At 41.4% G+C, this 72,089-nt stretch overlaps 1 protein-coding gene across 1 annotated transcript; it reads left to right on the forward strand.

Annotated features, from left to right (window-relative positions):
• Positions 1–35,782: 35,782 nt before the first annotated feature.
• Positions 35,783–36,505, forward strand: SOX14 (SRY-box transcription factor 14; the record flags this gene model as incomplete). The annotated part of the gene is made up of 1 exon (XM_081302073.1): positions 35,783–36,505. The coding sequence occupies one exon, from the start codon at positions 35,783–35,785 to the stop codon at positions 36,503–36,505; it is 723 nt and encodes a 240-aa protein (XP_081158199.1).
• Between the last annotated feature and the right edge of the window lie 35,584 nt (positions 36,506–72,089).

The following is a 72,089-nucleotide window of genomic DNA, read 5'->3' on the forward strand; positions in this document are numbered from 1 at the left end:
GCATCAACCTCCACTGCTAAAAGCAGCAGGAGTCCCAACGTGCCAGAGCAGCTGCCAGTCTAACTCTGCAAAATGGGGTTACTCCTCAGTAGGTTCAGACATAGAATGGAGACAGCACTTCATGGTTATCAGGAAGTTAATTAAATGGAAGCTGGTAAAATCTCCACAATAAGAATGTAGCACCTGTAGCAAAACCCTGAGGATTCTCTAGTATGGTGCCAAGCAGCTCTGTAAAGTTCAGCATTTCATTCAGCGACATGAAGATCTAGAGACATATGAATTCAATTTTCAGGTGGCACTGAGCTGTGGGGAATATGAACTAGCAAGGATCACCTCAAAATCAAAACACCCAACTTCTGTGGGTTTCTCAGATGTCCTCCACAGGGGACTTCATATGTAAAACAACAGTGCAGTCTTCTTAGGTGCTAGGTCACTACATACAGCAAGATCTCTGGTGTAGCTCAGCTCTCCAACTGCCTAAATCAGTACCTGGTATATAAACAATGCTCAAGAAATATGTTTGAATGAATATGGAGAAAAATAAGCAAGGTGCTGGACAATGTGCTTGACATGTTTATGTTTGTGCTAAAATAAAGAGGATATTGATAGTCTGCTAGTTTATGCACAGAGAATTTGTGCATAGATAATAACTGGAATGAAGCTCAAGAAATGGATGAGTGATTGTCTCTGGGCAGAGAAATAAGGTTATCTGGGGTCTGAGTTAGAAAGGAAAGTTACTTTACATCCTGTGTATTTTCACAGTATCCAGATTTTCACTGTGTGTTTATTTTAAATAAATCAACAAATAACATTATCTTTACTACTATCTGGAATGTTGGACCGAAACTATGAAACTTGATAGAGACAAAATGTGTGATCTTGCATTTTGCTCCAAAAAATAATTTTCTAACTTCAGATGAATTGGGCAAAGTCCTACACATTCAGCCTCTGCAGAAGGTCTCAAGTTTAGTCTCCTCATCCTTCTTAATGACTCGACTAATTTAGGACCCCAGTGTCTGCTGTCTGGGCCACCTCAACATAGCCCAGTATCTGTCCCTCATTGACCCTGCCCCAGTCAGGACACATACAACCATGCTCCCAAGTAGAATTCTGATATTGTTACTCCCCTAGTCAAAAACTGGCACTCATTTTCAATCACTATTTTTTTTTCTCTTTTACTTTCTAAAAATTCAAATAATGATGTACTCAGTTTAAAATTTTGCTAGGCCTATTATGGAAAAACTGGAGTCCTCTGACTTCATCCTCCACACTCCAAAAATCTACCACATGGGTGTAACCACTTTCATCTCTTTGGGCTTCCTATTCTGGTATTTTCCATGAAGGTGGTTCTAAGAGGAAAGTTCATAGCATTGAGCTCATATATTAAAATAGAAAGATACCAAATGAATAATCTAATATCATATCCCAAGGCCCTAGAAAAAGAAGAACAAGCCACCACCAAAACCAGTAGAAGACAAGAAAGAATTAAAATCAGAGCCAAAATCAATGAAATTGAGATTTTTTTTTAAAATCAAAAGATCAATAAAACAAAAAGTTGGGTTTTTTTTTGAAACTATGAACAAAATTGATAAACCCTTAACCAAACTAACAAAAAAAAAGCAAAAAGTTCAAGTTATTAAAATCTGTGATGAAAAAGGCAATATCACCACAGATACTACTGTTTTTCCTATGATATGTTATGATATGGTATTTACATATCTATGTTGTCATTGCTTAAATTTCAGAGTAAGATGCTATCTGCTGACTTCCAACTATGGAAGATTGATATTTAACCCATTCATAAAATGCTTCTATACCCAACAAAATACATTCACTCCTTCCTACCATTCCTATGTGGTCACAGTAAATTTTTGACTGAATTTACTTATTTTTCTCATATTAATATTATGCACAGGTTAAAAAGGTATTATTTCTTTTCTTTCTTATACAACTGTCCTGCTTTTATTTCTTTTGCATAATTTTCTATATGCCTCTCACCCATTCGTCTTAGCAGACTTAGACACACCTGTAACTCCAGCAGTTCCTCTCCCTTCCATCTCTCCTAAGGCTCTCCAGGTTTTTTTTTTTCTTCTCTCTCTGTCTATTATACAACCATTGTCCTGGGTCTAGCCTCCCTTTTACTTCTCTCCTAGGTTACATCCTCCCTTTCCTGAATCTCATGCCTTCAGCTCTCTCAGCCCTGTCTCCCATTTTGGAAGAGCCCATTCTCCTTTGAAATGCTAAAGGAATGGAATATTAAGACCTGAATACTAAAATACATTTTCATTTAACCCTCACACGCTTTTGAAAATGTGGCTAGAATGGGAGTTTAGATTGGAAAACATTTTGCTCTCTTAGCTTATATTGTTGATGTTGAGAAATTCGAATCCATTCAGTTTATGATCTTTCTATAGGATCTGACATTTTTCTTGTCAGAAGTTTTTAGGAAACTTTATTGTTCCCAGGGTTTTGAAATTATATAATAGTACAACTTTATATAAGTCTTTTGTTTTCGTACACTGACATGGGCTCTCATAGAAAGGTATGCCCTGTGAGCATAAGAAATTTTTTGAACTATTTCTCTGGCTATTTTGTCATCTCAATTTTTTCTGTCTTCTTTTCAAAGAGACTTTTCTTAAGATATTGGATTTCTTAGCCTGATCCTCTAATTTTATTATCTTTTTTTCCCATTTTTTCTATATTTTCTTCTAGATTTTTCTCTTCTTTTGCCAACATGTGCTATTTCATCTTCCAAACCCTCTACTGAATCTTTAACTTCTGCTTTCATATTTTTAAATTTACAAGAACACTCCTCTGTCCTTCCCTCTCTCCCCACATCCCTCCCTTATAAGTTTTCTGTTCTTGTTTCATGAATACAGCATCTTCTCTCTCTCATAGCCATATGGATATGTGTGTGTGTGTGTGTGTGTGTGTGTGTTGTGTGTGTGTGCGCGCGCGCGCATGCACATGCCTGTCTGGTTTTTTATTTGTTTTGTTTTTCTGAGACTGGATCTTGCCATGTTTTCCAGCCTGATCTTGAGCTCCCAGGTGCAAGTGATTCTCCTGCGTCAGCATCTCAAGTACCTGGAACTACAAGCACACGTCACCATGCCTAGCTAACCATATGATTTTATCATTGTTGTTCAGTTTCCTTTGGGTCACTTTGCAGTGTCTCTGTGTCCTACTCTAACTTCTTTCTATTTGCTTATGGTCTTCCTATTCCATGTGACATTTTCATCATATATCTGATGATCGTTGTCTGCCTTCTCATAGTCAGGAGTGAGGCCCTAGAAAGCTGATAGGAAGCCCAGTGTGTATGAGCCATGTGTCCAGCAGAAAGTGGATTCCCGATTGTCAGTATTTGTGGATCTTTTCTCTTAGGCAGATTGTTCCCCTCAAATCTCTGGCTGGATACAGAAAATCCTGGCTGTCCATGTTGGAATTGGTATCATCGGCTTAGGGCCATGGTGACTACAACGTATATTCTGCCTGTCTCTATCATATACCTGAAGTCCCAACAACCACCATTTTCTGTCATCTGGATTCAAAAATGATGTGGGCTTCTAATTTTTTCTTAAAGAGTCAAACTCATTTCTAACCCCAGCTGCACCTACACTCAATACTCCTAATTCCTGAGGATTTTCAGAAGGATTAGGACCATTTCTTCTTTTACCTGTTCCCTACATTTACCCCTGCAGACATTCCTTCTCACAGCACCAAGTCAGTAACCAGTTGTGTGTCTGTTTTTTAGCTCCCAGACTTTGGCTAAGAGTCTGCATTGCCTTTATTTTTATGCTCCATCTTAACCCTTAACTATCACACAGAGTATCTGAAACCTCTCTGCCTTTTGAATTACGTGCAGGCTTTCCACTCTGGCCTCCCCAGTACCTCTTCTCCAAAATGCCTCCCACCAGCTTCTCCAGGCCCATCACACAGCTCCATCCCTAGCTTCTGCCTTAGCTCTTGAGCCCTAAACCCATCTGCCCCATCTTTCAAGGTATTTCTTCACCACTGCCTCAGGAAACCTTTCCTGGTTCCCAAAACAGAAATGAGTTTTCCATGAAGTAGAACACCTTCAATAAATTTCAAGGCTCCTACCACAGGACAGGAAGCAAGGAGTCAAAGATGTTTTCTTGAGGGCATTTTCTAATCAGAAAAGGGTTACAATTCTAGTATTTCAGCTACAGACTCAAGCACACATTCACACACACAGCAGGGAAATGGGAAAGGAAATTGTTGGAAATTATGTTTTTGTAGGATCAAAGTTTTAAATAAACTTCTCACTTATGCTATGGGATTCAAGGGTTTATCAAAGGCCTTTTGAGCAATAATTAACCATTTAACCATTGTTTGCCATTTTTAGTGCATGTTAATTATAGGGAATAATGGGTTTCATTGTGGCATATTTGTACATGTGTAAAACATACTTTGATCATTTCTATCCCTCATCACCTTCCTCCCCTCCACTCCTTGCTCTCCCCTTTGCTAATTTGTTTGAGGTTTTCAACTGCTCTTTAGCCCCTAGGCTCCAAAGCTGAGTTTGGGTTGCAGCTGGGGACCCCTAAGTCCCATGTGCCCAGACCTGCTCATCATCCTGGGTGCATCACACACAGGAGCACAGAGATGCAGAGAGATGATGGAAAGCAACTTAGGAGGTTTTGCCTTTGAACAGGGGTGTTCTGCTATGCTAGGTCCCTGCACAGAAACAGGTGCACTCTCAGCTCTACCCTTGTGGAGCATTGACAAGGCCAAAACTGTGGACAGGCTGGTGACTCAACTATAATCCTACAGTCAGCTCCTCCTGGCCTGTCCAAGGAACTGGCTGTGCAGCCTAAACTGACAGGATGCTCAGTTCCCAGGGCTATTTATCTAAGTCATTTAGAACACACTAATTAACCTTAATTAATTCTTCAATACTGAAGCAAAATAAGAGGCTAGGTTTTTGATGGAAGCTAATTCTGTTTGTTTAGACGTGATTAAACAAATGTTATGAACTGTAAAAATTCAGAAAAGGAAATATCAAAAGTTATCTGTTAAAGCTAGACTTAGTATTTCACCACAAGTCATCTTCGCCTAGTACTGAAAAACATGGCGGCCCATCTACTTCCCAAGTTTTTTGAATCTGGAGTTGAATTTCACTCTTCTAGTCAATCAGGTCATGTGTGATGCTCTTGATAATGTACAGTTGGTGACTTTTCTGAACTACCCATTTTCCTCTGGATAAACTTGCCCTCATTGTGTCTGCTACTTGACATAGCAAAGGGCAATTATAAATTCATTGGATATCACTGAGAAAAATATCTCCTTCCAAGATTGTCTGTTTATTTTGACCTTATCATTTTTCCTTAGCAAAACACATTGGTAGAATTATCAAAGAAGGGAAGAGTTTCAGAAAACAATAAAGAAGGAATCCTGCTATTGGGGCAAAGTAATAAGCAACATTCTCAAGGTGACATTGGTTATAGAACAGATTTTAGAGAAAAATTAGCTTTGCATAGAAAAAATTCTTTGAGGTTTTCATATTAGCCTGCAAAATCCAAAGTGAGCACTGCTAATCTTGCTATCAATTCTTAAATGTTATTATTGACAGATTCCTTGATTTATTGCATTATCCTGTATGCAGATCACTGAATCAGTTAACTTTGGTATAATTCTCACTTTACAAACATAGGGATTGAACGGTGGATATGAGAGAAACTACCAAGATGGCCCAAATCCCCTTTTTATTATTGAAGTCACTTAGGAAGAAAAGTAGACAAATATATAATAGTTACTTCTCTAGTTTCAAGATGGAATGGAGGGTGTGAAGCAGGTCATCTCCTTCCACATTGGCAAACATCCCCAGGTATCAACCCAGGGATTTAAACTGGCATTTGCTATACAAAGCCAAATTTTTTTATAGATGGATAGGAATGTGTTTTAGGTACAGTACACACTATTTTTTTCAGTCCTATACCTGACCAATTCTGGCATTTACAATACCTACCTGTCCCATGAAGGCAACTGAGTTTTTCACCACCAATGTAAACTCTAAACCAATTATTTCTTTCTTTTCTTTTCTTTTCTTTTTTGCAGAAATAAATTATTTTTTTAAATTTAAACCAACTGTTTCTAATAGTACTTTTGCCATGACGAAAATTCCTGTGTCTGTGCTGTCCAATTAGGTAGTTACTAGCCACATGTGGCTATTTAAATTTAAATTAAATACATTTTAAAATTAAGTTCCCATACTAGCCACATTTCCAGTGGTCAATAGCTATGACTAGTGGCTACCATACTGAACAATGAAGATATAGAACATCTTCATTGTCATAGAAAGTTCTATTGGACAAGCTGGAGGTGCGGCTCAGAGGCAAAGTGCTTACTCTGCATGTGAGAAGCCCTGGGTTTGATTCACAAAAAATAAAATAAAATAGAAATTTGTATTCAACACTTTTCTAAACTATCAAAAGCACTTTAAAAAAACATCAGAAGCAGAGATGATACCATTGTTTATTATAAATTATGTTGAATTTTAAATGTTTATTATGAGTGGCTTTACATATAGTACATGATTGTTACATAATTTTTTCTTTCCCAAATGGCACACATGTGAGCACACATGCACACACACACACACACACACACACACCCTTGTGCACATTCACATTCTAAGCTCTAACAATATAATAACAACATATTTGAAAAATCACTATTTCATAAAGAGTTTTCCCAGCCATATTATTTCATACCCACAAGAACTTATGGTCAGACAAGGTTAGGTATGGTGAGATTGCTGCGACCTGCAGAATAGATAGTATTATTGCTTTCTACACTTAAGAAAACTAAAAATCCAAGACAAGCTAAGCAACTTGCCCATAATCACAGAGCCAGAAGATTTAAGCAAAAGTTTTCTAATTCCAAATCCAAATTTCAGTTTAAGCAGTCATAGATTCATACCATTTATTCACCAACATTTATTAAGTACCTACCATGAACCAGCCTCTGTGTAGGTTCCAGTATACCAAGATTAATAATAAGACATGCTCTTATTCTCCAAGAGTTTAGTCTAGTGGAAATACAGACAAGTGACACTGGCAAATACAATCTCCTGTGACATAAATAGTTAGTAGAGGAAACAGGAGGTGCTATAGGAACACACAGGAGGAGCACCTGGCCAGTTCTTAGTCAGGGGAGGGAGGGAGAGACAGCAGAAGCTTCCTGGAGGAGAATACAGCTGAGCTGACATGGGGCAATAAAGAACTTTCTTGGAGTATTATCTAGTGAGGAAGCACACAAGGCAGAGAATAGGGTGTCCCAGCAAAGAAGCAGCATGTGCCAGGGACCAGAAGCTGGGTGGGCACAGCACTCAAAGAATGGATTACGAAGTCAAGTTCTCCCACAGACTCAGATTTAAATTATTTCCTTCTTTCATTCTTCTCTTTCATTCCCTACTTTGTTTAATCCACAGGGCAAGATTATTTTTCCTGATTCCTTCCATATGCAACAGTTTCCCCCTGGACTCACGAGAACCAAGTTGCCCAAGTCATGATCACTATTGGCTCTGCAGTCTTCATTCTTTTTAACTGAGTTCTCAAGGTTGATGTACACATCCGGCACTTTGTTCCCCACAGTTTTTGCCACCTAATCAAAAAACTTTATATATATATATATATATATATATATATATATATATATATATATATACACACACACACACAGACACACACATACACACACATATATACATATATATATATAAATTCATATACATATATATAAATTCATATATATATAATTCATATATATAAATATATTAAAAAATTCATACACACACACACAATACTTGGGCATGTGTGTAATCACACCCCCTGAGAAAAAAAAACCAACAAAATATACTATTCTTCTGAATATTGCTCTTCTAGATATATTCTCCTAGGTATTGTAATTACTATCAACAAATATTAATCAATAATTGGCTATTGAGTGCCCACCTTGTCTTGGACACTGTTCTAGGCACTAAATACGGTCCCAGCTTTCTCGGAGTATAGTCTAGTGAGGAAGCACACAATTAAGAGCACTAAATGTACCTGCCAAGAGCTAAAGTATATTTATATGTATCTTTACTTTTTTCACTTTACTTAGATTAAGGGTGTCTATCCTTATCAATACATATTGACCTATGTGATTGTCTAACCTCTAAGGGGACTTTGAATGGCAAACAGCAACGGCCTTATCCTCTCTCTCTCTCATACCGCTTCTGGTAGAAGTCTCAGGCTCCTTCTTCCACTCTGCCCACCATTGCTCTGAACCCAGTAACACCTTGAACCATAGAGCACATACATGTCTCTGTTCTGTCCAAGCCTTTGTCCTTAGGGATGCGGTTGGCAGCAGTCAATGTGCCTTCTGTCATCAATTCTTAGCCTATAGAAATCAGTCACTATCTGAAGGAACATCATAACTAAGATTTTATTCTAAGCTTACAAGCAAGCCCACACTCATATCTCCATCCAGCAAACATGAGATGTCCAGTCTGGGCTCCAGTCCTTCTGATTCCCTCTCTATATATACTTTATGAGAAAAATCCAATTCCCTATCAAGTTAAATTAGGCTCCTTGTGGTTTATAAATTAATTCAAACACCATGAATAGCTTTTTTGTTTTCCCCAAGTGATCAACAAGTAGAGGTTATAATCTAGGACCCTCCCCAGACGGAGCTTCAAATGACACATATTCCAGGAGGCAAACAGTTAGTAGACTAAGCCAAGTGCTTGTTAAAGGCTGTCCAACCTCCTAGTTGGATGACCTAGAGCAGTTTTCTCTATGATCACTCTACCACAGATGATCTGTGTTCCAGCTACTTTAACCACTGGCCTTTTGAACATGCATACTTTCTCTCTCCTCCCTTTGTATAGTGCTGGTTTATCTACCTGAAATGATAGCAATAATGTCTATCTTCTTTTGAGTACCTATGATCCCTGTGTGACCCATGACCTGGATCCCTATGTCAGCCACTTTATAAACATTATGTCACTTCATCTTCATAAAAACCCTTCAGATTAAATAAGGTATTTTTGTCACCCCAAAATGACTACATATTCTTTTTTTTATATTTTATAGTGGTGTAACTTACATACCACAACATTATTTCATTTTAAATATGCAAACAATAACTGGAAGTAAATTTATAGAGTTGAACAACCACCAACTAAAACCCAATTTTAGAACATTTCCAACACACCAATTTTTACTTTCTGTCCATTTGTAATCACTCCCTGGATCCAACCCTGGCCCCAGTCAAGCATTAATCTATTTCTGTCTCTGTGGATATTTTTGAACATGTCATATAAATGGAATCATACAATTTGTGCCTACCTTCTTTTACTTAGCACAGTATCTTTGAGGTCACTTATATTGGAGAATGTATCAGAACTACATTCCTTATTATTCTGAACAAGATTTCATTCTATGGGTATATCACATTTTGTTAACTCTCTCACGGGAGGCATTTGGGTTGCTCTCAGCTTGGGGTTATTGTGAATAATGGTGCGTACATGTCTTTATGTGGGTGTATATTAGTTTGAATGATTGCTCCCAACTCTGCCTTATCCCACTATAGATAAATGCTATGAACCCTGTGTGACCCATGACCTATGATCTTATTCTTCCACACCTTTTGTATGTAATCTCACACTGTGATGGAATATACTACCTGTCCCATGAGAGTATGGCTTGGCTATGTGAGTGGTTTTGACCAATGGGTTATCAGCAGAGGTGATGAGACGACAGTTCTAAGATGAGGTCTTCAGTAACTTGACAAGTTTCCCCAAGTCAGCCTCCTTGACTTTATTTATTCTATTTCCTACGGCTTCTACAAAACCTTTGATAGTCTCATTTATTCACCCATCACTTTCTAATGTAATGGATATGGATCTCCTTTGGCATTTATTTGTGTACAAAGTTTTTGGGAGCTCTCTCAGGTCTTTAGCCTTCATTCTTTTTCTTTTTCCCAACACTTCCTTTTCAAAGAGTAATAACATTTTGTGTCCCTATGCATGAAGTATTTCAATAGCAACAAAAACCACCTCTCTTCACTCTGTATATATTGTTTTTGGTTACTTGTTTGATAATTCAAGAGGTTCATAACTGTTGAAGCAAGTTTAAATTGACAAAAACTTGCTCAGTAGACAAGATAATAAAATCACTTTTCCCTTCCAACTACAATTCCCTTCAGAATGAATTAAAAATTATATGTTTAATGTTAAGAGTCAAAGAAGTTAGATAGATTTCAAAATATGGCCATTCGTTGTTGTGCACACCTGTTATCCCAGCAGCTGAGGAGACTGAGGCAGGAGTATTGGAAGTTCAAAGCCAGCCTCAGCAATTTATTAAGGCCCTAAGCAACTTATTTGAGACCCTGTCTCAAAATAAAAAATCAAAAAAGGCTGGGGATGAGGGTCAGTGGTTGAGAGCCCCTGGGTTCAATTCCTAGTGCAAAAAATTTAAAAAGAGATTTCAAAATATCTTTTTTAAAAAAATATTTTTTAGTTTTAGTTGGACACAATACTTTTATTTTATTTATTTATTTTTATGTGGTGCTGAGGCTTGAACCCAGCATTTCGCAAATACTAGGCGAATGCTCTACCATTGAGCCACAATCCCAGCCCCTTTTAAAATATCTTAAGAACAGTTTGGAACTTTGCAAAAGATGCATTAACAAAGAAAAAAAGACAGAAATGGTAGATGGTTGTTATGATATTTTAATGTACTCATTAATATTCATTTCTACTGACCTACCTTCAACTTTTATTCATCTATCCATTCATCATATATTTACTGATATTATATTATGAGTCAGCAATTAGAAAAGAACCTAGTCCATGAATTGGCATTCAAAAAATATCCAATGAACTGGACTGAATTGCTTAAGCAATGGGGATGCAAATATAATGAAGATAGCTTGGTCTCTTGAGCTTACAATCTGGAATGGAAGATAAGAAGAGGCTTAACATTTATTGGAGAATGCATTAGGTACTGGATAATTTTAACCTAATTTCTCATTTAATCCTAATAGGTCCTACTTTAAAGATAAGAAAAGTGGAAAAGTAAATCACTTAGGAATGTATTGGGTGATGTAGCAATAAACCCAATTAACAATGGCCTAATAAACAGGAATTTATTTTTCTCACATAAAAAAGCAGGTGAATTGCTGGAAATGAAATAATAGGCTAACATTATCAGTCTGTATTTCCGTGGTCCTTTTGATCTTTCTTTTTTCTTATAGCAGAATAGTCTATAAGGTATCTGCTATTATAACCAGACACATTTAATCCACATTCAAGACAGGAATAGGAAAAAGGAGAATATGCCCAGCATTTCTGTCCTTTTTATTAGTAGTGAAAAATAAGATTTAACATCATACTAAATATTTTATATTAATTATCTCATCTAATTGTCTTCTTTTAACAGTATGTCTTTTAGAAATTCTTTTGGTGAGAATCTGTAGTAGCAAAATTTCTGAGTCTGAAATGTTACAAAATTTACTTAATTAACATGCATAACTGATTTGTAGTTGGGCTGGGTATAAAAATAAGTACAACAATATTTTTCATCAGGGTTTTGAAGATATGTCTCCATTGTCTTCCTGGATTCAGTATTTTTAAATTTATTAATTATTATTATGAAATCTGATGTCATTCAGATTATTACTCCACTGTAGTTAGCATGACTTTTATTACTTGTTAGCCTTTAGAATTCTTGTTTTACTTAATGTTCTAAAATTTCCTTATATCACTTCTAAGTATGGGTTTATTTTTATTTACTCTGCTCTACATTTGTTGGAGTGTGTAAATCTGGAAACTCCTAACCTTCTCAAGTTTTGGGAAATTTTCATTTATCATTTTTTCAAATATTTTCCTTTTTTTCATTCTCTTCATCTTCTCTTTCTGGAGCTCTTATAAGAATAGTTTAAGTTTTTATCTATTTCTATGTTTTTTTGTTAAATATTTTCATATTTTATCAAAGAGAAGCAAAGACACACTGTTTTATTAAAGGCACAGCTGGAATTTACTTGAATAGGAAGATCAAACATAGATATTGACTGCTAGAGAACAAAAAGTGAGACAGGATTTATAAAGGCAAAAAAAACATTTGGTGGAAATGTGACTTACTTTTTATGTCTTTCATTAATAATTGGCTAAAACTTTGTGCCCTGGAGCAAAATGGACATAGCAGTCAGGAAGCCAACACAGGTTGCTTATGAGTTTTCAACAAATTCTTTTCCTGTTACCCATAGAACGTTAGTGGGAGCCTCGTCTCTATGGAATGGCTACTGCTGTCCTGTTGGCTTCTCCATTTCAGTTAAACTAGGAGTATGCCACAACTAGTCCCCTTTTTTCATCTCTCAATTCTCCTTGTAGAACATTCCAGAAGAATTTCTCAACCCAACTGCTTAGTTCAATGATTCACTCCTCAGGTAGCTCAATGTGTTACCCAGTCCTTAAATTGAGGATTTTTTAAAATAGCTATACATAGACCAACTTGATAGACCCATGTGGCTGGCAAATTGGTGTTTGTGGTCAGCTGAGAGTTCAGCCTAGGCTGAGATTTGAGGATCTTGGTTTCATCCCATGTGGACCTCAGCCATGGGGAACCTGCGCTCCAACAGCGGGGAGTTTGGTTCCAAAAGCCAGTATCCCAACAGACCTGGTGGAAGTTGTGTCAGCTTTTAGACTTGGCATTAGAATTTCCATAGCAGAACTTCTGCCATAGCCATAACCTAAATAAATTTAAGCTATGGGGCTATAGTAGATTACACCTCTCATTGGCAGGAGTATCAAAGTTATACTGTAGAAGAAAATGTGAAATAGGAGATATTGCTGTGGCCACTTAGGAAAATATGATCTGACACATTGCCTCTTTTTCTTGGGGGTGGGGGGAGAGGGGTACTGAGGTTTGAACTCAGGGGTACTCAACCACTGAGCCACATTCCCAGCCCTATTTTGTATTTTATTTAGAGACAGAGTTGCTAAGTGCCTTGCATTGCTAAAGCTGGCTTTGAACTTGCAATCCTCCTGTCTCAGCCTCCTGTGTAGCTGGGATTGCAGGTGTGCTCCATGCCTCTCTTTTTTGATGGTGACCTTCCTGAGATTTCTGGTCACTCATATATGCTGGCCCTCTTGAGGGAGCAGTCTCAGTGACAGCTTCGGACTCACAAAGATGCTACAAAAGCTCAGTGTCCCTTTGCAGCAGTATGGTGGCCACTGCTTACTGAAAGGGTTCCTGTTTTATTTGGTTGTTGTTTCCTATTAAGAAGGACTTTCCATTTCTAACAGTCCTCTTTGTTGTTTTAACGCTTGACTCTGTATTTCTTTTTATCATTGTGTTGGGGATTTGCTTTATGACTAGGAGATTTTAGCACTTTTTCAACCCATCATTTTGAACACAATTTTCTCAGACTGGAACTTTTATTGTCCACATTTTACAGTTAAAGAATCCAAGTCCTAGAAAGGTGAAGACACTTACCAAAGCTTGAAAAATTGAAATCAGTTTGACTCCAAAGTTACAGTTCTCTACTCCTTCTCTCTTAAAAGTTCTTGTTCATGTCCAATGTATTACTAGAGATAAATGAGACAGATATCATCGGCCATATATATAAATCAATTCCATCCCCTTGTAATCAAAACTCATATGTGAAGTATTTTAGTATCATCAATAGATATGGCTTATGAAACTTTGATAGCTTGAATCTAGCAGCGTCTTATCCTATGATTCCAAAAGATATATGTCACCATTTTAGATAACAAATTCTTTACCAGGAAAAAATATGATTTTATAACTCATAACTTGTACTTATTAGGCAGCAGAATCATAGATAACATTCAAAATAATATTTTATAATAAAAAATACAATTGTATGCTTAAAACAGGAGCAATTAGCTTTGTAACTCTCTCTTTCAGTAAGATTTCTGAATATTTTTCAAAATATGTCATTCACAGGAGCTGGATTTTTGCCACAAGTCCGTGAGCACAGGTAGACAAGAAACATCCTTAGGGAGGTAGACCATTCTAGCCTCCCTAAAACAGGCATTGCAGTTTGTCATTATTTTTACTGGCAACAAACTTACCTAGAGTATACTGTTTTAATGGAAATTCTGTTCATGCTTACATTGAGTATCTTCATTTGACCTTTCTTCACTGTCACTTTCTCCAAGTCATTTTGTCCCTCTTTCTAATCTCAGTGTCTTACAACTAGACACAAAATTCTTTATATCTGTGAATGTGTGTGTGTGTGTGTGTGTGTGTGTGTGTGTGTGTGTAGTGTATGTGTGTGTGTTGCTGGTGTCTCATTCATGCTAGGCAAGCACTCTATCCCTGAACTATATCCAGGATCTTTTTTATTTTATTTTGAGATATGTCTAAGTTTCCCAGGCTGGCTTCAATCTTGCAATCCTGCCTGAATCTTGGAATTACAGGCATATGCTAACACAAAACTCTCCATCAAGCTCTCTGTGTGCTCTGGAGTAGTGGTTTCTGGATGTGTGGTGGTATGATTTCAGATAAAGCACAAGGGGAAAAAAACACCTGGCATAACAAATTCTTTACCAGGAAAAAATATGATTTTATAACTCATAACTTGTACTTATTAGGCAGCAATATCACAGATAACTTAATAAGTTAATAGCATTAATAACTTAATAGCTTTTTTATTTGCCAAATATATTAAAACAAAACAATGAACAAAACATAAAAATTCCCACTCTATCTACTGTCATTTCTGACCAAGGACATGAACACCTTAGGAAAATTAGGAAACAATGTACTCTTATACTTTAAATTTTATTTTTTCAATTGACAAATAAAATTGCATATGCCTATTGGAGGCCAACCTAGGTAACATGGTGAAACCCTGATTCAAAAATATTCTATTTATCATGTACAACATATTGCTTTGAAATATGATTACATTGTATAATGGCTATTGAGTTCATTAACATATGCATCACATCACATATTATTTTGATGGTAAGATAATGTAAAATCTATATTCTTAGCTATTTCCAAGAATAGGATAAGTTGCTATTAACTACATATAGTCACTATATTATACAACAGATTTCTTGAACTTATTCCTCCATCTAATGGAAATTTTGTATCATTTGAACAACATCTAGGCTGGGGATGTAGCTCAGTGTAGAAATCTATTCTACTCTGGATTTCTGTGAGTTCAACTTTTTAGATGTTACATATAAGTGAAGTCATATGGTATTTGTCTTTCTGTTCCTGGTTTATTTCACTTAATATAATATCACTTAGTATAATATAATGTTTCATTAGTGTATCAGTGTTATTGCAAATGATAGATTTCCTTCCTTTCTTCTTTTTAAAGGCTGAAAATCATTCCACTGTACATATATACCACATTTTGGAAGGTGCCAGGGATTGAGCCCAGGGCCCTATGCATGCTAAGCACACACTCCATCACTGAGCTGCACCCAACCCAACACCATTCATCCATTTATGGACACTTAGGTTGACTTCACATCTTGCCTATTGTGAATAATGCTACAGTGAACATGGAACACAGCTCTCTCTTCAACATACACCAATTTCATTCCTTTGTCTACTCAGAAGTGGGATTTCTGAATGAAATATTAGCTCTATTTTTAATTGTTAGAGCAACCCCCACACTGTTTTCTCTAATGATGGGACTAATTTACATTCCTGCCAAAAGTGTGTAAGGGTTCTCTTGCTCTCACCCTTGCCAACACTCTGACCTTTCATCCTTTAGTAACAGCCACCTAATGAGTGTGAGGTAGTATCTCATGATTTTTTTAAATGTTTTTTCAGTTGTAGTTGGACATAATATTTTTATTCTATTTTATTTATTTATTTATTTATTTATTTATTTTTATGTGGTGCTGAGGATTGAATCCAGTGTCTCCCATGTGCCAGGCAAGCACTCTACCACTGAGCCACAGCCCCCAGCCCCATGTCTCATGTCTCATGATTTAATGTGCATTTCTCTGGTAATTTACACCTTACATTTTAAATATATATAAAAAAAACTCACCACATAATTCTTTTTTTTTTCTTTTTCTAATACACAACACACACATACACACACACACACACACACACACACACACAAAGCTTGTTTATATTTGGAAACTATTGTTCTGGATAACATGAATACTGGTTTCCCCTCTTCTCTTGTTTCAGTGTTACATCAGTTTAAACATGGCCCATGGCTAGCATATCACTTTCCTTTTTTGCCTTGCTAGAGGTTATTCTCCTGGGGAGTGACTCCGCTGGGTCTACCTACAGTGGCTGCCTGCAACGCACTGCTTCTGGCACTTACCCTTGAAACGTGAGGAAGCCACACTTGTTAGCCATCAGTAACTGCACAGATTTCAATCTGCCTAAATTTTGAGACTTCTATTGCTTTGGAATTTTCATTTTGTTTGGTTTGTTGTTCTTGTTCTTGTTGTTGTTTTTAGACCTTGGCTTATTTATTTGCTGTCCCACATCACCAGTTATGGATTGTGTCATGACAATGAGTGGTTAACTCATCCGTCTCCTCAATTAACTATTATAACACTATTGAGTGACTTAGGCCCCCTGTGGAAAACTTCAATATTTTGTTATATCATTAAGAGTTCTTGGTTTTACAGCTGTATACTTTTGTGATCTTAGCAGATTTATGATGTAATCAATAATCCATGTAACCCAAAGCCCCACTGGTGAGGTTTGGGGACATTCTTCACTTGTGCTTCTCATCCACATAAGTAAAGATTTCACCACTACCACAGACCAGTCAAAGTCTTCCTAGACTTTGGGACATAAGAATCTTTGGAAATCTAGAGGGCAGAAGATCATAGTCAAAGGAAAAGAATCTGGGCCTTCTCTATAGAAGCATTTATCCCTGCTGGTGTCAAGTACTGTTCTGGAAAAACGCAAGTAGCTTTCTAGTTCTAAGGTGGTTAGGGAAAGCACACTGGTTATGCTTGAAGGGAGCACAGACTTCAGTAAAATTTAGAGAAACTGGTCCTGTAGCTAGCATCATTCCCCCCAAACAGGTGCCATTTCTAAACAGGGTACATTGTCAGAAATAAGAGAGAACAGAGTCAGCTGATCCTAATAATAAATATGTGATATTTCATGTTCCTGTGAGAGAACCCACCATTTCCAGTTGAAGGTATTTCAACTTTACTGGATCCTATCATTATCTCAGCTGCAGCCATGTTCCTCAAAACATATACCACTAGACCAGACCACGGAAGAAGGAACTCTGTGGCCAAATAAATTGAGAAGATTTATACAGTATTGTTTTCTCAAAGATTCATGGTGTCCATTGGCATATCAAAAGCCATGGAAAATCTGAAGCAAATAAATCTTATACTTACTTTTAACCTAGAATTTCTTAAAAGAATCAATCAGACTTCAGGACCCTTGTGACAATAAATTTGGTGGAGCTGGTGTCTGTATACCTTGGGAAACCTGTGCTAAGGACCACATCTGCCATGTGTTCCATTCTTAACCAATATAGAGATTTGATTTCTTTTTTTGTTTTGTTTTGTTTTTTAATATTTTTTATTAGTTACACATGACAGTACATTGATCTTGACATATCATACATTTGAATCAAATGGGGTATAATTTCTCATTTTTCTGAGTGTACAGGTTGCAGAATCACATTGGTCATACAGTCATGTATATACATATAGCAATACTAGTGTCTATTTTATTCTGCTGCCCTTCCTATCCCCCCTACCCTTCCCCTCCCCTCCCATCACTTCTCTCTACCCAATCTAATGTGATACACTTCTTTTTATTTTTTTTCCCCTCACATCATCATACATCCGTGGCAACAACAGAAAAATCTCTTCCAGGTAGAATCATGGGATCTCAACATCACCTGAAGGGCCATTAGCTCTTTGCTGCAGTTTCACTTATTGGTTAGACTATCAGCATGTATCCTGGAGCATCATGTAACTCTTTTTACTGATACTTTTACATGTCATAACTACTTTTAGATTTTGACTGCTGAGATATGAGCTTTATACCATAGCAACCCACACAGCACCAACCATGATGTTTTGCACACATCAAGTGCTTAGAACAAATTGGATTTTCTCAATTTGTTATTACATATTCATACATGCACACAGTATAACAATATGACTTGGCCAATATCAATCCCCAGCACTTCCCCTCCCTCTTATCCACTCACCCCCCAGTTTACTGATTTCCCTTTGAAATCATGCCCCAACACACACAGTTTTCTTTTCCTTTTTCCTCTCTATCTTCCATCTAGGAGAGAAAACATACAACCCTTAACCTTCTATATTTGGATTATTTTGTTTAACATAATGTTTTCCAGTTTCATCCATTTTCTTGCAAGTGATATAATTTCATTTTTCTTTATGTCTTAATAAAGACCCATGGTGTGTGTGTGTGTGTGTGTGTGTGTGTGTGTGTGTGTGTTCATCCACTGATGAACACCTAAGTTGGTGCCATAGTTTGGCTATTGTCAATTGTGCTGCTATATGAATGTATCACTATAATATGATGACTTTAATCTTTAAGAAGAATACCAAGGAGAGGTATAGCTGGGTCATATGGTGAGAACAAAGTATTTTAATGGATATTAAATTTTATTTACTTGGGTTTTTAATTTGATCTAACTTACTTTAATTTTCTACCACAACCAGGCAATTCCAGTAAGCAATTACAAAGACTCCCTCTCATCTTTCCTGTAAAGTTCATCAAATGCAACAATCATTTACTGGGTGGTCACCAAGAGCCAAGTTCTGCTCCGAGAAATCTCCCTCCTGTGGATAAGCCATGTCTCTCCCACTGGCAAAAGTAGTGTGTCAATGCCCACATTAGTTCCTTGTTTCTTAATCTTAAAGGCTTTCTGGTCCTTGGGGGAACAGAAATGGAGAAGAGGCAAATAATAAGAAGGGTGCACTAAGGTTGAAAGATGTTCTAAATCAGCCATCTTTAACCCCTTGGAAGATGCAGACTCTTTCTAATACCCAGCCACTTCAGAGATCTCAGCATGTTTGGGGATGTACTTTGAGTACCTATAAACTGAGAAAATGTGGAACAGAAAATGTCACTAAATTCTGTAATGGTTTGAAACAGAGTGCTTTCAACAGTAAGCCACAGACACCTAAACACACCTGGATGTAACAATAAGGATATTTATATGTTTTATCTTATAAAACACAGAATCCAGAGGAAGGACTTCATAGAGGATTCACCAGATCAGCATGGTCATCATCAATTCAAGGGATTGCCCCCATACCATTCTGCATCCTCACGTGGGGTTCACCCTGGGTCTGGATGAAAAACAGTTGTGGCACCCCAGGTATCATGTTCAGCCGCAGATCAGAAATAGCATGGTTGTCTCTTCCCATAATTCTCCTTTAAACAAAGGAAATTGTCCCCAGAAGCCTCCTGGAAAACTTTTCTCAAGATTCATTGTGTTAAATATGTTCACAGCCCATTTCTGGACTAATTATGAGCAGAGATTAGGATTAGACTGGGACAGATCAAGCTCATCCCTGGAGTTGGGAGTGGAGTTAACTTTCCCTGGGCTTTGGTTGCAAGAGAAAGGAATAATAATGGTACCCAGTAGATCCTTTTAAATAAACATGCTTTTGGAAAACAATAGTGATTAAATATATATGATAGTATTATATAGTCATCAGATGGATTTATGGACATTTGTTGTTAGAATACTTTCAGCTGAAAATTCCATCATATTTAACTAAAAATGGTTTAAACAATGTAGTTCATTTTTCTCACATATCATGATCATTTCCAAGTGGATCTGGTGGTTCACAGATGTGAGAACTCGAGATTAGCTTCTCAATGATTCTCTTTACTTTCTCGTCATGGTCACAAATTGATTGCTGACAACAAGAAGAAAAGAGAAAGGAAGAGGGGAGAGAAGAAGCAGAGAGAGAAAGGTATTTCTCCTCAAAGATTCTCTTAGTCTGTTTTGTTCTGAATGCAGAGCCTGAAGCAGAGACTCAGGTAATTGATTGGGCAATATGATTTTCTAATAAATAATAAGAGTTTTAGGATATGAGCAATGCAATGGAAATGAAGAGAAAGCCAATAAGAGAAGGCATTATTGAAGTGGCCAACACTGTGAGATACTAGTGCCCAAACTCATTAGGAGTTTCTGAAGATCCTTACGAAATGAATGTCATAATTGTCCACTGAGAAGAACAGAGGAGGAAAGATTTATCTCCTCAGGCATCCAAGTGGTCAAGGTTTGCTTCAGAGGCATTTAGTTCCTCCACACTACCAGGTGCATAAGGACAGAGAGCAGGGTTCCCATGGGTTCTTGGGGTACAGATTCAGGACAGGAGTGAGAAATGCAGGAGAGAGTTCAAAGGTGAGGTCCCATCAGGCTGCACCTGCACACAGGAACTGGCTTGCATAGAGCTGGTTGCCTGAACAGAGGGACTGGGGGGATTTGGAAGTGGTGCACCAGAGATGTCCACTAGAATTTCTCTTTTCATGAGAGAGGAAGATTATTTCTCAGCAGACCTCTCTTAGGTGATCTCTCATGGTCTCACTGTCCAAAACTGTGTCATGCTCCTCCATGTGCAAAGGAAGCTATAAATTTTCCCTACCTACCTGTGGATTAAAAGGTGGGCTTTGCTAGAAGACCCAAGGAGGGAGATATATGTGTGCCTTTATCACTATAAGTAATTCTTATAAACTTCTTGTTAAAATTCTGTGCCTGTGGAAAAAAAGAGGAGAAAGTCACTAAGATGGTTAAACAAAGACTTTTAATTGTCTCCTAGCATCTATCTTCAATTTTTCCATAGTTAGAGAATATTAGGAACATTGCAATCTTCCCAAAGATCACAATTCCCAGCATGCTTTACACACAGGTGGGTCATGTGACTCAGATCGGGACTAGGCAATGGAGCACTTTGGGGTGAGTGTCAGGAGGAAATCTATAGCCAGGGTGAGGAAGAGGAATAATGAGGAAATTACTATATTTTATTCTACTCCTTCCTTGCTCCAAGCCAAGGCTATTGCTTAGATAGTAATTCCTTCTTTATCCTTGTATCAACCTGGAGAAAGGCATTATTATGTTTTATAACTTAGGAAACTGAAATTGAAAAGACAGAGAGAGGGGCTGGGGTGGTGGCTCAGCGGTAGAGCTCTTGTCTAGCACATGTGAGGCCCTTGGTTTGATCCTCAGAACCAAACAAAAATAAATAAAATAAAGGTATTGTTTCCAACTACTTCCAAAAAATAAAAAATGTTAAAGAAAAGAAAGAAAAGACAGAGGGAGTCATGTAAGAGGGGCATGATTCTTTCCCTTAGTAACTGTTCTGTATTTCACACATTTCCCTTTCCCCTCCTCTCTTGAAGGTGTCTTGAGGCTACTTGAGAGTCACTTACTTGGGAGAAACTTCAAAAACTAAATGTCTCAAAGCAGATGACAGAGGATCTGAGTGCTTATTTGTCCAGAGAGGTTTTTTCTATTACCTGAAACAAGGTTGGACCCAGTGGGAGAAAAGAGGGTAGGAGAAATAAGGGGTAACTGAAACACTTGGAAAGGTGAAATTCATTCAGTCCTAGTTAAGGGGAGATTGAGAAACAACCAATCTCAATAACCGAGGAGCTGGGAGCAAGTAGAATTGTGCTCAGTGCCATTAACCTGAGGATGCTGCCAGGACCTCCACTTCCCAGCTAGCCCATCATCTCCTAAAATCCCCAAAGTTAACAGTCCCAGAACCTTGGAATGACAGATGAACTGATCGGAAAGTCCCTTCCCTAACCAGAGGGGGACAGGGGAAGACCAAGTGGATCTATGAACCAGGAAAGCAGCTCTCATATTGTGTAGAATAGTAAGAATCAAAGAGAAAATCAATTCAGTTCAGGCAGGAATGCTGAAGATGGTAAAAGAACAGGAGGGATGAATGGTTGGGCATAAAGAAGAAAGAACAGACAAGTCTCAGTGGTTGGCAGCCAATAAGAGAGGGAAAGAGAAGAATGATGATGATACCACAGGTTTAAATGAAGAAGGAAAAAACATGGGGGCTCAGCATGGCAGGAGAGAACTTTGGCCAGAAGGAATTAATTAGAACAATGTTCAGACACCCACATGGAGATGCCTGCCTAGCACAAAGACAGGACTGGAACTTGGGGAAGAGGTCAGATCAGAAGACAACTTGGAGTTCATTCATCAAACATCCATTGAGCTATTCAGTAAAGGACCCTGAAGAATTTTATATGCAACAAGGTTAACAAGACTATTCTTGGCTAGAAACTCCTCTGAACTCAGCCAATAGGTTCTCAGTACACTGTTGGGCTCTCCTGGGAAGGAAGTGCAAAGGAAGGCATAGGAGGGCTGGACAGGGCCTTCTGGAGAAAGAGCAGAGGATGGAAAACAGCTTCTAAGGGGTTCACAGTGGTCAGGAGAAAGCAGAGCTGAGAAAGGACATGGACTTGTGATTCAGAGTACCTGACGGCCTTTGCCAGTTCATCTTTGTAATCAGTGTACATAGGGAACAGAATACAGGACTCCAGGTAGTTTAGATATCCGGTGTCCCCAAAAATTCATGTATGAGACAATGCAAGAATGTTCAGATGTGAAATTATTTGATTATGACAGATGTAACCTAATCAGTGGATTGAGGCACTGATATTGATTAATTGGGTGGTAACTATAGGCAGGTAAGGTGTGACTGGGGGAGTAGGTCACCCGGGGCACGCCTTTGGGGTTTATATTTTGTCTGTCTCTCTCTGCTTCCTGGTTGCCATGCCTTGAGCAGCTTTCCTGCACCATGCCCTTCTGCTCAGGCCCAGAGCTATGGAGTCAACTGACCATGGACAGAACCTCTAAAATCCTGAGCCAAAATAAAATTTTCCTCCTTAAGTTAATTCTTTTCAGGTCTTTTGGACCCAGAAACAAGAAAGCTGACTAAAATACTTGGGCTGGAGTTTCAAGGAAGACATGTAGTCCAAAGTCTGGACCTGCCATTCTAGACACCAAGAGCTGTACCTCCTACTCAAGATCATTACAGAGAGAAAATCAGCAAAGCACACTCCTATTCCTCCCAGAATGCAAAATCATGAAATATTTTGTAAAGGAAAGAGGGGCCACAGGATGACACACTGAGGAGCCAGTTCAGTTGACTTCTATTTGCCACAGGACAACGGAACAGTGCCTATCTATAGGCAGAAAGGATGACATCTTTGCAAAAGACAAGTTAATATGAAGAGCCCTAGAGCAATGAGATGCAGGAATGATTCAGTCTCTGCAGCTATGAGAGAAAGAAAAGATGGGGTAAATCATCCAAGTTTGGGTATAGAGAAGTACTAAGGGAGACCTAACAGGTGAAATGGCTGGAGTTTGAAGCATCTTTAGTCACTGGAGGAAGTGTAGTGAGAATGATAAATGATGAAAGAGAAGAAAAGAAGGAAGAAGGGGGGAGGGAGGGAGGGAGAGAAAGAGAGAGAGAGAGAGAGAGAGAGAGAGAGAGAGAGAGAGAGAGATGAGTAAGCAGCAGCAGGCAGTTGGACCATAGTATAGGACCAAATCTGCCACCCTAAGGTAGGAGATAAGGAGGAAAACACTCAATCCCACTGGGACTACATGCTCCCCCAGAAGTTGTAAAGGGATAACTGTATCAGCTGTCCCAAAATCATCATGGGAAGAATCAAGTAGTTCACTTCTATTTCTCCTAGATTCCAAAACGGAGGGATTATTTATACTGCAAGCAGATGCCAACCCAAATAAACCAGCCAGTAAAAATAATCACAATTTTACTATATTAAAGTATGTGAAAATAGAGTATAGCTGAACAGAAAAATCCATACAGAGAAGATTCAGATGTGCATACCAAAAGAGCTTCAGCTTCTACGTGTGAAAGTTCAGCCATGGTCGTATAAATTCAGCTAAATCTAAATCCAGACCCAACCTGAGGTGGTGAAGATGGGGGTCTTTGCTATCGTACAGTGAGGTTTTGGCTGTACCAACAGAAAGCCTAACCAGAAAAGACTTAAACAATAAAGAAAATTAATTATCTCATACAATAGGAAGTTTCATAGTTGGGCTCCAAGGCTGGTTGATTTTACAACTCTACAAAGCTACCAAGATGCAAGGTTCTCCCCATCCTCCGTCCTCTTTTTATCAACATTTTCTCTTAGGCCAGTTGCCCTTGTGGTCTCTGGGGGTTGCCTTCATTGCAGTGGTGAAGTAGTGACATGCAGACAACAACGTGCAGAAGTAGGAAATTTGGGGGTCATTTCTTCTTCTGCAACTCATTTGAAGACCAAAGAAAACTCTTCCAGAGCAATACCCCTGGGCAGAATTCTGCTCATTGGCCAGGCTGGATCACATGCCCCCTTTTAAAACCGTCACTGGTGAGGAAATGGAAAGTCTACTATCAGTTTAATTAAGCAATCTCAGGAATTGAAAAGGTAAAGGTCCTATTAAAAAGAAAGACTAGGGTAATGACTGTTGGCTGAGTCACCAGCATTGTCTATCACAGACTTTATGTTAGTAAGTTAGAGAATTGCAAGAGTGTGGTTTGGACATGATTCTATGTCATCAACCAAGACCATATAAAGAATTGCTGGGAGTCTAACCTACTTACCCAGCTCAAATCCATCTTCACCTATATAATAAATGTGCCTTTCAATTAGACATCTGTAAACAAGTATTTTAGGGTTGTAGCCTGATACCATAGGATCAGACTGGCTTGGGTATCATTCCTGGCCCCATGACATGCATGCATGTACATAAGAGATGGTTGCCAAGCCATTCCAAGGTGGTCCTTCTCTCATAATTTTGTGTCTACTATGGAAGTTTAAAAAAAAAACAAGGGAGAGTCTCAGTGCTTAATAAGTACTATAAAATACAAGGGTTGAAATCATCTTTTAAATTATAATCCAAGAATTACAAATGGACTGCTCTGACTTATAGTCTAGGCTAATCAGAGTTAAATTTATCCAACTGTATTTAGCCTTTGAATATAGGTGGATAAGGGAATCAATCCACTCTAGCATCATAAGTACAAACCTAAAAATATTTTTAGCAAAGAGCTGTTGAAAGATATATTCAGTTCAAACCATAATAACCTACCAAACTAAGTCCTCATCAGCAGAACAGGCATTCTGCTTTCTGATAAAAGTAAGAATTTAGGGGACTTCATTGAAATAAATGTTGCATAAACAGTCACATTGTAATTGCTTACCCCGAATAAATAAAGTAAATAAATACCAAATAACTTCCAATTTCTTCCTATTTCCACCCATCTATAAGATACTCTCATTCCAGACTTCATAAAATCCTATTTTTAATTTCATTCCTCACTCCAAAGCACACAGTTCTGGCTGCTCATCTGAGAGTATCAGTCCCCTCATTCTGGGATCCAGTGTCATTGGTATCTGGTCCACCTTGCCTTTTACCTTTTTCCAATTCATGTAAGTCCTTCATCCCATCTCTATACCTGCCCCAATGATATACCTTCCTACCTGAAGTGCCTCCTTCCCTCCCTCAGTCTATGCTACCTTTCCCTGTTTTATGAAAGAACAGGACCCCTGTTCAAGACATCCTTCTGTGAAGACCCACCCCTCAAGGATCCACAGAGTTCTCCTCTGCTCCCAACCATGCTTAGGTGCCATCCAAGTTCTCCCAGGGTGACACTGAAGGCGGTTGGGATAGCACGGGTGAGACAACAATCAAATCCTCGATGCTCTACTTACTATCTCTGTGACTTTTTTAGGCAAGTCCTGTCTAATCTTTTTGGGCTTCAATTTCAGTATCTTCAAAATAAGGGAAATGACGGATCTTTCCACCTAGACTTGTTGCATATTAAATAAAACAATGCATGTAAAGAGTTTATGTAAATTATCAGGAACCACCAATTGACCCAGCCATCCCTCTCCTCAACCTATACCCAAAGGACTTAAAAGCAGCATACTACAGGAACACAGCCACATCAATGTTTATGGCAGCATAATTCATAATAGCTAAACCATGGAACCAATCTAGATGCCCTTAAGTGGATGAATGGATAAAAAAAAATTGGCATCTATACACAATGGAATATTACTCAGCAATAAAAGAGAATAAAATCATGGCATTTGCAGGTAAATGGATGGAGTTGAAGAATATAATGCTAAGTGAAGTTAGCCAATACCCAAAAAACAAATACCGAATGTTTTCTCTGGTATAAAGAGATTGATTCATAGTGGGGTAGGGAGGGGGAGCATGGGAGGAATAGATGAACTCTAGACAGGGCAGAGGGGTAGAGGCTAAAGTTAGCGGGCAGGGGGTTAGCAGGGATGGTGGAATGTGATGGACACCATTATCCAAAGTACATGTGTGAAGACATAAATTGGTGTGAAGATACTTTATATACATTTGAAAGAAGTGAAGGGAATGCTCTGCATGAAGATGAAGGAGACACCCATGCACCAGGCAGAGAAGCCACCTCTCCACATTGGAGCAGTTGAACTCTCAAGTCCCACTCATGGTGAAGACTGCCAGTGTCATGCCGTCTCTTCACCTTGACGAAAATACTATAGTGTACACTCTAACCAGACATAAGAGGAAAACAAGAGTAAGCTGTGAGAAACAGAAAATAAGAAGTCAACCCAGAAGGAAAAGACCACCAGAAAGGATATCTCCAAGAAGAGTCAGGAATAGTTCATTGCCTGACAGGACTGACTACAGAGGTTGAATGTATTCCTCAAAGTTCCTATGTTAGACACTTAATCCCCAATGTGATAATGTTGGGAGGTAGAAGCTTTAAAAGGTGATTGAATCATGAGGTCTCTGACTTCATGAATGGATTAATGTTGTTACTGAGAAAGGGACTTATTACAGAGTTGTCCCTTCTTATCTGTGGCTTTACTCTCCATAGTTTCAGTTACCGATAGTCAGCTATGGTCCATAGATACTAAATGAAAAACTTCAGGAATGTAAATATGTAAGTTTTAAATTGCATGCCGTTCTGAGTATCATGATGAAGTCTTGCTCATCCTACTACATCCTCCCCAGGATGACAATCTTCCCTTTCTCCAGTATATCCATATTATATGTGACCTGCCCCTTAGTATCTTAGGAGACTTCTTGGTTATCATGATGTCTGTGTTCAAGCATTCTTCATTTTATTTATTAATGTCCCATTTTATTGTCCTATCAATAATTGTTCTATTATTGGTTATTGTCATCAATCTATGTGCCTAATTTATAAATTAATTTTTTTATTTTTATTTTTTTAGTTTTCGGCAGACACAACATCTTTGTTTTGTATGTGGTGCTGAGGATCGAACCTGGGCCGCACGCATGCCAGGCGAGCGCACTACCGCTTGAGCCATATCCCCAGCCCTATAAACTAAACTTTATCATAGGTGTGACAGATAGAATAAAATATAGTACATACAGAATTCAGTACCATCTGTAGTTTCAGGCATCCATTGGGGGTTATAGCATATTCCTCTGGGACAAGGAGCAGTTACTACTGCTAAAGCAAAGTTTCACATTCTCTTGCACTTGTTTTTCTCCATCAATCTATCATGACTTCCACCATGTTAACGTATAACAAGAAAATCCTCTCCAGATGCCAGCACCTTGATTTTTGACTTCCCAGACTCCAAAACCATGACAAATAAACTTATTTTTTAATTTACCCACAAACAAGAATTCTGTTACAGCAGCACAAAATGGACTAAGACAGTGGCCTTGTGGGAAATTGTGTGAGAGGCTATAGGAAAGAGTAGGGAGAATCAGTAACAGCTACAAAGAAAACCAAGTAAGTGAAAATTATTAGAAAATAGGAAAGGGAAGATAGTCATAATATACTAAAATGCTCGACTGGGAACACTAGCATAAGTGTAATGATGTAAACATTATTGATTCAACCAAAAAACTACTTACAAATAGAACTGCATTGGAGGAGTGGAAGTGGGAGAAAGGAGATGAGGGAGACAGAGCACTAAATGGTGTTCTCTGCATGATTCTGTCAAGAGCTGTCTCTGATCCATGTTGGGAAGAACAAAACCAGTGATTGTAACTTAGAATTATGGAGTTTTGCTTCCTACAGCACTCTATTCAGCCTGTTACCCAGCTGAAGCCTGTGGTAGGCATCCCCAAGATAGGCCAATCATCCCCTCTTGGTGCTAAGAGTCTTGTGTAGTCCCCTCCCACACTGGGTCAGACTTCTTGGTCACTTTCAGACTATATGCACAAGGGGAATTGAGCTGCCATGTATAAGCAGGCTTTAGGGAGAGGCCCATCTAGTAAGAAACAGGTCTCTTGCCAATAGCCACATGAGTGAGTTTGGAAGCAGACCCTCCAGTTCAGTCAAGTCCTACAACCACTGCAATCTGGAAGCATTTTAATTGTTCCTTCATAAGAACCCTGAGTCAGAAATTCCCAGCTAAGCAGCTCCTGGATTCATAACCCATAGAAACTATGCAAGAAAATTAACATTTTTAAACCACTAAGTTTTGGGGTGATTTGTTACACAGCAATAAATAACTAATTTAGGGCCCAACAGGCAACCAGTATGGTATTATTATCCCCATTTTGCAGGTGAGGAAAAAGTGGTTAGTAATTTTTCCAGAATTTCACAGTAATTAGCAATCTTGGTAGGTCTTTTTATGCTTTTTTTCTGCTTAGCCACCAGCTCATTCAGCAAATATTTCAATGACTCTCTTATTAAATAAATATGAAGTATTGTTGATCTTTTAGGACATGTAAAAATGTTTTAAAGAAATAATAGGAACATGAAATCAGCGTGTTTAATGTAGCATCTCTTGGAACTGCTAACTGCTTTACTACCTCCTGCTGTTTAGGTTTGGGACAGAGGCAGGTGCCACAAAAGGAGGAACTGGTGTTCTGATCCTTGACTGGGGCTTGTTGCCAGAAGTTTGTTTTTATCCTCTGCAGTGAGTAATCTGTGATAAAACTGGCAAGAGAATGTATGCTCCAATAACTTGGCCAATTGCACTAAGCAAACACAGAGCCTTAAAGAATATTGTTTAGGATAAAAGCTGACCAAGGATTCTTACATTAGAAGAATGTGGGTAGAGGAGCCTCAATGCATGTGAAATTCCTAGATACAATAAAACCCATGGCAGAGGCATACAATGTTGACACTCTTTAGCTTTTATTCTTAGAAATAAAATGAGTCTTTCCTGTTTTTAATAATAACTGGGATTCTTTTTTTCAATCCTAAGAAACCTCATTTGCTCATATGTGAAACCTGCATTTCTCAGACTGAGATGTTCAAAATGTCTAAATGTCGACTCAGTTTCTCCAGAAAGGATCAACTTTGAGGAGGATCAACTTTAAAGGATCAACCTCTCTGACTTCTCACCGGGAAGTAAGAGAGCTACACTTGGAGGGAAGTGGGAAGGTGTCAGTGTCGCAGCTGGTCACTGATACTTAAGGATGTAATGGGCATGTTTTTGGAATTGCAAGCAGCTGTGATCATCCTTTGTTTTGTTCCTATACTTCTTGAAGTAAAGGTGGGGTTAAAAGAGTCCAAAACATTCAACAAAGTGCCTTTAATGTTTAAGGGATGGTCAAAAATCTGGCCCCAAGGGGCCATCAGTCATTTTATAGAGCTTCTGTCCTCTGGTCAGAGGTGAGATTCCTCCACAAGTAGAGTGACCAATATTTTACTATATGATTGTTAAAATTATTATTATTAAATACTTCTGATGACTTCCCAGCGTATTATGATAGAACCAAACTCTTTATGGGGTCTGTAAGGCTTTGAATAATCTGGATGCTGCCAAACTCACTCAGAATTTTGCTTGAAGTGACACAGCTATTTATTGGTAGAGCCAAAAATCACCCCAATAATTTGTTCCTTGTTCATTGTCTCTTTTCCTGTTGGGCTGTAATGATTACCTTTTCCTTATACTCTCCTCAGGGTCAAAGCCAGGTTGCAGCCTCATGGGCTCCTTAAATCCTTCAGGTGCCCTTGACTGGTCTTCTCCAGCAGTGGCATTTCCAGTTTTGCCTCTTTGGAATGACCATGCCTATTTCCCCCTTCCTTCATTAGGTTGGCTCCTTCTTGTATCCAGGTCCCTGACCACCCAAGGTATACAGGACCATTCTTTTTTAACTGGTATCACCTCATCCTGATTAACAGTTCAGCACTTATCACTATTTGAAGTTAATTCCTTGAACTTTTTTTTAAAAACTTTCTTTTTTTTAAGAGAAAGAGAGAGAGAATTTTAATATTTATTTTTTGTTAGTTTTCGGCGGACACTATATCTTAGTTTGTATGTGGTGCTGAGGATCGAACCCGTGCCGCACACATGCCAGGTGAGCACACTACCGCTTGAGCCACATCCCCAGCCCCTAATTCCTTGAACTTAATGATAAAATAATACAATCTGGTCGTTTATTGAGCAGTTTTTATATGACCAGTATTGTTCTAAGGGCATTTCAAATATACAGTCACTTAGCCCTGATAAGAATCCATTATATCTGCATTGCAGGCTAGAAAATTAGAACACAGGCAGATTAAGAATTTTGCTTGATGTGACACAGCTATTTGTTGGTAGAGCCAAAAATCACCCCAAGAATTTGTTCCTTGTTTATTGTCTCTTTTCCTGTTGAGCTGTAATAATTACCATGGGAGAAGAGCCTTTGTAGGTCTTGTTCCCTGATATATCCCAGCGCCTATCACAGTGCTGAGCATACAGTGGTGCTCATAACAGTTGTCAAATTAATAAATGGATAAGAGATTTCAAAGACCTACTCCTGCTCCCACCCTTCCATTTTCTGGGAGATGTGTGAAGAAGTTATGCAACTGTGAGTCACATGATCTCACCTACAAACAGACCTGCCTGAGGTAAACTACTCATGTTAAGGCAGTTTGAAGCATCAAAAAGTCTTCTTAGCTGGGCATGCTCAGATGTTGAAGTACAAATGTCCTTCAGCCCAGCTCTGCCAGCTCTGCCAGCTGGGGGATAGCAACTGTGTTCCATTGCAGGCACTCTAGGTGTCTGTCCTGGAACCACAGTTTGTTCAGTTTCTCTTTGTTTCTTGGTGGAAACCAGGCCCTCCAGTGCCGTCTTTGCTTAGAGGGACATATGGAATTTTACAAAATTTTAAGATGCTGGAGTGGACAGGGCTGGGTTTTGGAAAGAAGACCCCAGGCAATTACTAGGAAATGTCTTACTTAATAAGGCTGGAGCATTCAGTCCTTCTGAGTACTCTGTAGAGATGGGGTACTGTGAGGTTTCTGAATTTTAAAACATAAAATGGGGTGAGGGAGGATAGGAGAGAGCAGGGTGCCACGTATTTAAAATATTTTGGTAATAATAATTAAAAGTGTATGATTTGACCAAACGGCATTATTTCCTGAAATCAATTTTTCAACTCTAATGGTGGCTCCTGAGTTGTCTACACTACGGGGTGAGCAGGATTCATGCTTTCACAAGTAGACGCCTGAATCTGCCTGTTGCTCACACTCCCAGCAGCCACCCGGTGCCAAGGCCTCGTGGAAGGTCCTTGTAACCAGCACCTATGGCCTCACTCAGTTTCTCCCTGAGGGGCAACAATGAGTGGGCCTGGACCTTCAGCACCGGCACACAGGCTCCTCTCCTGACTTCTTCAGAAACCCAGCGGAGAGCCCGGGCGAGGTATTGAGCTATCTGGGTTCTTTATCTCCACCAGCAACCGCAACCACATTCTCCAAGACACAGCCTGCGCAACTTTCCCTCAGTACTCAGCCTTGCTCAGTCCCACAGGCCTCCGAGGGTTGATTTCTACCCACCAGAGTGGAGCTGGGTGGAGGTAATGTCCAGTGTAGAGGCAAGGCAGGTGGGGAAAGGCCTCGAAGCTCCCAACTTCCTCGTGCAGTTTTATAGGCTGCGTCTGGAAATTTGTCCCCGGAGCCTTAAGGCAGGGAAAGATCTATTGGAAAACTTTACCTGTGTCTGGGCAGATGGAAACGTTTTATAAGTTACCTTCTGAGATCGGAGTTGTGCGAGGATGGGATGAACAGCACAAAGATGAACAGCACACAGCCTCTGCCCGCCAGGTATCCAAGTTTGAGGGTCTGTATGGAATGCGACAGGTGTGCACACCAGTCTGGGGAAAGAATGAGGGGTATGAATAGGGGTTCTAGCCTAGTGTAGAATCAAAGAAGTCTCCTGAGAGGCAATGATAGCCTTATAATGATGCTGATGTACAGGAAAGTATTGGGCGAAAGGGGAGAAGTTGGGCTATAGAAGGCTCATCCTGGAAGCGGATAAGTTCCTGACCTCCCTCCGTGGTCTCTTTCTTAACTTTTATTGGAACAGCGAAGGATCACTGAATCTCTTTTGCTCACGTGTTCAAACACCTGGCCAAGGCAGGTGTCTTAAGTAATTGAGCTGAGTAAAGAAGCGTGTGTAGAGCGTGTGCGCTGATTCTCCACGCAAACCTAGGGAAAAAAACAAACCAACAAACAAACTCATCCCAAGGACATCTCCTACCTGGAGAATGGAGTGGCAGCCTGAGGTCCAAACTTCAGATTGTGGACAAAGCAAGAAGTGCCTTTAGGCGACCTCTGTCCTAACGCCCATTCTAGCAGTGATAGAAACTGCAGGTTCTCCCCAGGGTTCCCCCCTCGAGATCTGCTGCCTGGTGGTCTTGGCCTGGAGGAGAATAGATTAGAAAACAGCGCAGCAGCGCAATAGAGGTTTGGGTAACTCTCGAGCCCCGCCCGCTAAGGGGTCTTGAATAAACCCGTGACCACGCAGCATTGCGGAAGGTGGTGTGTGAATCTGCTACTTCCTCCTAGGACGCAAGTGAGTTCAAGACCAGGAACGCGCCCTACAGGGGAGTTTACGACTCCAGGACAAGAAGCTCAGTGTTAATGCAGATACCTAATTGGGTCAGTCTGACCAAGTAGTCTGAGGCCCCCCGAATTCCTGAAAGTAAGGTGGCTCCGGAGCAAAAATCGCCACCTTCGCGCACTCACCATATTAATTCACGTTGGATTGTGGATAGCTCTTAGGCTGTGAATAGTTCTTGGATTGCGACCTAGGGCTAAGTGCAAGTGGCTTGCAGAGGAGCGCGGCCCCTCTTAGGAGAAGGAAATAGGAGAGTGTGCACATGCCCCGGAAGTGCCTGGGGGCGGGGGACTGGAGTTGGTCTGGAGGCTCAGGGGAGAGAAAAGTGCCTAGAACCCTGTTCCAGACCCCTCCTTAAGCAGTTTCCAAAAGGTTGATTGTATTAACACAAACCTCTGGATATAGGTTTCATATCCCCTGAGGGTTTCAGGGTGAGAGAGATTGGCGGGTCCCCACTGGATGCTGGACCTCTCTGCATATATGAGTATTTCTCATTCCTTCCCAGAGCCCCTGGGATTCTGCGGTAGACTTAGAATCAGTGGCTGGTGGACTTCGATCTCCGGCAAGTCCTTGAACTCGCGCACAGCACTGCTGGTCTGAACTACATATTGGTTGCCTGCGACTCCTCCCAACTGGACTGAAAAGTGCGTTTCAAAGTAAAGGCTGCTGACCTGCTCGCCAACGCGCCTGGAGGTAACTCCTTCGCGGATCGTATATGATCAGAGAAACCGCACCTGTCGGTTTCTAAACGAATCAAGAGCAGGATCTGTTCTCAGGTGCAATTAATCTGCAAGGCAGATCTTTCAATCGCTCTGGTATAAGTTGAAGGTTCCAAGTTTGGCTGCAACACTATTGAATTCCCAGATGTGATGCCGGCGGGATAGGGGGGAAAACAGTGGTTTCAAATCCTTTACAACAAGCATCACCATTTACCTCGCAGTTAATTCTGGCAAGTCACCTAGCTTTTCTCAATCTCAGTTTCCTAATCTGTAAAATGGGAACAGCGCCCCCCACTCTGAATTGAGAGCTAGTGGTGAAAAATCCCATCCTATTTCTAATCATAGGAAGAAGCAAGGTGTTCTCCAACTTGACACATTGCATGCTAAAGATTCTCCCTTCCTGACTTTTTCTCCCTGCCTCCTTTCTCCCCACCCCCACTCCGCCGCCTTCCCCCATCCCCAGCTCCTCAAGCCGACAGAGCAGCGTGCGTTTCTGGCCTGTCCTCCTGAGAGAAGCTGGTGCAAAAGCCAATAAGCCCGGAACATACGCAGGTCCTGCCGGGAGTGGGACAATGGTTTCCATTTAATAAATATTTTCCCCAAGGGCATTTCACATCGGGCAGGCAATTATTCAAAGGAAACAGGCTCGCAGTTTGGCTCTGCGGGTTATTTCGTCCTCTTTACCCGAAGAATGCTCATCTGACTCCAGAAACGAGTCTGGAGTCTCGAAGCCTCTCTGGGTGGAAGAGGCGCCCAGGGATAAAACGACCCTAGTTTTGAGTACAGCCCGAGAAGAGACTCCCTGTAGGGGTGCAGAAGGGGCATCAGGAAGGCCCCCATGCCGGACCTCCACGCTGCTCTTCCAGGTGGACAGTTGTGGAAGAGAGTTGAATAATAAGACTACTGAATGATGATGATGATGATAACATAAATAAGAACCATGAAAGAATCCCTCCACCCCCGCCCCCCTTCCACACACACACACACACACACACACACACACTTTCTCAGCGAAAGTGAAGACCAGATCGGTGCTGTTAAGGGCTCACCAACCCGGATTTCGACCCTCTGCGCTGCCCGAAGAGAGGCCTTATGGCCTGGACTCAGCTCTCTGCTCTGATGCCCAGGGGCACAGAGATACGCCTCACCCTGGGGCAGAGGTGGAGCCCAAGCTGCAGGGCCCTTCTGTGTGAACGCAGCCAAAGAACAACGGAAGATCTAGCGCAAAAAAAGTTTATTTCGCTTTTACCCTGAGTTTGATATATTCTTTTCCTCTTCCAAGGATCTTTGACAAGGGGGGAAATGCTGTCCTTGCATTTCGTGGCAAGGCTGTCCTATTTATCAAAGGAGCTCTCCCCTAGCTCCCTTTGCTGCCACCCCCGCCCCCCGTCTTTGTATTCCAAGTCCTAATTCTCTCTGGCACAACCAGGAAAGAAACAGGAGGCACGAAGAATTTTATTTTTTGACAGTGCCAGAGACAATGTGGAGCCCAAATCGCCAGTCCTGAGCTTAGTCGCTGTGTTCTCTCGGTTTCAGTCTCTCTCTCTCTCTCTCTCTCACACCTCTCCCCGCCCCCACCAGTGTCGCTCCCTCTAGCCTCTACTCGCGCGTTGGCAGGTGCTCCCCCTCGCCTTCTCTGCAGCTGATTGGCGCCCAGGTTGGGGAGTCACCGCCCCGCGCTTATGTCAGAGTGCTTGCTGTCCGGGCCCACCTCGCCTTTGAACTTCGCCGCTTTTGGCTCCTGTTCATCTGCCTCCCCGCATTCTCAGCCAGGTGCAGTGCTAAGGCAAGGCAGCTCCGGGGAAGTCAGGGGAGGGGGGAGCCACGGCCGGAGACGCAAGAGAAGAGAAGGGAACTAGAGAAGGCAAAGGTGGAGAGGGAGAGGAGGAGCTTCCTGCCCTCTCCAGAAAATTACCTGGCCACTTAATCCCAGAGACTCTGGTACTTGGGCCCCAGTCTCAGGTGCCCACAGCCCCTCGGCCGAAAGCCCTCTCATCCCCCGCCCTCCTGTCCCGGTTCGCCCCCCGGGGGCTACCTGGGTGCTGGGACTGGAATGATCAGCTGAACTTTGCCGGATCAGTTCTTCTCTCTGGCTTCCCCTCAGCTGCGCCAAGGAGAGGGGAGCTCAGAGTCCCGGCTCAGGACGGAAAGACAGACTGCCAACCGCTCCCAGGCTCGCCCACAGAGCCCCTTGCACTCCCCACCCCCGCCCGCCTAGCCGCCGGGACCATGTCCAAACCTTCAGACCACATCAAGCGGCCCATGAATGCCTTCATGGTATGGTCCCGGGGCCAGCGGCGCAAGATGGCCCAGGAAAACCCCAAGATGCACAACTCGGAGATCAGCAAACGCCTAGGCGCCGAGTGGAAGCTTCTGTCGGAGGCAGAGAAGAGGCCATACATCGACGAAGCCAAAAGGCTGCGCGCCCAGCACATGAAGGAGCACCCTGACTACAAGTACCGGCCACGGCGCAAGCCCAAGAACCTGCTCAAGAAGGACAGGTATGTCTTCCCCCTGCCCTACCTGGGCGACACGGACCCGCTCAAGGCGGCCGGCCTGCCCGTGGGGGCCTCCGACGGCCTCCTGAGCGCGCCCGAGAAAGCCCGGGCCTTCTTGCCGCCTGCCTCGGCGCCCTACTCCCTGCTGGACCCCGCGCAGTTTAGCTCGAGTGCCATCCAGAAGATGGGTGAAGTGCCCCACACCTTGGCCACCAGCGCGCTGCCCTACGCGTCCACCCTGGGCTACCAGAACGGCGCCTTCGGCAGCCTCAGCTGCCCCAGCCAGCACACGCACACGCACCCGTCCCCCACCAACCCCGGCTACGTGGTGCCCTGTAACTGTACTGCCTGGTCTGCCTCCACCCTGCAGCCCCCCGTCGCCTACATCCTCTTCCCAGGCATGACCAAGACTGGCATAGACCCTTATTCGTCAGCCCACGCCACGGCCATGTAACCCCCAGCCTGGCCCGGACCTAAAGGGTGGCCTGGAAGCGGGGTCTGCACCCTGTCCTCTGCGCCTAGCCCTGGCCTGCAGATGCCTCTGGGTCAGCTCTGCTGCTGCCCCTTACCCTACCCAGACTCTGCCTCTCTCTTCCAGGGGAAAGGGAGGGGCATCCTCCCGGACCCAAGGCACAGACAGGTGCAGAAACTTGCAAACATTATGACAGCTACACAGCTGCCCCATCCCTACTCTCCCCAAACAAATCTCCGACTGTACCCCCTTTGGACAAAAAAGTGGGCAGTTTTGCTTTATTTATGTCCCCTTCACTCTCCTCGGATAGGCTTTGGACTCGGAACTCCCAGATCCTGGTATTATATCTAGAATATGCATATATATATTTTTTTCTTTTCCCCCCTGAAGAAAAGAGACAGTTGGGTCTCCACTTTTCCATCAGACACAACTAGGCACCATTTAATCTTCATGTGTGGGGGGAAAGAAAAGCTTAAAAGTTTAAAACTACAAAAAGGGAAACATTTCTATTTAAAACCATGCTATAATAGTGTTTGCTTCTTTAAAGGGAAAAAAAAAAAGGACCCACTTTGCTATTTGTGTAAAGCAGTGCTCCTAGAGACCTAAGTTTACTTTTAGACAGAATGTCGGGTTATGAAGTCAGGAAGTAGAAGGTGAACAAAAATTAAAATAATAAAAACATCCTTAATGATCACAAATGTTTTGACGATGTCTTGGAAATGTACCTAGAAGGATTTTACCTCGTTACTCTGTTCATTTGTTGAACAAAGACGTTTTGAATAAAGACAATCTGTCATTGCAAAGAGTAACCTTTGATGTGCATAAAATCGAGTCAGGAGGTCAGGTCCAGGCGCCGGGGAAGTGGGGCCGCGGGGAGGCTGAGTGCTGGTGGAGCAGTGATAGCTGGCGCTGTCCTGCTTTGACCGAACCTTGAAGCCTGGTGCCGAAGGGCCTAGAGTCTGGGATCTGTGGGGATCCCGCCCCGGGGAGCCGCTTTTTGCCTTTAGAGGCCAGACAAAGGTATCAGTACCTGGGCCCGAACTCTTTCTGCGCGTTCTTCGCAAAACCGTGGGGTCGCTTCAAGAAGTGAAGGAACCCAGACAAAAGACGAACCTTGGGTTCGCTTTTAAAAAACAAAACTCCAAAGGAATGGGGAGAAGCACGAGTCTCCTGGGAACCAGTTGCTCACCGAGCATCGCGTCCTACTGCAGGTGTTTAAGTTTGCTAGGGGCGAGGCGAGTGGAATCCATTAAAAAAAAAATTAGATGCTTGGAAACACTGTTACCGGCTTCTCTGGGGACCTGGGACTCCAAACCGGTTCCTAAGTTAGAAAATAAAAACCCAAGAAATGCAGAAAAACATTCCCTAGGTCCCCGCCGGGTCCTGTCAGACTTTTTGCTAAGACCCTGAGGGAGAAAAGAGAAAGAGGGCTTTATGGTCACGGCTCAAGCAGAGTTTTAAAAAACAAACATTTAAAAATGCTTTAGTGTTTAATGAATAAGAAAAGAACCCTTTTCTTTCCCCTCTGGGTGAATGTTTGCTTGAAGATTGTTCTGTGTATTGTGAGGGAGGAAAAACAAATCCTCTGATGCTATCCAGTCCAACTCTGGAATTTGTTCCAAGAGTGTTCCTCGCCTCCAGTCTCCCCCAGTCTCACTCCAAACCGGTGCTCACGCGTGTTTTTCCTTAGGTCTCGTGCTTTCCCCACTGGCTTTGATAAGGTGCGGGATGGGGGTGGGGCAGTCTAAGAGCTTGGGACTCTGCTGCGGTTATGGGATTTGTGCGCTTGCCTCCGCGGTTTCCAAAGGAGTCGGTGGTTGGAGGTGCAGGGGAAACGCTGTCAACAGACACCAAAGCCGAAACCCGCGATTAGCATATTGTCCGCAAAACAATTAGAAGTGTTTGAGGTGCTATTTGGAGCCTATTCATCCGAACCCCTTTGTTAAAGAGGGATTTTCATTATTTAAAAAAAAAAAAAGTTAGCAGTTGTCCATCTGGCTGGGCTGAATAGAAAAGTGATCCGTGTTGTATATGCTTTTCTCATTAAGAGCTCTTTTGAGACCGATGTTAGAATTAAATGGTATAACACAATTAACATACACGGGCTCTGAATAGGAAGGGACGCCTATAAATAATAGATAGATAAATAAATGAGCGATCAGGCGAAGGTAAACAAAGGCGGACTGGGGGCGGTGTGGGGAGGCCGGGCGGGCAGAGCCACGCTTACTTAGCATTACAAAACCCTCTTACAAATCGAGACAATTAGGAAGTGACTTGCCTCTGGTGGCCGTCCGGTCTGGAGACTCTGGAGACTCTGGGTGCTTAGGGAAGGCCCCTCCTCCCGCCCGCTTGCAAACCCAGGAGGCTTGGGGCAGAGGTTCCGCGGTCTCGCTGTCTGATATAACCCCAACTGACAGACCTGTCAGACTCTCTGCTCTCCCTCATAGCTCAGTGTCCCTTAACATCTCCTAAGATGAAGCTTACAGGGGTCTGGGTGTCTCCCCGCAGAGCCCAGGGCGAGAGCGCCTTGGGTGTACAAAGCACCTCACCCAGAGGAGGAAGCCCGCGCGCAAAGACCCATTAGGGTGCCCGGTTGATTCCAAAGTGTGGTTAGGCTGGAAAGGGGCACCCAGTGAGTTTGAGTGGCGGAGGCCTCTCAAACGACGATAGAAACTGAAAAACTGAAAAGAGAGTTCCAGATTGGTTCCAGATTGCTCCCGGCCCTTGGGATTCCGAGGGGAGCCCCCAGGAAATTGGGGTGCGCTGTAGCCGAGCCCGGGATCCAGGAACCCAGTTAATGAAATCTCTTTCCAGCCTACAGAAAGCCAGGAGCTCAGAATGGGTCCCGGGACCTGACGCCGCAGACGTGGCTTGGGCCATTTCTTCCCATCGCATTTCGTTTTCTTCCTTCAGATATTCTGTCCTCCTTAGACCTGGTCCCAGTCTCGGTCCCCGACGGGGCCTGCCACTGTTTCGCCTTCCTTGCCCCTCGGGCCGCAAAAAGTCCGCTGGGGTGCGCGGCCAGGACTCGCCCTAACAAACAGCCCAAATCCTGCTTGTCACGCCACTGACAGGGGCCGATTACTGACTTTGAAGTCAGACGCAGACAAAAAGAAATCCCCTGGGGGGTGTGGAGGAAAGCAGCCCCTGTCAAACCTGTTTGCTCACAACTGTCTCTTTCTTTCAAGAAAATCATTAAAGCAAACCTGTAGGGAGAGGAGCGCCCCGCCCGCCCAGAGTCGAGAAGAACCGCTTCTCCTGAGCGCGCCACGCGCAGCCAACAGCAGCCAAGAGTTCCCCTCGAAGACTCTTGGCACCCGGAGAACCCAAAATCCGGCGGCGGCGGCACGCGGGGCGCCCGGGACCTGCGGGAAGAGATCCTTCCAACCCTCTACCTTAGGCTAGCATCCCGCAGCCAGTGATCCCCGGACTTCTTCAGCTTACAGCCTGGGCCTCCCTCTAGCAGAGGTGACCAGGGAAGGCCTGTGCCTCTGGCCTGCAGGTGCCATTGCTTCCAGGAACCCCCTACACCCATTGACACAATCCCCACCATCCTAGCTGCCGCTGCTCCTCAGTAAGTGTTTCCTAGGATCGCAAAGAGCTGAGCCGCATCCTGCTCAAGGTAGTGGCGGTCGGTGCAGCACCGCAGGGGCAGAGTTGTTTGGGTTTTAACTGGGGTTTCTTTCTTAAACTTTGGCGGCCATATGTCTCAAGGGTACACTAGTCACATCTTCTGAGAGATCTGGAATTATTGGCCACCTTTAGCTCCCGGCCTCCTTCAGAGAACTTCCTCAGTCTTTTATGCACTTTCCTAGCTTTGGGTTCGACTCCACAAACCTTTGATTCCCTTCCAGGTTCGTTGTATTTCTAGTTTTCTGACTTTAAAGCTGGAGAAGGCCAGCTACTTCGAGTAAATCATACTAAGGTGTGAATGGCTGACAATTGAACCCCCCTTAATATTTACATTTAAAATATGAACTAGATAATATCCAGAAATCTCCAGTGATCCAGAACAGGGTGGTATTTCAGTAGGGTAGAGCCCAGGGGCTTTCACTACATTGCATCACCTAGGGAAGTGGCTCCTACCTGGGCAGTCACCTCAGATAGGGGATTCCCAGGGCCCTGAGAACTTGGCAAGCAGTTGAAGATTCTTATTGCCTTCCTCTACTCCCCATTTCAGGTCTTGTCACCATTGCTCAAGTGGACAATGAATTTCAAGTCATTTGGATCTGCATATCATGTAATTCACAAGCCTCACGTTAAGAACTCTCTGTATTTGCTAGTGAATCGTGCGTGTGCCTGTGTGTGCGTGTGTGTGTGTGTGTGTGTGTGTGAGAGAGAGAGAGAGAGAGAGAGAGAAGAGAGAGAGAAGAAAAGAGAGAAACAGAGTGGTAGGGGGGGGGGCATTGGATTTGAATGCAGGACACGTCGGGGTCAGTGCTTCCACCTACCTACTGCCTAGGGGTGTGTTCTCTTGACCTCTGGACCTACCCTGGTCTCCCACACCCTCGCGGATGCAGCATTGAGAGCGTCACTTGGGCTGATTTCTTCCCTGTCGCTGCGGGAATGGATCTTGGCTTGGAACCAGAAGCCTTGGCTTTGGGCCGAAGCAAAGGAATTAGAGAAATAATGGAATTGGAGGCAGGTGGGCGGGGGCGGGGGCGGGGGCGGCGCTAAAAATTCTGGGGCGTCCACAAACGGCTCTTAGCCCCTTCCTAACCCCAGCTCTACGCCTTTTACAGTCCGGCGCTTGGGAGGCCTGCTGGAAGGTGCCTGAAGGCAGGAAAAGGGTTTTGGGCCAGCTCTTTCTTAGCCCAGCCTCTGGCCCTGCATACAGCAGAGCGGTCATCCTGGGCTTGCGCCCAGCCATTGGGGAGAGTGTGAGAAATCTGTGCTCTTTGGAAGGGCCGAGGGCTTTACGCGTCGGTGGGCTGCCTCCCAGATTCTTCGTCATTTTCGCTCAGATCCCTACACTGGGTATCCTCCTTGACCTCCCAAAGGCTCCAAGTGTTTGGCTCAGGTTTAGGAAGGGACTGGTACCCAAGACGACAGGAGGCCAAAAGAAGTCTGCTACAAAGAGTTGTGCTATTCCAGCGGCCAGTGGCCATTTCCAAACTTGTCTACTGGAGTCCAGAAAAGAAGCAATTCAAACGTGATCAGTGTGTTCAGGGCAAGTATAGAAAGGGACTTTAGAAAACTCTGCCAGTCGGCTAGGCTGCACTTGGCTAGAAAAGCGACACCCGACGGCCGCACTAGGGTGGGGGAGCTCCGTGGGCTTCCAGGCCCCTGCGCCGCCTGCTGCTCCCTGATAGAGAGCGCCTGTTTTCCGGGATGCTTTTAGTCTGGGCCACTCCTCAGAGCCCCTGACTTTAGCACTGCGTTTAGAGCTAAGAAAAGTGGATGAGAGGTGCGGCTTCGGAGGCAAGCGCTGCGTACTTGCCTAAGCAGGTGCAGGGCGCAGAACCCGGACTTCCCTGCGAAGCTAAGCAGCTCCCGACTTCCCGCAGCTCTGCCAAGTCCCCGGCGGTTACGCCGGACGCCCCGCCCGGGGACAGAGAGAGGAAAAGGAGGGAGGGAGCGGGTGGCCCGGGCGCACGCCGCGGGTCTGCTTTAGCCCGGCACCCCCCGTGGCTCGGCGAGTCAATGGGATTTGCACACTCGAGGTGTAACAGCATTACTGCATTAATTACCATTTCCATTTCACGTCCAGATTGTTTACTTATCTGCGGGAAACATATGTCGGGAGAAGTTCACATTCCGGATTCTGCTCCGCTGCCCAAGGTGCAATTCCGGGGAGGCGGCGAGGGGGAGGGGAGAGCTTCAGATTTTTTATTACACCCTCTAGCCTTATCTGCTGCTGTAAATTATGAGGATCCTCCATTGAGCGGCATATGGAGATTATATACTTTTTTGAATATCGTTTCCCAAAGCCTGCAGATTTTCACTTTGAAATGAAACAATCCTCCACCGGTTCCCTGGGGGCCTCCTGAGCCGCCCGGTGCGGCCCGGAAACCTTTCTAGCAGGTCCGGACGCTCATCCACAGCCCCAGGGCTTCGGCCAGTGCCCAGGCGAACCCTGCTTCCCAAGGTCTAAGACAGTCTCCCGGGAAACCCCATTCACAGATGGTGTTTGAGAAGGGAAGCAGCACCCCTGCTCGGTTTTCCTACCCCTCTTCCTGACTTCTGCGCGGTTTACAGTTTTTTCATTTCGGATACCCGCATAGACCGGAGCTCACTTCTGCCCTCTTCCTACGCCCACTCCAAACACGCCGCTAGAGTTGAGGTGTCCACACCTGCACGTAGCCCTCGCGCACTTCAAAGCTTCTCATGCGCTTTCGTTTTGGGACAACCGACTTTGGCTTCTTTGTTTGAAGGGCGGTGGAGGTGACAGGCAATGCGCCCCACTTGAGACCGCTTATTGTGAACCCTGAACCGACATTCTGCATAGAAGGCAAATGCCTCCCCGCTCCCTGGTAAAGAGGGCCAACCCGAGTAGCGCGGAGCGGACCTGAATCCCATCTCTCTTATCTCTGGGACACTCCTTTCAGACGGAGATCAGAGAGGGAAGAGAAGAAAAGCGAATCATTGTTCTTCTTTTTTAAAATTTAATATACCAAGCCACCCGTTAAGGTCATTTGTATGCTTAATTTAGTGATAAAAGTCAATAAGCAGAATCACAGGATTCTTCCCTCTATTTCTTTTGACCACATTTCCCCTCAATAATTGGAAAAGCAATAAAACATATATGCGCCTGTTTGTGGTTTATTTTTTGTTGTTGTTGTTCACTGTTTTTCTACAATGCAATTATAATAGATGTATTTTATAATGTAATTTGCTTGCTGTTTTAAAGGACAAAGGAGAAATTTGCTTTTTATGTGAATGTTTCATCTTGTCTGAGTTCAGTTTGCAGAATAACACACATTCCCTGTGTAGACACCCACCTTCAAAAACAAACTCTGAAATTTCCTTGAAAAGCTTGTTTTTATGATTCAGACTATCCCGTGGGAAGCCTATTGTGATGTTATACCAGAATAATTAAATGAGCCAAAGCAATGCAATTAAGGCAGAGAAGAAGATAGAAAATGGGGAAAATAAACAGATTCTTTTCCACTAAGTATTGTTTTGGGGTTTTAAATTTTTTTTCAAGACCTAAGAAAATTGTGAGGTGTCACTTCTCTCTTCTGGGTCTATCTGTAATTGAATCTAGGTCACTATTCTAAAGCAAGAAAAGTCTACTTCCCACTTTCCTGCATCAGGCTGAAATTTGGGGGAGGGACAAGGGTCTTGCAATTTCATTTAAAATGTAATGGTGGATGAACTGATAAGCAAATAGGGAAAAAGAGTCTGCTTAAAAGAAAAAAAGGCATGGTTTTAATATGCTCCAGATGGGGGGAAAATGATTTACATGAGAGTTTATTTCCTCTTTGCTGATATGAAAGAATTACAGATACAAAACCCACTGATCTATAGAATAAAAAAAGAAAAGAAATGTTATTTTCCTGTAAAGGTGTCAGTTCATTTATATTCATTTAACCATCCATCCATCAATTCACTTTCTCACTCCTTGCACATTCTCTCTGGCTCTGTTAAACCTTCCCCTACCGATACACTTTGCTAGAATATGCAATGAAGTTTTCTTTCTTTGAAATAATATGAGATTGAGATGAAGTAGGTAAACATAAGAAAAAAGATGTTGTTGTTATTGTTGTTAAATATCCCTGATAATTTAACATCATGATTTTATGGCAAAATTTTAACCATGTTCACATCTCATTATTGCTGCAGTTTGAGTACATGCAGCTTGCCTGTGGTTAAGATCATAGGCAGAGGATATGCAATTATTTTTCCATAAAATATGCATGCAACAGGAAGACATTTATCTGTTAAAAACCTTTCTGTAACATAGAAAATGTAGCAAAAACACATCCTTGTGTACAGTCAAATGTTGGGTCCATAATGTATTGTTTCATTAAAATAGCTGTTTTTATGGGTATGAACAAGTTCACATTTCCCTGGGGATTTCCTGGTTGGTCAAGGCATAAGCAGTATCAAATCTTTTGTGTTTAAAGTTGCCAAGTAAGTGTGTAGTAAAATTTGCATATATTGAGAAAGAAATGAGAGGTATTGTCATTTGGGGAGCTTCCAAGGAGTGGTGATTACATAAGAATAGATTTTACTTTTGTCAAATAAAAAATGATGGCCAACATGACAGACACTTGCTCCATATTCTCCCAAATAATGGGGTAATGTAGTATCAGTCCCTGTTTCAATGACACCCATATGAATGATGGGAGTTGTAGCAAGCCTTAGCAAGGACAAGACCAACAACCAACACCTGGTGATGGTTTCTGTAAGTCAAAAAAACAGTGAATTGTTTAACACATCCCAAAGGATGAAGCTTTTCCAGATGAAGACTACTGCTTTTATTCTTTTTTTTTTCCCTTTCTTATCCTTTCCTCCTCTTCATTCTCTCCTTCCTCCTCTTGTTTAGTTTTCCTTTTTGAAATGTGAACACTATGGGTGGGTCAGACATTTTCCTTTCTAAGGAACTTCATAAATCGCCAGCATCATTCTTCCTTGTGCTTGTTGGTTTCTGCTCTTCCTTTCTTCCACTGTGGTAATGCATTTTCTTGCCTATTATCACTATTATTATTTTTAATCAAACTAAGTATGAGGCAAAAGGAGTAACCGTTTGGTCAGAAGTGGAAATGTCTCATGCACATTTCTTGCCTAGAACTCTATAAACTCATCTGAAATAAGTGTTCATGATATAAATCAGATGAATGAGAGGATACTTTTAATATATTTTAGGATAGTTTCTTTCCATTGTCTTTTAGCTCTTGGGTTCTTCAATGTCCATTATACTTAGTAAGAAGTATCCATTGTGCTCTGAGTTACCTCTGGGAACTGAACTGGGAAAAAAAAAAATCCTGAATGCCTGAAAGTGTGTGTCATCATTGATAGAGATGAGCTGAACTTTTCTCTGTCTCAATATAATTTTGGTTTCCAACAAGACATTTACATACTTTGCATAAATTGATTATGCTGTAAGCTAATGTGAGCACAAACTTGGCATTGTACAGATGACTCCCTCTCTACTGCTATGACAGGTCCAGCTGACACCTGGGATTCAGACCAATCTGGTTACCACAGGCCTGGTGAAACTCAAAGTCTGCTACACAACTGTGGCAGTCAGTGTTCATGGCCAACCCACTAGCTAGAGAGGTCTGGAATAAGATGGGAGATCAGTCGGCTGTCAAAATTAAATACCTTAGCTCCTTTACAGATGCTCTTGAAAACATATTTTAAGTAAATAGATGAAGCGAGTGAGTGATAATGAAGATAGATTTGGATTTTATGTTAAAGACCTGAACACAACCCTTGGGACCAGTTCTTTCTGTGCAGCAGCCCCATCCTTCTATAGGTGGCTGCTTCTAGAGCTCTCTTGGCAGACCAAGAGTCTCCACATTTTGGGAGATATCTCTTACCTTCCTTCCTATGTCTAGAGGACATTTTATAGGGACACTTCCTTCTTGTCTTCCACACTTTTTTTTTGAGTGTGTAGAAATAGGAATTAGATTGTCTCCACTGTCCTCTAGTGTATAATATGATGAACATCTGCAATCATCAAACCTGCTGCAAGAAGGAGTCCTCTTCCTCTTCTGAGACAACCTGGAGGAAAACAGGTAAATTTCATTTGTGATTAACTATTGCCAAGAAGTAAATTACCATTATGATTTCACTCTTCCAAGTTAGGGAGGACTCAAAAGTAGGAGAAACTCAGAAAGAAAAAAAAATTCAAGAGGCACTGAGACCAGAGGATTGCAAGTTCAAGGCCAGCCTGGGCAACATGGTGAGGACTTGTTTAAAAAAAAAGAAAGAAAGAAAGAAAAATTCTGAGTTTCACCAGATATCAAAACCTATTCCTATAATTAGTAAGGGGAAAACCAATTAAAAAGTCATGATTCATGAAAGCATTTGCCAATCTCTTATGGTTCAAATTCCTTACTTTCCTAAATGGCAGCTAGTATGGACTCCCTATATAATGTTCTATCCCATTGTTAATGAAACAGGGTGGGAAAGGGACATGAAGGGAGTGGCACACCACTGCCAAATAATCATGAAAATCCTAATGATTGGTCTCATAGTGCCTTACTCGTGGTATCAAGTTCACTTACATACTCTTTCCCTTGATAAGAGAGAGCTGCAATAAAAGCTTTGACTGTCTTCCTAAGAGAAATCTGACACTTAATGACACAAAATTTGGGTATGATCAATCTAGAAGATTCCAGGAACCCAGGGGAAATGTTACCAGGCACAGAAGCCAAAGGCTGAGCACCAAGCCTCAGACCATTTATTTACTAAGTCACTGGCTTAGATACAGCAGGTGGGGGAGTCAAAACACTCCTACTACAGGGAGCATTGACAGGGAGCATTGACTGTGCCTGGATAGCCCATTGGCTGCAAATTTCTTTGAAATTAATGACTGAGAGAAAAGCCAACATTGTCAACAGTGTTTAGGTACTATCTCAGCTAAGGAATTAAATGAGATTACTTCTTCTTTCATTAAAATGTGCTTTAGGGTTATGTTTTATTTTATTGTCTCACTTTCCAGGACTCTGAAGATTTGTCTCCCTCCCCAGGGAGATATACTCCATTTCAATAAGAGGGAGCAGCATGGTTTATTAGACGGATGTTAACTGAGCATTCTGTGCAAAGAAGCTTGTGAAGTGACTTAGATACTCCATCTTGTTAAATTCTCCCCAGAGCGCTATGAGGTAGGTACTGCTGTTGTCCCTATTTCACACATGAGGAAATGGAGGCTCAGACGCATTAAATGATCCACCTAAGAGCTCATGGCCCTCACAGTGAAGCTGTTAGTCCCAAGCTTACTGTCTGCCTACTACTGCTAAACCAAGGGCTCGATGGAGATGGGGTGGGTGGGGGGAGCAGGAAACCCATGGAATGCACAGGTGAGGGAGAAACCAAGGCAGGGAGAAAAAGGCTCCCATTGGGCCAATGCAGAGGAGCTGGAATGTGTTCCCTCTCTTCCCTCAGTGAGCAGAAAATACGGAATCAAAACCAAACAGTATCTTCCATTACTGAACCTTCTTACTAATGGGCCCCACACTGCATCAGCTGTGTAGATCTGAGCCCCAATGGCTACTTCCAAGTCTTATCAACAGAGCTAGGGACCAGGACATCATCCAGATTTGGAGGGGTACATCTACAGACACTGATTTCCTTCAGGGTCCACCAGAGAAGCCCCTAACTCTTCCGGGTTCATTTCATCATGCTCACTCCAAAGAAACCTCCTTTGCCTGCTTAGCAATTTAAAGTATAATATGTTGGAAAGGGAAAGAAGAAATAGTTCTTGAAGTTCTGTTTGTCATTCTCTTGCCCTAATAGGGTTTAGTAAATCTGTTATCCTGATCATCCCCTTGAAATTCTCAGTTAGATTCTTTAAATCTGCCCAGCCCGTTCCTGCTTGCTTATCCTTCACTGAGCTCTTCTGTATCAACCATGGTAGACCAAGTGGTTTCTGCATGTCCTTGCTAATAGTAGCTTGCTTTTGATGCACCACTCTGGAAGGATCAAAGCTTGCCATAAATAAAAACATTACTGATCATAATATTTATTTTAAGGCAATATCAGGACATTCTAAAGCCTCTCCGTTGCTTTGGGCACAACTTTTATAGAACTAGTCGGAAACCTGCTTGTTTACTCCAGTTTCTTCTCAGTTGGAATACAGATAATTCCTAAGAAGTCACTTGAAAAAGGCATGTGTGAAACCGGAGGAGCGAGCCCATGGAAAACGGAGGGCCAGAGATATGAGCAAGATCTGATAATTTTATAAAAATTGTAAAAGGGAATATGATACGCTGCTGGCCTCACTAAAATTTTTATTTGTGAACCACAATTGATGATGTGGTCACTTGTACCCACTGCAGTTTTATACCTAAGGAATACAGAAAAGTGGACAGATGTGTTCTACAGGTTTCTCCTGGACAATGACAGGAAGCCCTGATGGAGGCAGGGAGGGCAAAGGAAAGGGAGTGCCAGGTAGAGAAATAGAAGAGCTGGTCAAGTCATGGTCCCGGCTTCTGTGATGAAGGACTAGCAGCCAGGAGTGTCCAATTAATCTTCTTTTAAATATCACCTTCACAATTTTAGTCACATGCTTCTACAATTTTATTTTCTTTGAAGCTGACTCTTTTTTCTTCCACCTTGGCCTCATCCTAACAAATACCAATATACATGAATCCTGCGAGTTTTGTGGGAGATATTTTTGATATTATTAATTGAAATTAAAAATTCCTCCCTGTCACATCTATAGTCATCTTAAGTCACTTTACCACTGAGGAAAATGAGTAAAGATCAAAGCAGTAAAGTGATGTGTCCAAGGTTACACAGCCTTACAACAGAAAGGGCTGCTTTAGTGTCTAAGTCTTTTAGGTCTGGGTCCAGCACTTTTCTTCTGTCATTTTTCTTAGAAGCTAAAAACAAAAAACAACAACAGCAACAAAATTTATGCAATTATCACTTTCTCTGGGGAGAAGAGGACATGATGTTTCAATGCTTTCTTGGTAGTGCTAAACCTTATTTATCTTAGCCATGTCTTTAATCTATTAATTACATTGTGTAAAATCTAACACATTTCTATGGCAATAAGGGATGGGAAAGAAAAGGAGGCTAAATGGGAAGGAGAGATCTCTGTGGGTTTTGAAATCCAGGGCTGCCCATCCTCTAGAAAGGTCAGCTGAACAGAAGCCAGAAGGAAGGATGGGAAGGCCACTAACCATAAACAGTCTGGTCAAGGGCAAGGGTCCAGAGTCAATTGCCTGCCTGCCTTGGCCATTCGTTTAAACTTGTGGCATGTTGTGGCCTTAGCTTAATTCTTGATCTATGGCCTTTCAAAGTCTGTGGTTGTTTCCAACATCTCATGGCTTCTCATTTGTCACTCCCAGCACAGATTCTAAAGAGGACTTCAATAAAAGTTTAAAAAAAAATGCAGGTGGAACAATTTAGTCTGGCATAAAGAAAAAGCATCTCACATACTAGGTATTTTGTTGCAGACTGATACTGGCCTGCTTATTCATTTATTTGAAGGTCTAAGGGTTCTAATAAACTCACCAGGTATATTTTTTTTCCTTCCTCCAAATTTCTCATCCGGAACTACTTCATAATCCTAACCCCCTGAGGTCTCCACCTGGACATGAATGTGTGTGACAACTTCCCCAGGTTATACTGCTATTCCATTCAGTTAAGTCAGGTTTCCTGCAGGTGTTGTTTCTATTCTACAGAAGACACTGGAGCTTTGAGAAGTTAAATGACTTGCCTATAATCACAAAGCTTATATGAAGAGGACCTGAAGTTCAGATCTTTTTCCTCCCACTTTGAGGTTCCTGCTACCACCTGTCACTCCTGTAGATCTGTATCTCCTGCATCTTTATTTTGCTTTCCTCAGGTCAACACACAATTTCTCCAGAGTCTGGGATCCTTCGTCAGTCTTACTTTTGTGGAGATAAGGAACTCACTGAGGCTCTCGTGCTTTGGATTTGTTTTGTTTTTTCTCAGTCTTTGGAGGCAGATTGGCATTTGTCCTGGCTTGAGGGTTGAGAGTCAGACCCTCTTCTAGGCTTGAATCCTAGATCAGCTGCTTACTACCTGTGCCAGCTGCAACAAGTTGCTTAACGTCTCTATCTCACTTTCCTCATCTGTAAAATGGAGGAAGGATCCTTTTAAGTAATTACAGACCTGAAGGCCTCACAGGATTGTTTTGAGGATTAAAGGACCCAGTGGTTGTTAAGTGCTTAGGATCATTAATTAATCTGAGTGTATTTCTTGTTTTGCTTCACCCTTTTTTAAAGTCTAGTTTTGAATTCAGGATCCTTTCTCCCATATGTTTTTATGGTGAATGGAAATACAAGTTTAGGGTCTGTTCTGTCCATTTTTTCAAAGTGGCATGATACTTTTTAAAGTGATTCAAAGAGAATCCCTAGCCTTTCTCATCTTTCCACGTGGCTCCTATTTGCCCATCAATTCACAAGTTTTTTTCTTTCCTTCCTATGGCAGTTAGGTGAAGAAAATGAGGAAGCACCATTTGGAAATTTTTTGACAGATCTTGTTTCCTCTCACTTATATTGAAAGGAAATCTCTCCTGTTTCAGATGAGAAACATTGGCCTTCTTGCTAGTCGAAAGTTGGAAATGGCAAGGGAATTTCCATGAGTTCTCTACTCCAAGGACAGAGAAAACATTACCCATCTCCTCCTGTTCCTAAAGGCAGCATCTCCTTGCCTCCTGTCTTCATCATGGTCCTCTTAGGTAATTGCTTAGCCTGAAGGCCTCCCACTCCCCCTTCTTTCTGTGATTTCCCAGAGCCAGGAAGACTTGGAAATTTTCAGCCTTCAGCTTCCGTTAGCTGCCACTCTGAAACCTGACCTTCCCTTACTTTTTCTTTTCCTTTCCCTTTCTTCTTCGCAGAATTTTCCCCTCCCTCTCCTTTACTTCAAATTCCTATCTCAACTTTCTTTTTTCCCTCCCTTTTCACCTTTATTCATTCAACCCCTAGTCAGGCAATGCTAGTTACATTCAAGCACTTTTGGACACTGACTTTCAGAGGGGATGAGGCCAACCCTTGGAGAGGACTGTCTTCTTTTAGTAATGGAATGAATATAATTCTTGTTCTAAGTTACTTATACTTATTTTAGCTCTATCCAGTTTTCTGTCACTTATTACCTGTATAATTATGGGCTACCTACTGTACCTTTCTCAGGGTCAGTTTACTAATCAGTTAAAAGGGGGATTAAAATGGCAATCCTAACACCTTGCCAAAAATACATTGTGAGGATTAAATGAGATGCCATACAGGTGTTCAGCCTGATGTCTGGCACATATTAGATGTTTATGAAATTTAACAATTGCCATGTAATATTATTAAATGAAATATACATGGAAGAAACCAATGGAGTTCAGGCTTTTTCTTCTCTCTTTTTTCTTTCTCATGCTATTTGACCAGACAGGCCCTATATGCTTCCTAAAGACAGTCATCTAGTTACTGCTTATACCATCTAGATTCACTTAATAATCTCTCCACATTTCTGTATAGATCCAGCTATGTGTCAGAATAATAAACTAGGGAGAGGAGTTGGTCCACACCTTCAGACTCAGCAAGCAGAAATTCAACTCAGACTGGAGAGATAGCTTATAAGAACTTGCTAATTTTAAAACTGTGGTGTGTGTGTACTTGGAGTTTTAGAAGTTTTAAAGCTATGAGAAACAGTTGAGAGCTTTGAGGTCAGCCTCACATTTTCAGGTTAAAAAAAAAAATCAAGAACCAAGGAGGACATAGTGCCATGGTCAAGGTCACACAGGGGACCATGAAAGAGCAAGGTCTTTTGGTATCTATCCCTATGTAAGCTTCTCTATGCTATCATAACAATGTATGAAAACATAGTCTGTTGTTCTAGGTCTTTTTTGATAAGAAATAAATTTGGGGGATGGGGTTGTGGCTCAGGGGTAGAATGTTTGTCTACCACATGCGAAGCCCTGGGTTCGATCCTCAGCACCACAAAAAAAAATAAATAAATAAATAAATAAAAGTATTGTGTCCAACTACAACTAAAAACTAAATAATAAAAAAAGGAAATAAATTCAGTTTTGTGCACATACATGTTTGAAGTCTCTGATGGAATGATCTGTGGGCTCCTGTGATGAACAAGCAAATGTAAAATTTTTAATAATGAACACTATTAATACCAAAAGCTCAGAACAATAAATGTGTATTGATTGCCTAATCTGTGCCAGGGGCTTTGCATTCAACCTCTCATTTCATCCTCACCCCAGCTCTTTAGAATAGATATTTTTCTACCCTAAGGAAACTGAGGACCAAGGAGGCAGGTTCCCTTGCCCCTAACCCAATAGACCCAGGCTGACATTGGAGATCTGTGTGTCTTCAAATGTGCTGTGTCATGTTGCTTAATTCATGCTCAGATCGACTTTCTGAGAAAGCAAAGGGGAGAAATACAGAGTAGAAGGAAAAGACCAGAGGGAGAGGATGAGGAAATTGGGAAGCAGCAGCATGGGAAACATTTCTGATAGGGGTAAGGAAAAGTATGTAAGGGCACCTGAGGGATGACAATAAAAAAGTCTAATTTACAAATGAATCTTTTCATTGCCTCCTATTCTGCTATTGAGTCAATTAAAAAAAAAACTTTACTGAAGAATGTAAAACAAGGCAAGACTGGCTTTTTCACTCTTTATAATTTCTCTCATATAGCATTCTCAAAAAGACAAAGTATAGCAATGGAGAATGGATCGCTGGTTGCTGGGAGCTAAGGGTGGAGACAGCACCACTAATTTTTTAAGGTGATAGAGTTGTTCTGGATCCTGATAGTAGTGGTCACACAAATCTATTCCTAGAATTATATATCAAATAGTCAGTCAACTGTACTGCATGTTTGTTTTTAAAATAAGGTGTTATAAAACAAGGCACAAAACCCCACTGGTGAACCCTTGGGTTATGTTCACAATGATGTGAAAGTTGTTAAATAAGCTCACTTTTCAGATGTCATCTGGTGCCTCCCCCAGCGGTTTCCAGCTGACAGCTAACCTTTCAGTGGCACTGCCTGAGGACCAGGGGCTTGTTCCTTATAAATCTAGGCTCCAACCCTTATGTAGACACCTTCATTTCACCTAAGGCAGTAGGAACGAGAGTGGAGGTTTACTAGGAAGGAGTAATATAGGGGTGGAAATATACATCTCACTATGTATATTTTTAAATAAGAGAATTCTACCACCACAGAGTATAGATGACATTTCTCCTAAACCTATTATCTCATGAAATCAAATACAAGTAAGGGGAGAGTCTCCACAATAGAAAGTTAATGTAAAGGAGCATTAAACCCTCTTGCAGCTGTAATAGCAGCTGATGTGATCTACTGTGCCTACTAAAGGAGCCAGGCATTTGACCTCCTTGCATTGTTTCTGTTCTCCCTCACAGTCCTGTCATTTCCCTATTGCTCACTTGAGGAATGATAAGGAGATAGTGGAGCAGTTACAGTCCTGTTACTTTCACGGGCACTTCAGTGGGGGCCACTCGTCCTAATGGGGAGCCAGTGCTGCCCACCTTTCCTCCTCACTTCCCACCATTGGCAACCCCATTGACCACTCTGCATACTTGGTCCTCATGCCCACGCCAAATCTGACCTCTAAAATCTGGTCCTACTCTCACTCAGTCCCATAGAGTTTGATTCTGGCTTTAACTCCATCTGTTCCCATCCTTCCATTTTCATGCTTTGGGCACTATCATCAGGAACTTGGAAACAGGAAATACACACAAATCCAGAAGGAGATGAGTTCTTAGGTGCTCCACATGGGCAGTCACACAAGTCTTTCCAGACCTTGTCAAGTTTTACAGGCTGTTGGCTTGGAATCAGAGATTGTTAATCTCTCACTCTTTATTCATAGACATGAGTGTTGGAGGGGTCCTCAGTCTTTATGTTATACAAGCTCTAAGAACTGCACATTTTGTGGGCTGATCTGGGAATCAAGTCATCATGTGGAGCTGTTGCCCTCCAAGTGTGTGCTTAGATCATGTCCCTACCCAGTCCTGTTGATTCAGAAATTCTAGGGATAAGGCTCAGCAATCTGGGTTTTAACAAGACTTCTGGGTGATTCTGAGGCATACAAAAGTTTAAAATCTACTGATCTACTGACAGTACTTCTCAAACTTTAATGTGCATAAAAATAACCTGAAGATGGGGTTACCAGTTTTAGCAAACAAAAGTATAAGCTCCAGTTGTCCTTTGTAGAGTCCATGAGTGAATAGAATAATCAAGAAACACACGACTCTTCAAGGACAGGAAGGGGGAAGAAAAGTAATATTTTCTGTGTTTAGGTCTGCCAAGCACTTAGCTCACTTAATCCTCTCAATAGCTTTAGTTCGTAGATCTTATATTTAGGGACATGCTTATGCTAAAAAATAATTTCATTGTTTATCTGAAATTCAAATTTAATTAGACAGCCTGTATTTTACATGTCAAATATGCCTGAGAAATTTTTTTAAATGCAGTTTCTGATTTGATAATAATGAAGTGAAGCCCAAGATTCTGCATTTTAAACCAAGCTCCCTGGTGATAGGTGCTCAGATCCCAAACCATACTGATTGCAAGGATCTAAAGATATTTGCTAAACACAGATTCCTGTGTCCTTCAGTCTACTAAATCAGAATTCCCAAAGGAGACACTGATTTGGAATACTGTGATCAAGGGACCATATGTTCTGCATCACAGATATTCCATTCACAAACTTTGAGGAGGCCTTCTGAATCTGGGACTTAATATATTCATGCAACTCGGCATACAAAATAGTGGAGCTGAACCAAGAATGGGGAGGTTTTGCTGAGAGTGGGGGAGGAAAAGGGAAGCTCATTGAGATAAATAGCCAACTTACTGTAGGAGTGGAGGACCCCAGAAATAGGAAGCTTGATGAAGATGATAAAAAGCAAAACTCAGGCTGCTCCTCCCTCAGGCCCACCAAAGACAGACAACATTTCCAGGTGCAGAACTCTAGTGGGTACATAGAGAGAGACCCCCTGTATTGAGAACTCTAGGTGATATACCATTTCAGGTTATTCTCAAAAAAATACTTTAAAGTTGAAATTCTCTTTCCATTTAGTACATTGAGAACCCAGAGCTCAGAATTTGCTAAGTAATGTGGTGAAGCTAGCAAGACCTGAAGTTGGGATTTGAAGATAGGTTTGCTCCTGAAGCCTCTCCCCACAGCATGATGTCTCTCTTGTGGAACTGAAGCACAGTGGAGGCTCCAGAGGAGGCACAGTCTCTTTCCTTTGCAGCAAAACATCCTTTTCTTCGTGCCAACTGCCTTCAACACCCTCCCAGCTGGACCTCTTCATTCCATCAGAAAATGACCTGCATGGACCATTTTGCTCGGTGATTCATCTATGTCTTATTTCCCTCTGATATTGTGCCCTGCCTGGTGGAAGCTTCCAGAGAGGGCCTGACCACCAGTTTCAGAGGCCCATTAGCTTCCTCCTTTTGCTGCAGCCAGATTAGCCCTGTATTTATTCTCGATGTACCTTTTTCCCTTTGATCTTCCAGAACAGTCACTTCAATTTAGGTTTCTACCTGGACATGATGAAATTCCAAGCATGTTCTCACCTCCATCCCAGGTTTCAAGGTGTATTAGTTTAAAGAATTCTTCCCCATCTGAGGAAATGATGTTGGTCCAAGCAATGCTAGAGAGTTGGAAGTCCCAGTCTCACTGTGGGTAAGACGTTAGAATTTCAAACTCTTAATCCTATTGATTCTCAGTCCTTTTGATCTTTTCAGCACTTGTCAGGAGAGTTGAGTTTGTGTAATTGGGGTGTGTGTATGTGGAGGGGTGCTGATTGGGTCTGGTCTTATTATGACCTGTTTGTGTCATTTAATTAATAAGAAAAGCAGCAGCCAGGTGCTGAGCGACTTAAAGACATTCTTGCAGTGTTAGCTTTTCCCAAAGCCCAATTATTTGGGTTTTAGAAAAGTGACTGAATCAGATCATCGGCCTAGGATAAATTTTATTTTGCCTTTAAGCAAGCTCCAGTTGTCCTTTGTAGAGTCCATGAGTGAATAGAATAATCAAGAAACACACGACTCTTCAAGGACAGGAAGGGGGAAGAAAAGTAATATTTTCTGTGTTTAGGTCTGCCAAGCACTTAGCTCACTTAATCCTCTCAATAGCTTTAGGTCGTAGATCTTATTATCCCCATTTTACAGATTAGAGAGTCTAGCCTCAGAGGTTAAGAAACATGCCCCAAGTTCAAACAGCCAGAAAATGACAAACCTGGGATAAGAACTCAAGTCTGATTTCAAAGTCACTGTGTTTTCACGCTATGTAGGTTGAAGAATTTCTTAATGCATCTTGAAAACTGGGAAAAACTTGTTTTAGTTTTGTTATTTCTATGTTATTTTTTTAAATGAACAGAAAATGGGTTATTTAAAAGTACTGGGTTCTCACTCAACCAGATATTAAGACTCATTCAATGCTCTGTTACATAAGTTGGAACAGGGATCTGAGAAACAGCTCAGTGGAGACACGGATAGGGATTGTTTAATAAAAAGTGTTGGAGAAACTGACTTCCCATAGAAAAATAAGTAAAAAGTTAAATTGCTACCTGACCTCACGGGTAGAAACAAACTCCAGCTGCCTTAAGTATCTAACACTTAAAAGAAAGCAAATTTTTGAAAAATATCTTTAAAACTCTAGGAAAACATAGCAGACTATATTTTTTTCTTTTAAGTCAGGAAAGATAAACAAACAAACAAACAAATAAACAAATAAAGGAAAAAATTAATAGAATTAGCTACCACAAAATTTAATGCTTTTGTAGAACGAACAGCCCGATTTACAAAGTTAAAAGAAGAAAATTAGCTTGAGAGAAGACATTGGCAAGATATACAGCATTCAAGGATAGTATTGAAAATGTATTAAAGAACAACCTCCAAAACTCCTACAAATCAATACCCAAGGAGAGACAAGCTAGTAGATAAATGGGCAGAGGTTGTAGAACAGGAAGTTCACACCCCCAGAATAAACAAACACATGAAACATTGTTCAGTCACCCAGGGAAACAACGGCAGAAATAACACAATTGGCAAACACACCTTTATGAAGAGTGAGTGAGGATGAGTCAAGGGATGCACTGTATATTGCCCATTTGAGTGTAAATTTGTTCAGCCATTTTTGTCACATCAGGTTAAAACTGACAATGTGCATAACCATTTGGAACCTACTTCTGGATACATGCACCAAAGAAACCTTCATGCAGGCACAGGACCAGCTGCCCGGGCACATGCATGTTCAGGAACTCTGCCCTCAGAAGGGCCCTGTGCCTTGTTTATGCTGTGCTTTCACTGTCTTGAAATTCCTAATAATTGTGTTTTTGAACTTGTGCTTTTGAGTGAAGTTTGATAGGACAATTGAGCATATTGTGAGCAGAGGAGCCCACTGGATCCAGCTGCCCTATTCACAGATGGTATCAGGATGGGGTGCTCCATGAGCACAAAATTCCCGTGGACCCGTGATGTGTGAGAGTTCAGCAGAACTCAGAGGGAACACAAAGAAAGCATGCTTCAACTCCCCCTATGGAAATGGAGAATCAGCTGCCCCAAGAGGCCACACTGTCCATTTGAACCACATGTGGCTTCCATGCAAACACAAGGCTCTGGCATACCAAAAAGAAGGAGAGACCAAGGAAGCCTGCTGTATCCTTTTCCATTCATGTTACTGGTTGGCATTAGCCAACCAGACTTTCTGAAAATGATGACAGTGAAGAAAAGAGAAAGACAAGACAACTTTCCCTTTCAGTTCCCCCTCATTCTTCAGGTAAGAGGTGTGGGTAGAGCATGCAGGAATCAAGAAGTGAAATGAAAACTGTGAGTGAGCTTTGTGCAGGGTTCCCCTATCCTGATAAGAATGGAATGCATACCTATATAGGAGCTATGAAATGCAAGGCAACAGATTTCTGTGGTTCTGCATATGAGTTAAATAGCTTCTGTTTGTATTTGTAATAGACATAAAGATGAAAGGTAAAATTCATGATAATAATTTACACTCAATTTTTTTTCGTCATAGAACATTAGGAAATAAAGAAACACCGTGGCAAGTTGAGAAAGCAAGAGACAAAGAGCAAGAGAGATCATGGAAGAAAAGAAAAAGCTACTATTTCAGTGCCTTTAACAGCACTTTTTCCCCTATATTTTGAAAAGAAGATTCTGCCCCAAAGTTTCATTTTCCACTGGCTCTGTGTAGTCACATACGGAAACATGAACAGGAAAGTCCATTTTAGCATAATTGTAAAGAAAAAAGAAATAATCTGATATCCAGGAATAGGGAAATGGATGGATTATGACATAGTCTTCATGATGGACTACTGCATTGCAGTATTAATGGATTAAATAAATTAATCAAATAGACAGGTATATGGATGGAGATCCAGAAGAACATTGAGAAGAAATTTAAGCAGGATGACTTTACATGTGATATGAGATTGTGTCTCTATATGATTTTATAAAATACCCACAAAATCGATTATTTACAGATATATTTTTGTATATGGTATAAACACATTGACCAGTTACATACCTAATTCATACTTAATTACATAACTAAAATACACTGATTTTATATAGTGAGAGAGAGAGAAAAAGAAAATAGTATTAGGGAGAGGAAAAGGGAAGATTTTAATTTTCTTATTATATCTTAAAAATTGCAACAAAATATGAGCTTTTTAAATTTTGAAAACATGTTCGGTGATGACTACTTGGATTTGATACACTGCTTTTAGTGATCTCTTTTTTAATTTAAAAAGGTTCTCCCTAATTTAAATAATGTAAGTCAGCCATCTCTCTTATTAACCCTCCATTCTGAACACAATTTCCAAAAGCAAAATAAATATTTGGTGGGAATACAGAGTGAATCCCCCCTCTCTATTTCTTTGAGCAAGGTATTAAAACATGATTTCACCTATTTATCAGTATAGAAGGAATGACAGGGAGGCCTGGAGTAAATCTCCATGGTATTTGTGAACAGAGGTCAGGCACAAACCATTTGCTAATCATCTGATTGGCACAGAAAAACACATCATGCATCTAATTTACAATTAATGTTAGTTTTTGACTCTCTTGAGTTAACTTTTTTTAAAAAAAAATGCATACGACTTTTATGTCCTGAATTTGCTAATAAGAAGTCAGACCTTTGGAATCTGTCATCATCTTCTGGAGGATGGATGCGTTCTTGGCCTTGGACCAGACAAGAGCACAGTGGTGATTTACTGATGCATACCACACCCCTCTGTCCTGGCTTTCACACAGAACTGTAATAGCTCTTTAAACTCCAAGGCTTGAGTTCCAATTCATTCACCATAAGCATAATGTAAAATGGAAATTACTTTGGCTCCATAGTCACGATGTAGACCACTCATGTATAAAAGCATCGCAACCAAAGAAAAGAAAGTTAATCTAGGCAAGTGATGCCTGTTTGAGGTTTTGTTTTTAGTTCTTTTCCTTTCCAGATGCTGATATATCCCTGGGAATTTTGTTGGGATACTTGAGGTCTGGCCCTTTTGAGAATGACATGGTGCTGGCAATAATCTCTGGAAGGTGATCTTCTCAAGCTCAGTCCAAGAACCACCTGTCTTCTGGCCCCTGTTCCTCACCTGTCTCCCACCTCCCAGACAACTGCCCTGTGAGCAAACCAGGTAAGTGAGAGTGAACTTTCATGACACTTTTGATTGAAACAGCACTTCATTCACAACCTGTACCCTGATCACTTTTTCTACTCAAACCTCTAAACTTGACAAGGATTAAATATGACCAGCATCTAAAGGACAATTCAAAATTGAATTATGTTGAAAGTGGAAAGAAAAAAAAAATAGGCCTGTGCATAAAAACTAGATGGCATTTAGAATTATTTTAATAACTTACCAGCAACTCCTTTTTCATTCAAATTGGTTACAAAGACAGAATTAATCTTTTCTGAGTAGTTTATGAGATTTATTCTTGCTTGCATAGGAAATAATTCACAAAACAAAGTATCTCTCACTGACATTTGGGAACAACCACAATTAACTTGAATTTTCTTCACACTAACTTTTCACCCAGTGGAGTAGTAGTAGAAACAGTGAGATCATTAGTAAATAAAGTTGTTTCTTGAGATGAAAAAACGTATATTCTGATGGGAACTTGCTGAATCCATGCCCTCCCTCTCCTGGTCCATCACCTTCCTGTAGTATCATTTCTTACTATGGTGGTTCTGTTGTTAGGAAACTGGAACTTTATCTACGTACATTAAACTGTACCTGCGCAAAAATCAATACACAATTAGCTAGAAGTGGACTCCTACAGAGAAAACCTGACCTCCCCCAACCCAACCAAACAAAACCACATCTGAAGAGCCACTAGTCCTTTTTATAAATCACTAAACTTCATTTGGGGATTATATGGTATGATTCCTATTTCAATCAATTTGTCTCTCTGTGCATGATTTTGACTAATAAGAACATTAGTTTGCTGTTTCTGCAAATGGCAAAGGGAGGAAGGGAAAAAGATGGGGAGATGGTGGGAAGAGGAGCATCATGGGGAAAGCCAACTTTTACCCTATGTAATCCATAAATTGGGTAATATGCAAAGTGGATACTATTTTGTAGAAAGGGAAGAGTTGACACCCCTTTGCTTGTTTATAGGATCTTTTGCTTCACTAATTCTGATCAGTGTCCAGTGAGTGGGAGAAGGCTGGAGGGGACAGTCATGACTTCTTTGTTTCCATTTGCAGACTGTACTCAGGAACATGGAGAACTCTTAGCAAGGCCAACCTCAGGCTAATCAGTCAGAAGCTGAGTGCACTGTCCTGGCTGTCCTAAGGCACAGCTCACTTCTGTAGGAAAGCTAAAGTGGACTGCCTGAGCAGAGAGGTGCTGATTCCAGGACTCACTCCAGAGATGCAGCTGCACTTTTGAGTCTATTACTGCCCCTGAGCACCCTGCTCAGGAGAAACCCCACTGGAACAGTCCTGGCCCCTCCACAAGGGGACTGGGCCCCTCATTCCAATTGCACATCATTATTTTTCACTATGACTCATGAGATCAGCATATCAAAAATGTTACTTAATAGCCTTTATAGTATTTATTTGAAAGTTACTTTATATTTTTAGGTTGTACAGTGCTTGTTTCACTCAGTAGCTAGGAGCATTTTATTTAATCATAATTATGTCATAATGTTTGACTTTTTTTCTATTTTTCAGAATCACATACAACACTGCAAATACTATCTTTGCATGTGGCTCCCCCCCCTTTATTTTTGGGGCAGGGAGGGAGTACCACATTACTTTATTTGAAGGAATGGTACAAACAGAAGGACTCAGGTGGATGTTTCTGTGCATGGCTCTTTATTTTCCTGTTGAATTATTCTCCAGAGTAATTCTCATTAGTGTTCTTACTAGCTCACAGTCTAAACACATTTTAGAGACCTTCATATTTTTTAAAAAGGGTACTGCCATTTATAATGTCAATAATGAATGCTGACACTTTAAATTTTGTTTAGTTTAATATAACACTTTTTTTGAAAAAATATTTTCCTCACTTTTTGCTTTATTTTTCTCAAATCATTATGGTTTCTGATTTTCCCCTGTAACCTATCCTACTTAATCAGAAAGACCTAGAATTCTTCCTTCCACTGATAAAAACAGGGCTCTTCTTGTGAAAATGGAACTCATGTGGTCTGATCTGGAGTTGCTGAAAACTATCTTTCTGTTGATAACTCCTTATCCTCTGTAGCTACTCAGGGGGAGCCCAAGAGAGAAGAGAAGGGGAACCCAAAAGTACCAAGAACTATCTTGGCCTTTTAAAAATAAATTTCCCAGTGTAATACAAAACACCAGCACATACTCTCTCCCCAGAGCCTCCCAAGCCTTGAAACACTACATCTAGAGTCTTCCAACTAGGCATGCATTTAGTCTAAGAAATTAGAAAAGAAACAACTGCTGGGCACGATGGTACACAACTAAAATTCCAGCAACTTGGGAGACTAAGACAGGAAGACCACAAGTTCAAAGCTAGTCTCAGCAGTTTAGCAAGCCCCTAAGCAACTTAGAGAGACCCTGTCTCAAAAAAAAAAAAAAAAAAAAAAAAAAAGGGCTGGGAATGTGGCTCAGTGGTAGAGCACCCCTGAGTTCAATATCCTGTACCAAAAGAAAGAAAGAAGGAATCCTGTCCAGAAATACCATAACTCATGTTAACATCTATTAGTGCACCAAAAATTTAAAAACTTAAGAAAGAAAAAGAGATTCATCCTGATAAATACGAATACATATTTTTAATTAATGCCTTTCTTAAAAAGTTGTTAGCTTTCAATGATTAAATCTTTTGATTCAGATACTGTTCTGGGTCATATATGGGTTTGCACTGAAATCTGAAATCACTTATTCCGCTTTGCTTTCTTTGCAAATGAGAAGAAAATAAACCATAAGAAAATTTAAATCAAAATCAAAAGGGTTCATAAATTTCACAGCACCTGGATGTATAAAATTGAAGTATTTCTACAAACACAATCCTTGAATTGGAAGCTGACTTAGATTTCTGAGTTCCCAAGAGTTCCACATTGCCTGTGCAGCCCTCTCTGTTCATGGGCTTGATGTCCCTTTGGCTTTTCACCAATGTTCAAAATGTTCCCCTAGCTCATGCTCTGCAAAGACCTGCCCAGTGGAGAGCTTGGTTGCAGCCCCATCCTTGGGCAACACTGCCATCTGGTGGGCAGCGAATTCATCCCAAAATGAAGTTGCGTTTTCCCAACTGTAGGCACAAATGAAGTTTTGTCTTTTTAATGCTCTTTCACTTCTAAGCCTGTAGGACCCCCAGGTGACAGAAAGTCAAGATGGTTTGGGGGAGATGATTTGTAATGCTTGTTGATCCCATCTCTGAGATATTGAACAAACTAAGATCTTAATTGAGAGTTGGAAAGCTAAATTTTCAAGATTCATTGTTAATATGCCAGACCTAATAGCATGATCTTGCCAATGGGACAATAATGTGGCAACACTGTGCCATGTGTGAGCTGGCATGCTTCGTAACTTGATCTACTCTTGTAAAAAATGACTCTACGGGACATGTGGTCATCAGACATACTGCAGAAATTTACTAACATGTTTTGAGCTTTGTGGAAATAGATGTTTCATGTTGAAAGATACATTTGAAGCTTTAATGACACTAAAAACCCAAAGGTATTTGGGGAAAATGTTTGAATCAGTATAAAAATTAAGACATTAGTGTGTTAATAATGAAAAAAAATATGATTTTGTTGTGACAAAACTATTTTCTTACAAGCTCCTTATTGGATAATCCTTCTTGTATGGCTATTCATGTCCCTTGGGGGAAAAAAGACCTGTGTGCTTCTAGATTGTTCCTAAGAAAGCCTTTTGTTCAACTCAGATGTGCTATTCCTGCAGAGCTGTCACTAACAGAAATAATCTCTGATGTTGTTGTCCTGTGTGGATTCTCCACTATTAAATTTCAATTTTAAAATGCAAATAAGCTCTTCTCAGTTCATTTTTACATATGTATCTGTCTATATGCATAACTAGGTATCTAAACAGGAGTGTTGTGTTGATGTTTTAATTTGCCTTAATTATAATATTGTACCTTCACTAGTAGGGGACATGGATAGAACTAGGTGATAACTTAATGGCACCACGTAGGGAGGCTCCTGAACCCAGAGCCTGTCACATACCAGGAGGGACTTCCAGAGAATCATCTGGGGCTTAAGAGAAATAAGTCCCTCTTAGGAAGTGCTTTCAACTCCCCTGTTAAATTAATCAGAATCAAAGAAACTTCAGTTGCAAGCCAAAAATCCCCTTTAGAAAAAAGTATGTGAAAACAAGTCTTCACAAGGAGGTTATATCCTAGGGTCAATATTAAATCAGACTAATGCCTTCTACCCTCTAATTTCCCCCCTACAGAACTGCACTGCTTTTCAATGTGTGTGATGACCATGCTGTGACACTGTCGGATTCTAAATTATCGAATCAAAATCAAAATCAAATTATGTTCCACTTATGGTACTTAGTAGACAACATAGTGAGTTCGTGTGTTACAGGATGATAGTCAACACACAAGGAAATGACGAGGGTCATTTGATCCACCTGCAATTAATCAGAAACTTCAATTCAGTAGAACTTCAGTTCTGAAGGTATTACATTGTCATTGTTGGTATTAAGAATTCTGGCTCCTTCCCCACCCATCCCTACTTTTATTGAAGATTCACCCTACATTCAATGTACCGGTATTTTGACAGGAAACAGCTCAAAGTTCTTTGGCAATACTTCCAACCTGAACTGTATTGCTTTCTTCAGTCTGCCAGTATGGAATATGTTGTGTTGACACACATACACACAAAACCTGTCCCTTAGGGGACCCATTTAAATAATTTTTCAAATACATGTTTGATGACAAGCATACTGTTTTCAAGGAAATTGTTTAAAAAATTGAGGTCTGAAGCATAGATATCTCCTAATAACATAGTAACTACTGATCACCTACAAAGTTATTTGCATTTTTGGTGCATTTTTTTTCCAGTTTTTAAGGCACCTCTGAAAGGTTGGCATATTATCTTCACTGTCCAGGGGCGGGGACACATTTCAGAGAGGCTAGGTGACCAGAGTAAGGTCATATGGCCCAAAAGCTGGTAGGCAGGACTCAAGGCTTTATGGGAAGACTTATGGGTTTTGTGGAAGAACTGTGCAGGTGTTTGAGCAGGTAAGTCTGTTCTCTCCCTCTTCCCCTTTCTCTCTCTCTTTATTAAGAAGTAGCAAATGTAGATGAGTCTGCATTGAACACTGCCTGAACCCACAATCGTTGCCTGTCTCTCCATCATTTTTATTTAAAATGACGACACCTCCCTATTTTCACTCTCCCTCCTACTTACCAGTGTAAATCTCTTTTTTATTTGCAGTTAAATTATCAGGTTAGTGTTCTAATTGCCACATTTTCTTTTTTTTCTTTTTGGTGCTGGATATTCAACCCAGGCCTACCGCCAAGCAACATCGCAGCCCCCATCGTTATCTTTCTTTCTGGTACTGAAAATTCAACTGAGGAGCTCTTTACTACTGAGCTACATCCCTAGCCCTTTTAAAAATTATTATTATTATTATTATTAATTTTGAGACAGGGCCTTGCTAAGTTGCTGAGGCTGGTCTTGAACTTGTGATCCTCCCCACTCAGCCTCACAAGTCATTGGGATTATAAGCACGTGCCACTGAGCCTGGCTTTCTTTTCACTCACGTGTCCAAATGCATCTCTTTATTTCCTACCTCTGTGACAATGTTGCTCTTCTTATGACATCTGTTCCAACTCCAAGGGCTCCTTTCCAGTTCTGACCATTGGAATTTCTCTGCAGCATCTGACATAGCAAACCACATCTGACATCATTTCCTGCCCATAAAAATACTGACCCAGGTGAAACAGTAATTTTGTGCTAGGCTCTCAATTAAGCACTTTACATTTATTATCTCCTTTAAATTTTCACGATATCCCACATTATAGGTGTCAGGGACCTAACTAATATTATACAAGTGGGTAAATGACAAAGTCAGTTGTCAATTATGATCAATTATGCTCTGATCTTTAAAAACACTTACCCAGTCCTTCCTACTTGCTGAGCACAGAGCTAAATTCTTTATAGGTATTCTCCAACTGTTTTGTGTTTTATTTTCTCCCCTGAGACCTAACACTGAACCAACCAAAAGGTCAAGTTTATAGTTCTCTGCCTAAAATAAGTTGTCTCTCCTCTGGACTGACTCAAATTTTAAGCTCAATACTTTTTTTTTTTTAAAAAAAGGTTTTATTTGCACCAAATAATTATTGATGAACAGGGCCTCGTGACCAGCCTTGGGTACAGGAAGGTAAGCAAGGTAAGGCTGCTATTCACCTAGAGCTGACCAGAGAGGGGAGAGAGAGTGAGATTCTCCCAGTAAGTAATGGTTATAAGTTTGGGGGCCATTATAAGTATGAGGTGCTGGGCCTCAACTTCCCTATCTAGAAAAGTATTGGAAGAATTAGTAGAGATAAATCTATGTAAAGAGAGAAATCTGGCAAATAGTAAGTGCTCCATAAAGATATCAGTAGTAATTGAGATTCCTGGGGGGAAAATTTTGATCTTTCCTATTTAAAGGAAGTCAAATTAGAGGTAAAAGGGTAAAATGAGTTGCCCTCCAACGTTTTTAGTGCAGGGTTGGCCTGAGTTCTGTGAACAAACATCAAGCACTTTTCACTTGGAGAGAAATAAATTAGGGCAAACTGATTGATACTAAGTAGTCAAGTTTCAATAAAAACGCTTCCTGATTATAATTTGATAAATTCTTTGAATCTTGCTGTTATTGAATTTTAGTTTAAAATTTAGTGTTACTGTTCTGATAAAACAAAATTAAGGGAGGTGATTAAATCATTAAATAATATACATTTCTAGTCAATACATTTTAGCTTTGGGGATTAAGTGAAAAATTGAGGAAATATTTTCCCACTGAAGTTTGGGGGACTAGCTGTTGGGTTAGCCATGGGAACATCACTCAGAACTTTCAGACCTCTGCCAAAGCCTGTGGGAAACTGCACTGGGGGTCGGTGACATTTATAGAGCCTTAATTATCTTCACTCTTTTTTTACCTGTCTATTCCACAAATATTTATTGAGCACCAGCTATGTGCAAGGCACTGGTGAATGAGATGTCAAACAGAACACACAGGGGCCCTCAACTCATGGAGAGTTGCAATCCTATTTTTCAGACTAGCAAACAGATAAATATAAAATTACAACTTTGATACATACTATGAAGGAGAAATGCCTGGTACCTTGAGGATCCATGACTACAGGAAAAACAAACTCCTTTGCTTCCTGTTTTGATGCCACTCCCAATAACTCATTTCTGACACTGCATGTGTAGGATTTTCCCCGTACCAACCAATTCTCTAATACCAGCTAGGTGTCCTACAAGCCATTGATGTAATACTGATACTAGAGCAAATTTAGCACAGGACCCACAGTTTAGGGGGTCAGTCTCCCAAGATTGCCCCCACGTCAGTCACAAGTCCCAGGTTGTGAGCTATACTTCTGGCCAATTGCCAACATATCAAGGATTCCCACGACCCTGTTCTTGGGTTCAACCATTTGCCAAGAGGGTTCACAGAACTCAGGAAAACACTTACTTTACAGTTTATCATAAAGATATCACAAAGGATACAAACAAATAACCAGAGGAAAAGGTACACAGGGCAAGGTTCCCTAAGGAAAGGAGCTTTCCCCCATAAGGCTGGCATGTACCACAGTCCTGGTCTACGGGTGTGTTCTTGTTCACCAACCCAGGGTATGAACCTATATTTGGGGGGTTTTGTTTGGTGGCTTCATCATATAGCGATGACCACTCAGCTCCATCTCCAGTCCCTTTCCCCTCCCCAGAGGATATAGAGCTGAAAGTTCCAGACTTCTCATCATGGCTTGGTTGTTCTGATGATCAGCTCTCATCCATAAGCCCACCAAAGTCACCTCATTACAATAAGTGATGCTCCTGTCACCCAGGAAACCCCAGCCGATTGGGAGTTCTGAGTGAGACTCTCTTATCATTTGGGAAATCACAAAGGTCTCAGAAGCTTTGTGTCAGAAACTGGAGTCAAAGACAAAAATGTAAAACAAAGCCTCTCCTAGGAAAGTGAGGTCCAGAAATCCCAGCAGCTCCAGCGGCTGAGGCAGAGGGATCACAAGCTCAAGGCCAACCTCAGTAACTTCACAAGGTCCTAAGCAACTTATTGAGATCCTGTCTCAAAATTAAAAATAAAAAGGGCTGAGGATGTGGCTCAGTGATAAAGCCCTGGGTTCAGGCCCTGGTACACAAATAAATAAATAAATAAATAAATAAATATTCTCCGTTCCTTATAGACAATTTTTTTTTTTAGTATTTTAGACTTGTGGCCAGTTAAATTCATAGATGTGGAATCCGCGAATATGAAGGGGTTGACTCCATATTTGATACTGTTTATCATTATTTCATAGCCAACAACCATGTGATACAGTTTTGAAAGAGGAGCCCATGAAGGCATCTTTGAGGAAGTGACAGTTTGGCTGAGAGAGAAAAGAGAAACAGGAGTGTGCTGTTAAGTAAAGCAGGTTTGGGGGGAGAATATTCTAAACAAAGGGGATAGCAGGAGTCAAGATTCGTAGCAGGGAAACATCTCAAGTCTAGGAGATGAAGACAAGAGGGCCAGAGAACAGGATGCTGGAGAGGGTGTGGCTTGAGAAGAGAGAGGTAGAGGAGGCTGGGCTCCGATGGCTTTGTGCAAGAGCAGAAGGAAGACAATGGAAGATTTTAAGCCAGGGCTGATATACATGACCAGCTTTGGGCCTCAAAAAGTTGGCAATGTAGTGGAATAAGGGAACAAGAAAGAAGACTCCTACAATTAGTGCTTTACACTCAACAGGTGGGCAGGTTGGGCTCTATTAGAAATGGAGAAAATTGGTTAGATGCAAGAGAAAATTTAGGAGATAATCTGATAGGATGCAGTGAGTTGAAAAACCAGGGATGCAGTTTGGATAGGTGGCATTTAAGGTCCCTTTAAACATCCCAAATCACATCTACAACAGGCCCGGAATACAATAGGTTCTTACAGGTATTTGTTGATTTAAAGAATGAAAATATAGAAAAAAAAATGAAGTAAAATGTGTGAGTCTGGATCTCCAGGAAGAGATCTACAAGTCATTAGCCTGCTGGTAGCTAGAGGATGTGATGTTGAAGAAAAGTGTTGGAAGGGAAAACAGGAGGAAGAAAGGGGACTGAGGACTTATGGGATTCCAAAAATTATGATTTGGTAAAATAGGAGAAACCTGCCAAGGACACAGAGGAATGGACAGAAAAGTGGGTAAGTGAGGTGTTACAGAGGCCCAGTGGAAAATCTGCTTCAAAAATATTGACACATTGTGGACCACAGTTGTGGCTCCATGGTAGAGCACTTGCCTAGCATGCATGAGGCCCTAGGTTCGATTCTCAGCACCACATAAAAATAAATAAATAAAATAAAGGTAGTGTGTCCAACTATAACTAAATTTTTTTTTAATTGACACATTAAAAAAGGAGTAATTAAGAAGTTTAATGAAAGGAGTATTTGCCAGTGGATTGCCATCGTTTGGACCTGGAATGTCCCCCAAAGGCCCAACGTTAGAGGCTTGGTCCCCTGCTTGGTGCCATTGGAAGGTGATGAGACTTTAAGATGGGGCCTGGTGGGAGGTTCTTCAGGAACCTGGGGGTGCACCCTGAGAGTGTGTAATGGGACCTGACCCCTCCTCACTCTCCTTCCTGCTTCTCGGCTCTGAGATGAGGGGCTTTTCCTCAGAGGCTCCTCTACCAAGACACGCTGCCCATTATAGGCCCCAAAGCAACAGGGCCAGTAAGTAGATCATGACTGGAATCTCCAAAACGTGAGCCAAAACAAACCTCTCCCCATAAGTTGATGGTCTCAGATATTTGTTAAAGTCGTGAAAAGCTGGCTAACAAAGGGGGGAGGACAATATTAAGAAAAACCAACCAAGACTCCCACTCTTAGCCGGAAGGGGGGTTGCCTGAATCCAGGGGAACTGCAGCTCTCTGTCAGAGCAGGCTGCCCAGCAATTGCCCATGTGCTGCCTGGTGGGGAATACATGCCCTGAACTTTCTCTCCTCTTTCTTCTAAATCTCCTGCCTGTGCTTTCACTGGCCAAACCTAACTGTTAGTCAGAAGGCATGGGAGGCTGCTGATAGGGTGGGAAGAATAAAGAAAGGATCTGGAGAGGAGCAGAGACAACCAACACAAGTAGGCAGTGAAAGAATGAGGCTGAAAGGGCAAGATAAGGACTGACGCGCAGCCATTGGGAGACACACAGGTCCTGGTTACTTAGAGGGAACAGCCAAATGGAGGGCTGTTGAAAGTCAGAAAGGAGAGGTTGAAGGGTGAATGGCAAGGGAGGAGACAAGGAATTGCCCCAAGTTTGGCTGAGAAGGGAGATGAGAAAAGAGCGCTGCTAGAGGGTGGTGAGCAGATGAGAGAGATGTGGATAGGATTTCAAAGACTTCATTGATGTGCTTCCTGCATTCCCACCCTGCTCTGCCTTCAGTGGACTTCCTCCCTCATCCCCTGAGGGGCTTTCAAAGCCCTATCCCAGTCAACCCAGTTAGACATGAATCATATACTGCTTTGGGGACAAGGGGTCACTGTGGAACCAGATAAACAATGGTAGCAAATTATGGCTCTTAAGTTTAAAAAACAACTTGTCTGAGTGTAAAACTCAGCCGCCTACTTGCAGAACCAGTTATCCAACACCCTGCAGCTGAGATTAAAGACCCTCTGAGCTGCTTTTCCCACACCCTCACACCTTGAGCTGAGTCTGACAGACCCTCCTTTAGTCTGATTAGAGAGGACTCAGGCCACAGTCAGACCCTGCAGGTGGCAAGCCTCCTATGACAGTCCCCCCCCCCCCAAGCTTCCCTGGTGCATCAGAGTGAATGAAGGGACTTCAACCACAATGACAGCCACAGAACACCATCTCATATTAATGACATTATACTAACTGGATTGCTGAAATGGCAAGGACCCTAGATTCCTTGGTATCTAGGATTTTCAACATGGATCTCAGGACCAGCTGTAGAAAAGGGAACAATAGAAGATACTTTCTACATTAATTTATTGCTTCTCCTCCCTTACCCCAAATATTTTAGGTTTCAGAAGGGAGCATGACCAAATTGGCATAACTCAAAAATAATATGGTATGTGATGTGACTTTAGGTATTTCCTGTGTCAGAGGCATGAGTTTTCACCTGAGGGGAGGACAAGAACAGATGGTAAAGGGCAGTGGGGTAGCTTGTGCTGGATACTCTCCATTTGCACTGCCAATCTTCCCTCCTTCTTCTATCCTTGTAGGAACCTGAATAATGATCCCAAAGATGTCCAGTTCATCATCTCTGGAACCCATGGCAAAAGGCACCTTGGAGATATGACTCAGTTAAGGTTCTTGAGATGGAGAGGTCATCCTGGAATATTCCAGAAGGCTCTGAATGTCATGTGGTATTCTAGTAAGAGGGAGGCTGAAGAAGATTCAATACAAAACAGAAAGTAGCCTTGGGAAAGAAGCAGAGAGAGGCAGAGAGTGACAGAGACTTGCACTGCTGGCTTTGAAGATGAAGGAGCTCCCACCCCCACCCCTTGAGCTAAGGAATGCAAAGAATGCAGCTCTAAACTTAGAAAAAGCAAAGACAGGATTCTCCTTTAGAGCCTCTGAAGGGAGCACAGTTTTGTTGACACCTTGATTTTGGCCTTGCAAAACTTATTTCAGACTTTTGGCCTCTAGAACTCTAGAAATTTCTGTTATTTCTGTCATTTAAGTCACTGAGTTCATGGTAATTTGTTACAGCAGGAATAGGAGACAAAGGGAACCCAAGTATGCTAACCTGCATGGACCAGATCAATGGTTCCTTTGCCCTCTGATCTCTTGTTCCCTTTGGTGTTTGGTCCATTGGTTGCTCTGCTATCAAAAGGCTTATCCAGTTATACAGTTATATAGTTTAGAATATATTGGAGCTGACTTGTACCAGTTTGCAAGAGCCAATTATGTGCATCTCTTTCAAAATTCCCTTTTCAGTGGCATCTTGATGACATGTTAAAATCATCCACAGTAAGAAAATTTACACCAAGAAAATTAGCAAATGCTACAAATCAGACACTCACCCACCAAAGTCATGTGTTAAATATTTACAGACACCCTAATAAATAAACCAAGTGAAAAAAAAAATTAATATTGGGAAAAGAATTATTAAACTTTTTTTTAAAACATGAAATATAATTGGGCTGATGGAATAGAAGGATGTAGAGAAAGTGATAGACTGAATGACTTATCAAGGTCAAAGACCAGAATGAGAGGAGTGAAAAAGTCATCTTCCACTTGTAGTTGAAAACAGAAAAGCACTATATGGTGTAAGGATACCAACCTGTGTCAAAACAAGTCAG

The sequence above is a fragment of the Spermophilus citellus genome (genome assembly GCF_964194105.1).
Source record: "Spermophilus citellus genome assembly, chromosome: 7".
In the NCBI taxonomy this organism is placed as follows: Eukaryota; Metazoa; Chordata; class Mammalia; order Rodentia; family Sciuridae; genus Spermophilus; species Spermophilus citellus.